The sequence below is a fragment of the Lynx canadensis genome, chromosome C1, assembly GCF_007474595.2.
Source record: "Lynx canadensis isolate LIC74 chromosome C1, mLynCan4.pri.v2, whole genome shotgun sequence".
Taxonomy (NCBI): Eukaryota; Metazoa; Chordata; class Mammalia; order Carnivora; family Felidae; genus Lynx; species Lynx canadensis.
Window position 1 is genome coordinate 112,489,323 of NC_044310.1, and position 72,089 is coordinate 112,561,411.

The window sequence follows — 72,089 nt, forward strand, 5'->3', positions numbered from 1 at the left end:
GCAAAGAAACTTCCATGTGATTATAGGTTATATCCCTGACAAAAGTTGATATATACAAAAGCAATATTCAAAAAAAAAAGGGGGGGGAAGAATATAGTGAAAAATACCAACACTTCTTTAGAAAAATGAGTTAGAGATATGAACACATATTTTACAGAAAAGGAAAGATCATTGACCTTAATCATTTAACGGGATTCTCAAATTGAGTAATAATGAGATAAATACAATTTTAAAATACAGTGATATATATTGTCTTATCCGACATCTTGACAAAATCTAAAAGTGGACAACAGGCTTTGTTGTTGAGACCATAGGGAAATAGTGTCTCTGGAAATGAAAAGTGATACAATATCTACAGCGGGGGATATGGCAATATCTACCAAATTTACATGTGCATTTACCCTTTGATCCAAGTAATTTCTACTTTGAGCATGCACTGCAAGGAATACGCACAAGGCATGTATACACAGAAACTTTCTTTGTTTTAGCAAAAGATGGAGACCTATAGAATGTTTATTATAAGGGAAAGGTTGAATAAACTGTGGCAGATCTACAAAAAGGAGAATAGGCAGCTATAAAAAGGAATGAGGAATAACCCTATATGATATAATGAGTGAAGTTCTAAATATCGGGTGTGGAGGAGTGGAGAAAAATGTATAGTCCACTATAAATAAATAAAATCAAGTACTACTGCTTATCTAAGAAAGTGTATTCAGTGTCACACACACACACACACACACACGCCCAACGTGCTCACATTTACAAGAAAAACAAACCATCAACTATAAAATTAAACAGATGATTACTTTTGTGGGAAGAAGGGAAGAGTGGAGGTGCCAAGAATAAAAACTAGAATTCTCTAGATAGATGAGATTTCTTAGGTTTAACTTTGTAAGCATGTGAATATTTTACAGAATAAAAAATATCTCTCCAAAAAACAAATGCAACAAACCCACGTGTCTCAAGTTGGCGACATAACTGAATCAAGAATTATTCCAAAATATGTAAAACAATAACTTTACTGTTATTCCGGTGGATTATACCACAAGGAAAAAGTGACCTGAAAAACAAAGCACAACATTCACTAGTTTAGTGGCCATATAGTTGAAGGTGAGTCTGCTGAATGTTGTGTATTAAGAGATAAAGCAGTGAGTATAGTTGATCCCTGAACAACATGGGTTTGAACAACACGGACACACTTACACATTTTTTTTCCATTAAATATGGTACAGAAATATAATGTACTGTAATGTAAATGTATTTTGTCTTCCTTACGATTTTCTTCATAACATGTTCCTTTCTTTAGCTGGCTTTATTGTAAGAACACAGCATATAGTACATGTAACATACAAAATGTGTTAATCAACTGTCTGTTACTGGTAAAGCTTCCTGTCAACATCAGGTTATTAGTTAACTTCTGAGGAAATCAAAGTTATATGCAGATACTTGACTACATGGGGGTGACTAGGCACCCCCAAACCCCGTGTTGTTCAGGATCAGCTGTATTTACTTGATATGAAAAGGAGATAAGAGGTAAGGTTACTCAAGTTAAGTAAGGATCATGCAGCCTGTGCTTAAATCAGAAGTACCAATATGAACTTGTGATATATTTTAACCAGTGAACAACAAAAACAAGTGAGAAAATTAGAATATCTGATTTTCAACTCCTATAAAAGTAATGAGTCTAGACAGTGATCATCCATAACCGCCAACATCACCACGAGGATGATCTAGTTAATACTGTGTGTTTTCTACAGACAACCCGTCTGTAGAGAATTCTTGCCAAAATCACTATGAGGCCTATATGATGCAAAAACCAATTTACAGGCAATACTGAGAGCAGAGGACATGTGACATGAAGATGATTATGGAAATTGCACATGACAAATATCTGGTTTCTTCACAAATAATTGCAAGAGAAAGTAAAAAGATTTAGAAGATAAATCAGTAAGCATTGATTCAATCGAATGGAACTTAAGAGAGCAATTAGCCAGTTGCCATGTACTCAAAATCCAATTTCAAACAAGACAACTTAAAAAAATATGACAGGGAAATTTGAATACTACTTAAATCACTGATGATATTAAAAGTTATTACTATCTTGCTTATAGTTTTAAGCCTAGTAATGTGGCTTTTTTTAAAAAAGAAAAATAGAACGTTTATCTCTTAGAAATACATGACTGACATATTTACAGATGAAATGGTGTGATCTGCAATTGACTTCAAAATAACCAAAGTCGGGCTGCGTGATAGTGGGGGTGAAACAAAATTGGTCATGGATTGAAATGTTTTCAGGGTCATTTATGAACATCTGGGGTTTATTAGAGTATTCATACCATTTCTCATGTGTGAAATATTCTAATAATATAAAGGACAAAAATAGTCATTGTATCACATGAATGAAATAATTGACTTATGAGGTGGTATGAAGAGAAACCAAATGATTTCCGGACCCCAAGTGTTTCCTTACCGGCTGGCCAAATGCTATCTCTCTCTCGATTTTTTTCTTATGTGGTTATGGCTCTTTTTCTCTGAATCCATTGTTAAGGAAAAATTCACCCCCAGGAGAAATGAAAGAACTAATCATTTCAACGTTGTGAGAACAAGATCATTGGAGTTCACCAATTCTAATAGCTACCTAAGAAATAATGAATACAAGTAGAAAATGTTGATTGATATGGGAATAGATTTAAAACTGTCCTTGTAATGGCGCAGTTATAGAGAACAGATTTTATTCTGGCTAGTTTAGTTTGGAAAGGAATTATTGTAGGGTATGGCATTGTTTACAGATGGTTAGGAAAGTCACAAATACTTTCTGGGTTGAGCTTCTAAGTAATATTCCACAAACCCCTCTGAAGATCTGGACTGCCAATTTTGCTGCCCATACTCTATATCAGAAAACGTATGCAGTCAGAATATCACAGATGGGGTCTCACTCCATTCAGGATGCCAGCTTCCGGACTCTGAGCGACACCTGGTAATCTGAATCAGAAAAAAAAATAGCATCTGATTGACCCAATCTAAGTCAACTCTGTAACTCTTGCTAACAAAAAAGTCTGCAAAATATAGTTTTAGCTTACCAGCCATTTTGATCATACTAGATAAAGGATAAGATCAAAGTAAAACACCAATCGATCACATACGTCATGAGGACCAACACATTTTCTGTACATATTTCACAAATTCTCACTCTCTGCAGCCTTCTCTTTGTTCTTACCTTTGTGAAGTCAACACCTGTTTCCTTTCTGACCACATGGCACTCGCAATTGTATAAAATAAGCTTTGTATCTTATTCCAGGTACTTATACAGAATGTGCATGAAGTGTTCTTCCTTTTTCATTGAGTTGAGAAGTTACACCAAAATCAACAAGAGATTCTTTTCCGGGCCTCGCCTCTGGAGTGCATAATCACATAGATCTGGACAGGCCAGTAGCCTCAGCTTCCACCTCTATTTATTTCTCTCACTCATTCAGGTTGTTTGGAAGTGATGTTGCAAAGTAGTTGAACATGTTGAGATAGGTAGGAACTTTTACACTTGTCATTCTGAATCTGTGCGTTCTGTGGCTCGTTTATTTGTTTATCGAGGGCATTCAGATTCTGTAATTAACTCCTGTCTACATCCTCATTGCCAATTCAGCATCTGATGAGCATTAAGGAAACACCTAATTACAGAGTAAATATCCAGCACAGTGGGGTTGCCTGAAGACAACGGGGAGGGGGATGGCTCTGGGCAGCCCACATAATGAACTTCCGGGATGGGGTCTCTAGCAAGTGAGAGGTGCATTTTTGGGCTGGAAAAATGAGATGAAGAAATCACGCTCCAGACAATGTGACTGAGTAGGGACACCGTTTAGCTGCAGAGAAGCTTTTCCTGAATAGAAAAAGCTCCTTGCTACTTGTTTTTTTGAAAAGTAAACAAAAAACAATTAAAAATAGAACAACAGAACGTATATAGCAATCAAGGCCTAGTTGCAAATGATTCACCAGTGTCACAAGTACATACTGGCATCTAATTAAGGCATTAATTAAAACTCATAATACTTACCTAATTAGAAAAATGTAAAATACTATTAGAATCTTTCCTTTTAAATTAGCTGAAGCAGATGATTAGCAGGTGTTCTTAATGTATTTTTTTTCTTTTGTTAAATAGAATACCACACGGGTGAAAATTAGACCTGTAAATAACAATATTACAATCAATCATTATAAATGTTTGGAGCAGCTTCTGGAGAGGTGGTATGGAGGGGCTTGCCCCACCACCTTGGTACCCAACCAACTATATAATTGCTTTCTGCTTATTCCCAAATTCTCCCGTAGTTGAAATTGGACAAGTTCCATTCTTGAACCCTTTTCCTGAACTTTCCTGGAGTCCTTATGCACTTTGAATTTCTCAGAACTCAGATTCTAAAAGGAATAACCCAAGGGAATGACTTAAATTGGAGCAGAAGGAATAGAGGTTAACAACAGGAGATGTTGTAGCAGGCACTGAGGAATTTAGCAAGGCCCTTTAGAGGCTACCCGAGAGGACACGTTACATTCTCATTTGTTGGAGGTACTCTGGGGTCAGTGCTATCCGAAGTAGCTTCTCAGATATATGTCTCATCGTTCCTAAACACTACACCCTGTAACATTATGTCATGTTATAAAAATGCATTTATTTGTTTGTTTGTTTCCATCCTACCAGTTAAATGAAACCTTCTCAAGAGTAGATATTGGGCTTTTGTGTTACAGCCACTGTTATATCCACAACACCCAAATAAGATCGAGCACAAGGTAGGTGCTTACTAAATCTTGATAGAGAGGCAAATGAGACCACTGAGTTTTGTGTAGCATGCGTGCGCGCGTGTGTGTTGCCTCTGGTATTATAAATTTGCGGGGACAGGTACAGTGTTTGTAACTTCTCATAGAATCAGAACCTCCAACATTCTGGTCAAGTATCACACATTCATATTGAGCATGGACTAAAACTCCATGATCACAAACAATTCTAAATAAATCCTATTAGTCTGAGACTCATAAAAAGATGGCTAGGCTCAGCGATTCAATCTCTAGCCTCCTAATTCCTACAAACACTCCCACAAATGAAGAACACTAAACTTGAGTGTAGGCCTGGAAGGGGAAGGACAGAGACAGTTGGATTCAACCTCCATGTATGGGAGGCCAGAGATAAGGATGAGGCATTAAAGGAAAAACACCATTAAGTGCAAAGATTCACAGGCACAAATGAAGTGGTCTACTTTGTGTGGGCTTATTTGTAATTGGACTGGTGGGGTGAAGAATGAAGTCATAAGCAATAGCTGGGAAACATGGCAAGAGCCAGGTACCCGGTACGTCACCACATATGTTGTTTTTTTCTTTGTTTTTTTGGGGTTTTTTAATGTGTATTTATTTATTTATGTATATTTATTTAGAGGGAAAAAAAAAACAACAACAGGAGAGGGAGAGAGAGGGAGGATAGCAGAATCCCAAGCAGGCTCTATGCTCAGGGTGAAGACTGACGCAGGACTCAATTACTTGACTGTGACATCATGACCTGAGCCAAAACCAAGAGTCAGAGGGAGTACCCACTGAGCCACACAGATGCCCCTTCACCAAGTACCTTGAATGTATGTTAAGAGGTATCAGTTTTACTCAGCCTCAAAATCAATTGTTGATGGATTTTAATTTAAAAATTGACTTGTGAAATTCCTCTTTAGATGTCACATTGAGAAATCCTCACAGAGAATGGACTAGAGAGGCAGGAAGACCAGGGATGCTGGATTGGTGAACATTTCTTCTGTTTCTAAATTTTTTACTTCTTGTCAAGTGTCCATTTTAATTAAATCAGGAGGACTGCCTCTCCTGTCCTTTTAGCATTTTTCTTTGGAGTTTCTATATTCCACACAGAACTTCTAAGCCCATTGAGACTTTTTTTTTAATAGAAAGTATAAACCGAGGATGGAGGAAAAAACCTGAATCTATCAAAATCAGTGATTTCCCTGATGGTCGCTGTAAAAAAGGCTGCTTGCCTTCTCAAGCCTTGGTATATGCCAAATAAAAACACTGATGTCTTCACAAGAGAGAAGATATAAAAGTGTTACCTAAAATTGCCGGGCAGCTATAAAGGAAATAAATGACTCTATTACTTTGAAATGTAAGCAAACATCGACACGAAAGCCCTGGGCAACATATGAAGCCATTCTCTATTAATAAATGGGAGTTTGATGACCTCATGTTATATGGCATATAAAGGAACAATAGTGTCATTTTCCAGAAAAGGCAATTTGGCTGCCAATAGTTGAAGCGGGGGCAAAGGGGCAAGGTCGTGTTGCCCCTCCTCTTCCTTTGTGTCACTATTTGGTCTCACCTGTGTCCATAGCACATAGGGACCAAGGCAGAAGGCAGCAAAAGCTTTTATAAAGACAGAAACTATGGTATTCTAAGGAGAGGTCTCTCAGCACCACTACACCACCCATTCTGGAAGACACCTTTACCCTATTTGGGTAACCTTCTCGTTCAATCCCAGGGATGGAGATCTTATTTTATTATTTTATTTTATTTTGAGAGAGAGCACGTGAGTGGGGGAGATGGGTAGAAGGGAGAAAGAGAGAGACAGACAGAGAATGAGAGAAAGAGAATCTCAAGTAGGCTCCATGCTCAGCACGGAGCCCAATGCAGGGCTCGATCCCATAACCCTGGGATCATGACCTGAGCGGAAATCTAGGGTGGGACGCTGAACCGACTGAACCACCCAGGAGCCCCAAGATGGAGATCCCTGATGCTACTATACGTGGAGATGTGGACCAGTGATTGGTTCTTGGGGTGGGAAGTAGTGGGTGAAGGGGGTAAGCTCTTTCTAGCAGGAGAGCAGAGAACTTAGAGATTCATCTTATTATTTAATTCTCCTCTTCCCTCCTGTACAACTGGCTAGTGAGAAGGAGCAGTGATGCCCGGCCCGTGGCCCCCAGAGTAGGTTCAGAAGACAAGAGGCTTGAAGCTCGCAGGAAAGACAAACTTCTCCCAATATGTAGGAACGGGCTTTACATTCTCTGTGTGCAAATGTGTCTGCCTCATCCTGCCATTGGAATGGATGCCAAGAGGAGAGAATTAATTTGGCCTTGAGGAAAAAGAGCAGGAAAATTTATCCCAGGGGGCCAAACATTAATTCTCACGTTCTTGAGTCAAACCAGAATTGTAATTTTCTACTAACTCAATGCATCTAGGGTAAATTCTTATAACTTCTCTGACTCAATTTCTTCATGTATAAAATGCAAGAAGCCCTTCATGTATAAAATGCGTAATACCCAATTCAAAGGAGTTTGAGGGCATAATATGGTCTGAGTAAGTCTTAACTGCCTGTCATTATTATTTTTTATTTATATTATTTTATTTATATTTATTTTTACATATTATTTTTATTTATATTATTACTACTCCTCCTCTTATGTTTAGTATTGTTATTGAGAATATTAAAAAGGGTCTGCAGCATTCTCATGGAGAAGAAAAACAAGTGACTGGAAATTCCATAAGGATTGTGTGCTCCAATCACTAAAAAAGCATTAGCCAGGGAAGTCTGTTGAAATGTTTACCAAAGCTTACCCTCAGGACACACACATGTATAGATCCATTGGTGCCTGCATCTGTAACTGGTGGAGGTGTTAGCAGTCTGGGACCACTCTTCTAGCCACACGGTTATTCCTGAACTCACCCGGCATTAGGGCCAAACTGTTGTGAAGAGTAGGATCTCAAAAACCCTGTTGCTTGTAAGAGAGGATGTTTACCTATGGATCGCTGAAATCTCTTAACAGTACCTTGGGCTAGATCTGGCTCATGGCTCATATATCACCTCTGATCTGGGGACCATGGCTTACCTTGAGTTAGTCGAGGTCAAATAATGACTGTTCTCTGTGGTACTTCCGCACTTATTACAACTGGCCTTCTGTATTCCCTTGAGGCATTTTCTAGCATTTAAGTGCCCATTTGACTTCCGAAATTAAGTTAAGCCAGTGGGTTGCAAGGAGAGGCTGCTCTCTTCTCCTCCCCTGGACTGCACGGGTGCCTGATGCCCGGGTCTCGGAGCACCTGTCATCTTTACCCTCCTCCTTGGCCTCTTGTACCTTGCTTCTCTTCTGACTTTAGGGAACCTATAGATAATGCGAATGCTTGTTTTTACTTCACTTATACTTTATGAATCAGGTCCTTTCTGGAAATGCTTACTTGTAGAATAAAGGAACTAATTTAGTTGACTCCTTGGAGCTACAAGGTCACACCACACAGTAGGTCAATGCGTCTAAGACCCCTTATGGGGATTAAACATCGTTCTCTCTTTTTTTTAAGGTTTTTATCAATGTTTATTTATTTTTGAGGGACAGAGAGAGAAAGAGACAGAGCATGAACAGGAGAGGGGCAGAGAGAAAGGAAAACACAGAATCCAAAGCAGGCTCCAGGCTCTGAGCTGTCAGCACAGAACCTGAGTGGGGCTAGAACTCATGAACCAGGAGATCACGACCTGAGCCAAAGTCGGATGTTTAACCGACTGAGCCATCCGGGTGCCCCAACATTGTTATCTTTTTAAATAAATCTACCAGCTGCTGGTATTAAGGTTTGATTGTGGCTGAAGAAGTTTGGGGGAACAAGCCTTGCTTGTGTCCTGGAAACTGAGGTCTGGATTCCAGCTCACATGTCTTCCGGAGTCCTAAAACTAGGAGATAGGTCTTTAGCTCCTTAGTCTGCGTCCTGTCCTCAAGAACCTCACAAAGTAACGGGGCGATGAGTAGGGTAGGACCCAGACCTTTGTGTCTCCTTCCTGTAATACCAGAATAGGTCATCCAAATCTAACATTTAGTTTTAGCAGCTACAGGGAATTACATGTTGTGTCTGTGTGTTGTACCAGTGCTTCTTCCCAGACTTACCTTTATTTCATAGCCAAAGTGTGAGAGAAGAGATCCTCCTCCAGAGAGAGTTCAGGCGGACAGGCTCATCATAGCTGAAAGCTTGGGAAGGGCACGGTACGTCCCACTGGAAGGAAACATATAGTTTTCAGGAGGCCAAGGTGTCTATAAAGGAGTAGGAGAGGAGCAAAGGGAAGAAAAATTAGATAAACTGAATGCTTAGTAAATAACCAGACTTCAAACAGGTACTTTCAAATATAGTTCATTCAGACAACAAACTTAAGGAATAAACGTTATTACCTTCTTTTTGAAAAAGGTTTAAATACTTATTTCTTGCGAATTTGCATGAATCCGCACGACGTAACACAGAAAGATTGCATGCATCCTTTACACACGTTCCCCCCATAGTAGCAGCCTGTAAATCTGTGTTAGAGTGCACAGCCGGAATATGAACACTGACGCAATCAGGATACAGGGTAAGTCCATCAGCACACAAATCCCCCTTCTCATGATGTAGCCACACCCACCTCTCCCTGATACACTCTCCTCCTGAACCTTTCCAATCAACAGTCTGTTCTCCCTTTTCACAATTTTGCCATTTTAAAAATGTTGTACAGGGGCACCTGGGTGGCTCAGTCGGTTAAGAGTCTGACTTTGGCCCAGGTCATGATCTCACAGTTTGTGAGTCTGAGGCCTACATTGGACTCTGTGTTGACAACTCGGAGCCTGAAGCCCGCTTGGGATTCTGTGTCTCCGTATCTCTCAGCCCTTCCCCCACTCAAGCTCTGTCTCTCTGTCTCTCTCTCTCAAAAATAAACATTAAAAAAAAAAAGAATGTTGTACAAATGGAAACATGGTCTGTAATCTTTGGGGATTGGCATTTTTCCTCCAGCATAGTTATCTAGATATTCATCCAAGCTGTGGGGTGTATCTATAGTTCATTCCTTTTAATTCCTGAGTAGTACTCCACAATATGGATGGACCACAATTTAACTATTCACTTGCTTAAGCACAGACGGTTTCCACTTTTAGATTATAAATAAAGCTGCTGTAAACATTCATGTACAAGTTTTTTTTTTTTTTTTTTTTTTTTTTTTGTCATGTACAAATTTTCATTTGTCTGGGACAAATGCCCAGGAGTACAATTGCTGGGGCATATGGTGGTTTTATGCTTAGTTTTTTAAAGAAAATGCTGGGGTGCCTGAGTGGTTGTGGGTTAAGTGTGGACTCTTGATTTCAACTCAGGGCATGATCTCACGGTTGGTTCATGATCTAGAGCCCCATGTTGGTCTCTGCACTGACATTTCTTGGGGTTCTCTGTCTCCCTCTTTCTCTGCCCCTCCCCGACTTTCTCTCTCTCTCTCTCAAATAAATAAATAAACTTAAAAAAAATGCCAAGCTCTTTTCCAGAGTGACTGTACCATTTCACATTCCCTTAAAAAAACGTGAGTGATTCAGTTTCTTTTCATCTTTGCTGACATTTGGTGTTGTCACTATTTTTTTTTTTTTACTTTTGTCTAAAATGGATTGGGCATATTTTAAAGGGTCTATTTCTTGCTTCTTTTTCTGTTCACTTGATCCATGTGTACATCACTCTGCCAATATCATACATTCTTGATTATTCCATCCGATATTCTTCGCACTTCACTCTCCATTTTCAAAGTTGTAGATATTCTAGCTCCTTTGATTCTATACATAGATTTTAGAATAGTCTTATCTATTTCTACAAAAAGAAATCTTGTGATTTAGATAGAGTTTGCATTAAATCTGTACATCAGTTTTGGGATGATGAGCATCTTTACTTTTTTGACTTGTACAGTACTGAACCCAGAATATCTCTGCATTTATTTTGATTTTTGAAAATGTATTTCATCACTTTGTGGTGGTTTTCAGCCTACAATTCTGTACATCTTTTGTTATATATTTACACCTAACTATTTAATTTTTTTATCGTTGAAGACATATCTTGCTTTTAATTTCAGTGTCCGTGTGTTCATTGTGATCTGCACATATATCACCATCACAAGTAGTAGTTATGTTGTATATAGCAATTGGTTTTTGTGTGTTTATCTTGTATCTTACCACCTTTCTAAATTTACTTTTAAATTTGAGAATATATTTTCAAATTCTTGTAATTTTCTATGTGTTACCTGAAAATAGGTACAGATTTACTTCTTTTTCAACTTGTATGGCCTTTATTTTTTTCTTGCCTCTTTGCACTATTATACCTTCCAGTTATATGTTGAATACGAGTGCTGAAAACCGATATTCTTTTCTGGTTTCCAATCTTATGGAGGAAGATTAAGTGTAGGTGCCATTTATCAGGTTGAGAAGATATCCCCTCAATTTCCACTTTTCTGAGCATTTTATTATGATTAGGTATTGAATTATGCCAAATACTTGTGCATCAATTAATATGATTATGGGATTTCTCTCCTTTAAGTTGTTAATATGGTAGATTATATAGATTTTCAAATATTAAATTAGTCTTTCATCCTTGGAATAAAAAGCATTTGGTCATGGCATATAGCTGTTTTTATAAATTACTTAATTCTATCTAATAATTTAAATGATATCGGTGTGTATATTCTTGAGGGACATTGGTCTTAAACTCTGGGTCTCTGTCTCTGTCTTTCCCCTCTCCCCTCTTCTCCCCTCTCCTCTCGTCTCCTTTGCATCCTGTTTTTGTCTGGTTGGGGTATCAGAGCAATATTAATTTCATAAGATAAATTGGATTTATCTATTACAGAGGATTAGTGTTAATTTATCTTTAACATTTAGTAGCATTCAAAAAAATATCATCTGTCCCTGGAGATTTCTTTTTTGTAAATTTTTAAATTACAAATGTGAGATATTTTCTGTTTTATAAAGTATTCAAGATAAAATTAACGTGTCAGTTTTTGATGAGAAGTTGATATGTTGACACAGTTTGGAATTCAGGCATATGGTTTTAAAAGGAGGGGAGCCTAAATGGCTCAGTCAGTTGAGTGTCTGGCTTTGGATCAGGTCATGACCTCATGTTTCCCGAGTTGCAGCCCCGCATGAGGCTCTGCGCTGAAGTGCAGAGCCTGCTTTGGATCCTCTGTCTCCCTCTCTCTGCCCCTCCCCCTCTCACTCGCGCACCTGGGAACACACACGTGTGCTCTGTCTCTCTCAAAGATGAGCACTAAAACAAGTGTTTAAAAGTTGGCTGATATTTAAAAAACATAATAAAATAGAAGCAAATAGGAAAACTACCAAGGAATACTCAAACTGGATCATCGGAGGAGCTATTGGCTCCTCTTCCTATGAAAGTCCACATGTACGTGCATATCTAATTTGACACACAGAGGCATTTATTACTATGGATTTATTAATTATTTTAAAATATATTTTATTATGGCAGAGACAAGTCTGTGTGGGCTGTCAGGAACAGGGACGTGGAGTAAGCTCTATGATCTGAATAATAGAAGAGAGTAGAAGTATCACACAACTTCCAATGAATTACTAGCTCAGCAAAGTCATTAAACAACAGGGAACAGAACATAGAAAAAATTTTTAAATGAGGTTTTATAATATTCTCTTCAGTGGTAGACAGATAATGTACCCTTGAATATGTCCATGTCTCATCCCTGGACACTGTGAATATGGCAAAAGGGAATTAATTAATGGTACAGATGGAATTTTCTTTCTTTAAAAAATAATAATGTTTTTTAAATTTATTTTTGAGGGACAGAAACAGAGACAGAGCACAAGCAAGGAAGGGGGAGAGAGAGGCAGACACAGAATTGGAAGCAGGCTCCAGGCTCTGAGCTGTCAGCACAAAGCCCAATGCGGGGTTCGAACCCACAAGCCATGAGATCATGACCTGAGCCGAAGTCAGACGCTTAACCGACAGAGCCACCCAGGTACCTCCAGATGGAATTTTCTCAATCAGCTAATGTTAAGATGGGAAAATTATTTTGAATTGTCTGAGTGGACCCCGTGTAATTACCATAATCCTTATACATGGAAGAAGGAGGCAGAAGAAGAGTGTCAGAGCAATACCCCATGAGAATAACTTAAGCATCCACTCTTGGCTTTGAAGATGCAAGGAGAATACTAGCTGAGGGGTGTAGGCAGCCTCAAGAATCTGGAAAAAGGAAAGAAATGGACTATCTTCCAGAGACTCCAGAAGTATGCAGCTCTGTCAACACCTGTATGATAGTCCAGAGAAAGTCATTTTGGACCTCTGACCTCTATAACTGTAAAATATTAGTTTTAAGCCACAAAATTTGTGATAATTTGTTATAACAGCAATGTAAAATACAACATCTATTCATTGTTCTTATTAGAGTTGAGATTTCCCTAGTTCTTGACAAATATAAGTGATTTTTGTTTAAAATGTACCTATCATGAATATTATATTATGAGATTCTGGATCTTAATTCATTTGTTTCTGCTGACATTTTATATCAGTCTGACAGAGGAAAGCTGGGTTTCACCATGGTAATGTCAGGGGGGAGTAGAAGTCCAGGTTCTTTATTCAGCCTCCATTGACACCTTAGGACAGAAGAGAGAGCTCCTAATTACTTCTGGGTGGACATGAGACCTCCAGCTCTCTAGTAGGCTTACACTGATACCACCATGGCTGGAAAGGCAGGAGTACCTAATTACTGTTCCCAATGTGCCCTTCCTGAACACCCCTAGGGCTGGCCTCCTTACCAATGGGCTATGGTAAAACACCTGACTCTTCACTAAGTCTTCTGAAAGGCCATCCCAACATAGGAAAAGAAAGTTTCCTTGTTGCTTCTCAATGTGGATAAAAGTCCAGGAGGGCTCATATGGCATCCATTAACACTCAACATGGAGGGACGGTAGCACACTACCACCCAGCAGGGATGAAAATCCTGGCTCCCTGTTCAACCCTCCCTGACACCATCCACTTGAGGCTCCCCATTCAGTATCTGTGGTATGGGTGGTGGATGGTGACAAGATTTTAAAGATCTTTGACTAACAATGTTTGGCTAGTGTAGAGTGGTTACCATCTAAAACTTTTCTCTCTACATGGCCTCTTTCTTGGTTCTTTGGTTAGAGGGAGCAGAATTTTACTGGATGTTTTGTCCATGTCCTTCGGAGTTTCTTGCTTGCCAGTTTCTCCTGCTTCAAGTCAGGGATATATGAAACAAAAAGACCCAGAGAACTCACTGCTAAGGTTCCTAGCTGATCCTTCTTCTCCCTACCTTTCAGAGTTTTCTTATGTTTTAATTTGTTTATTTATTTATTTATTGGTTTTCTTTCCGTTTTTTTGTATACTGTCCAGGAGTTTTGTTTTTTTTTGTTTTTTTTTTTTTAATTCTTAGCAGGAGGAATGGGAGAACATAACTCTACTCCCTCTTCCTGGAAGCAGAAGTCCCACTATTTTTTTTTTTAATTAAGACTAGGGTGAGGTTCAGAGATGTTAAGTAATTTGGTGAAGCTTACATATCTATTCATCCAGTACAGATGATTGAATTTAATGTTCCCCACCCACTGTATTCTTCCCAACTCCAGTACTTGGAATGATAGTTTAGTGCCATATAAATGAATGTTGTAAATGCTAACTTAAAATATGTAGACTTTGCTTAAAGCTAACACAGAAACATTTTTTTTTAATTAGAAGAGCCAGGAAAAGCATATGACCAAGCCATTTGACTGCAGTTTTTATTTAAAATGGAACTTAATTCTACTTTAAAAAAAAGCTTCCTGTATAATTTCCTTTAAACACCAGCCATCTTTTGGGTTGCATATCTATTTTGGGTTTTTGATTCTAATTCTCACTCACATGTCTCAAATCTCAAAATAGACCAACTGAGAGAAGGCTGTACCTTGTCAGGTCGCTGACAGTCCCAAGCAGAGGGTGGGTGAGGACACTGTTAAGGGATATTTTGACAGAAGAGCCAAATTAAAACAATTTTTAAAATATGTATTTATCCAGCACATCTTAGTTCAGCAGCTGTAGGCACCTCTTGAAAAAGCCAGCATGCATTCATCCAACAGAATCTATCTTCTTTATGCTTATTTATTTGAAAAGAAAATGTGTGTAGCTGCATAAAATTCATACATCTCATACAGAGCTAGAAGCATATCAGATATACCATGACAAGCTGCAAAATCATAGATTTTGTTTCCCTCTCTTTTATATATCTCTCGAAAAGTTCCAATGAAAGCAGTATGGAGGTTTATCAGAAAGTTAAAAATAGAGATACTCTACAACCCACCAATTTTACTACTAGGTATTTACCCAAAGGATACAAAAATAGTGATTCGAAGGGGCACACGCACCCCAATGTTTATAGCGGCAGTATTGACAATAGCTAAAGTATGGAAAGATGTCCATATGTCCATCAACTGATGAATGGGTAATGAAGATGTGGTGTACATATATACATATATGTATATATATATGGTGTATATATGTATATATATGGTGTATATATATATATGGTGTATATATATATATGGTGTATATATATATATATATGGTGTATATATATATGTATATCATTGCGTAATATTTCTCAGTGATCAAAAAGAATGAAACTTTGCCATTTGCAACAACATGGATGGAACTAAAGTGTATTATGCTAAGCGAAATAAGTCAGAGAAAGACAAATACCATGCGATTTCACTCATATGTGGAATTTAAGAAACAAAACAGATGGATATAGGAGAGAAAAAGAGAGGAACAAACCAAGAAACAGACTCTTAACTATAAAGGACAAACTGATGATTACTGGAGGGGAGGTTGGCAGAGGGGGATGAGCTAGATGAGTGATGGAAATTAAGAAGAGCACTTGCTGTGATGATACAACACTGGGTGTTGTATATAAGTGATGAATCACAAAATTCTACACTTGCAAGTGGTATTACAGTGTATGTTAAACTAACTGGGGGGCGCCTGGGTGGCTCAGTCGGTTGAGCGTCCGACTTCGGCTCAGGTCACGATCTCACAGCTCGTGGGTTCAAGCCCCTCATCGGACTCTGTGCTGACAGCTTGGAGCCTGGAGCCTGCTTTGGATTCTGTGTCTTCCTCTCTCTCTGCCCCTAAGCCACTCAAATTCTGTCTCTGTCTCTCTCAAAAATAAATAAACATTAAAAAATTTTACAAAGATAGCATTTATTTTGTAGTTTTTTATTAAAAAAATTAATAATTTTTTATGAGAAATATGTTAAAAACAGGAACAGGTTACACATTATGTAAATAAACATTAGCTGTTCATGTATACATTAGCAATGCCCTCATTTTCCAAAATTTTTAACCCCTTTATCAATTACATCTTTTCCATAAGGCTCCATATATGCCCAATGCTCCTACCATTCTGAAAGGAACAATTTAAAACCAGTATGAGAAAAAAAGAGAAAAAAAAGACCATTTCCTTGGCCTTGCTCATTCTTTTTTTTTTTTTTTCTAATTTTTTTTTTTTATTTGAAGTTTATTTATTTTTGAGACATAGAGAGACAGAGTATGAACGGGGGAGGGTCAGAGACACAGAATCTGAAACAGGCTCCAGGCTCCGAGCTGTCAGCACAGAGCCCAATGCGGGGCTCGAACTCACGGACAGTGAGATCATGACCTGAGCCGAAGTCGGTCGCCCAACCGACTGAGCCACCCAGGCGCCCCTTGGCCTTGCTCATTCTTAAACCATGTATCATCTTCCTTACTCTGGTTAACATATTGTTTTAAGCTTTATTTTTATTTATTTTGAGAGAGAGAGAGAGAGAGAGAGAGAGAGCACGAGCTGGGAAAGGACACAGAGAGAATGGGAGACAGAATCCCAAGCAGGCTCCATGCTGTCAGTGCAGAGCCTGACATGGGGCTTGAATTCATGAACCGTGAGGTCATGACCTGAGCTAAAACCAAGAATCAGACATTTAACCAACTGAGACACCCAGGCTCCCTTCACCTGGTTAACTTATTTGAAGAATCGTGGGCTTTGCTCCACCACCTTCCCACACCAGCATCCTACTTTGCTGTGAGCATCTGGTCCCCTGGGCTGAAGGCGCCACAACATTTGCCCCTCATGTGGGAAAATTCACTCTCCACTGCTTTGCCAGTCGCTGGCCTATCTTGGTCTTCCTTCGTTTTCAGACTTCTGTTCCATGTAATTCATAGTCTGCTCTTCTGCCAACGTTTTAAGTGTTGGTAATTACCAAGTTTCTTCCTTTATGACTCTGTACGTCAGAATAACCTGTAGAGTTTGTTTGTTCAGAAGGAAGGATGTGACTGGCCTCCTATCTGCAGATTCTGATTAATTGACCCCAGTGTAAGAATCTCACAACATCAAGTGGGAGTAAGACCAATATCACCATCTCTAGTTCTTAATAGCTGAATATGATTTCAGTGTTGACCCCTTTTGCACTCTGTTGGGGGTGATTTTATCTTGGTTGCTTAGGGTTTTCCTTTTTATACTTGGAGATTGGGTGTAGGCTTGATAGCTGTTTCAGTCTGCATAGGCTGCCTTAACAAAATATTGTTAGCTGAGAAGCCGAGACAACAGAAATTTATTTCTCACCTTTCCAGAGGCTGGAAGTCTGATCAGAGTGCCAACATGGCTGATGTCTGGTTTGGGCCTCCTTTCTGGCCTGCAGATAGCTTCCTAAGTGAAGCCTTCTCACATGACTTTCCCTCATGAGTACACCCAGGAGGAGTGGAGAAGAGATTTATTTGTTAAGAGGCCACTGCTCCTGTCATGGGGCTTCTTCCTCAGCCTTCATTATGTAATCTAACTCTAATTACCTCCCCAAAGCTCCATCTCCAAAGGACATCACAGTGGGGGGTGGGACTTCAATGTACATGCAGTCCACAACAAGGATTTTACTAGAAGTGTGCTGATGTCACTGAAGTAGTCTGAAACCACTTGAGATATCCACCAGCCCACCAGGGTCTGGTCATCCATCCTTGATACAGCTACAGCACCATCACTATGTCTGTGTCTGCCATCAAGGGTCCTCAGTTCTGGTGTTTCTAGGAAGCCCCGCATCCCTCCTTGGTGGGTGGAATTGCAATTCTACCTCCCCACCACAAGAGGGTGTTGGAAAGCTCTCCAAAGGTCCCATCCACCTGCATTGTTCTTGTTCCAGACTAGGGTTTTTCTGAAACCCAGAGCATGTCGATCTAGTGGGGAGAGGTGGTGGTACTCTTATTCATCTGAGTCCTAGGGGTTTCCTTTTCCTCAAGGCCAATATGCTCCAGAGTCTCAAAAGCCAACAAGTACAGTCTACCCTTTTCTGATTTCTGAGTCGCATCTTTCCCTTGAGACAATGATCATAGAGTGGCTAGTCTAACTAAATGGGGGAAATTCCCAGGGTCAAGAGGAAGAATTAGACAGGAAACTTAAAAACTAACATGGTGGTTACACATCTGAATAAACTCAGGGTTTAAATGGCTGCAAAGTTATTCAGATGTGCAGCTAACATGGAGGGGCAATGCTCTGTATATTCTCTCTTATTCATTCCATAAATTGCCACATTTCCACCATCACTTTTAAAATAATGACTCCTGTATTTTTGCTCTTGCATAACATATACTGTAAGCAACACACTTCAACTTCCATTTTTCTGCTATGGATTTCCACTCGGATGTCCCCACTACCAAAAACTCAATCTACCAAGGTGCAGCTATTATCTTAATTTGCTTCCAAACCTCTTCTCCTCCTTTCTTAACTCTGGGGAGATAGTGCTGGTAACTCATCTATCTCTCATTTGTTCAAAAAACTTCAAACTTATCCTTCCTTCTCCAAATCTATAGTTCTATTCAGTGGTTAAATGTCATAGATTGTATAATCCCTTTCTTAAAATCTTCTTCTCTATACTAACCGCAAGCTGAATTCTTATAGCGTGACTAGTGTGCCAGTGACTTAATCGCAATTGCTCGGTTTAAGAACACTGTGAGGCAGGAGAGGGAGATATTGTTATCTCCATTGAGCAGATTGGAAACCTAATGCTCAGAGAACTGATGTGCCAAGCTCACAGAAAATCAACAAAGTATTTTAATTCCACAAACTTCCTTTTGGGGCTTTTTTTGGACTTCTTGGGTGTTCCAAAGATTAACTCAAATGTTCTTAGCTTTGAACCATATAGAATGGCATATTAATAATATGTTGGCTAAGGGGCATCTGGGTGGTTCAGTCAGTTGAGCATCTGACTCTTGATTTCAGTTCAGGTCACAATCTCACGGTTCATGAGTTCGAACCCCACGTAGGGCTCTGCTTAGGATTCTCTCTCTCCCCTCATCTCTCTCTGCCCCTTTTCCACACTAGTGTACTTTCTCTCTCTCCCTCTCTCTCTCTCTGTCTCTCTCTCAAAATGAACAAACTTAAAAAAATACTAATATGTTGGTCTATCATCTATCTATCTATCTATCCATCCAGATAGATAGAAGTATAGTTAGATCTCCAGATAGACAGATGGATGCATCTCTTGGCTTGGCCAAGTTTATCACCTCTCTAGACATCAGTGTACCCTTTGGATACACCCTTTGTGCAAGAACATCATTGTTTTCATCATCTCTGAAGTAAAGTACACTTATACCTCTAGAATGGAGACATATCAAATATTTTATGTGGTTTTATGTATTTTCTGCTTAAATCATTTGAAGTATGATTTCCCCTTGATACCTCTTTAGCATTTATGAGTTTCTCCACAAATCTGAGTTAAGAGAGAAAGAAAAAGACACATAGGGAGGGAAGAATGAAGGGAGAGAAGAAAGAAAGAAGGGAAAAAAGAAAAAAAAATAATAAAAAAAGAACAAAGAGAAAAGAAAGAAAGAAAGAAAGAAAGAAAGAAAGAAAGAAAGAAAAAGAAAGAGAAAGAAAGAACTCACATTGGGGAAGTTGTTCATATAAAAACCATAAATCTTCCTTGTCTTTAATATTTATTTGTCTTTGAGGGAGAGAGAGAGAGAATGAGAGACCAGGGGAGGGGCAGAGAGAAAGAGATACAGAACTTGAAGTAAGCTCCAGGCTTTGTTCTATCAGCACAGAGCCCGGCATGGGGCTTGAACTCACAAACTGTGAGATCATGACCTAAGCCGAAGTTGGACGCTTAATGTACTGAGCCACCCAGATGCCCCTTCTTTGTCTTTTAATCTAAGACATTTTGTCTTTGGTCATATGCCTGCTATTTTTCTGTAGTTGTTGACTGACTCCTGAGCTGAGAAATTTCAACTACAGAAAAGACATGGTGGCCAGACACTCCTTAGCAGGTGAATTTCCATCTCCTTATGCCCCCTACTCTCACTGATGATTATAAATTAGGTTGAGTTTTTGTCCAGAGCAAACAAGCAAGCTCACAGAGTATGTCTCAAGGAGAAAACAGACAGCAACCAAAAGAACAAGATTCTCTGGGGCACCTGGTGGCTCAGCTGGTTGAGTGGCTGACTCTTGATTTCAACTCAGTTCATGCTCCCAGGGTCGTGGGATCAAGCCCTGCATCAGGCTTCACACGATCCTGCTTAAGATTCTCTCTCTCTCTCTGTCCCTCTTCCTTTCTCACACTTTGTGTCTCTCTCTAAAATAAAATAATAATAATAAAAAGAACAGGATTCTCATATATATATATATATGTAATTGTATATATGTATATATATATAAAGAGAATATATGTGTGTGTATATATACACATATATATGTGTGTGTGTGTGTGTGTATATATATATATATATAATGGGAATACACACACACACATATCTTTTGCCTCTTGCATGTCTGGTGACAATAATTCACATGCTTGAAGGAATGAAAGAATCTTGAAAAGATGAAGGAATCCATCACTTTAGTGAGTGGAGGGAACCAGTTGAGTAATGGAGTGACTTTTAAAGGAAACAGAGCTATGGGGCCTTCTTGCTCTAAGTACATACATGACAGAGAAGAGAATTAAATGTTAATTCAAATGAAATTAAACAGTGAAAGTGAGAGGCCGAGGAGCCTTGGTAAATACCATGCGTTCTCAGCTATGTGAGATAGCTGTGAGATTGCCCCCTATCTCGGCAATAATTCATTGCCCAGAGGAATTTTCATTTTGTTCCTTCATTCATGTTGTTCATCGGGATTGCTTCATAAATAAAAAGCAGAACAGATAGGAGCAAGGCTAAAGCATTGGCCGCCACGATCGGCCGCCACAAATGTACCATCTCAGTCGCAGTGGAAAACGTTCTCTAAAAGGATGTGCTTTGGCTTCCGTCAGAAAACCTATCTTGTTTACAAAGGAAGAAAGATACTAAATCACAGATTGCGTGGAAAAGTCTCCAATAGAGCACAGTGGTGGAAACTGCAATAGAGCATCGGTGCAGAGGCCAGAAGAAGTTACTGTGGTCCTCGGTACCAAGGAGAAAACCAGGATGAACTTGGAGGCTGACAGTTCTGGGTACCATTCACAGCTCTGCCACTTAGGCTCATGCCCTGGGATGATCATCCCCTGGCCTCTGTTTCCTCATCTTTGGAGGACTGGTGTCTTCCCAGAGAGAAGATCCTATTGTGGCTAGTCACAATAATTGTCTCCAGACAGATTTTTTCTCATCTGATCCAACCCTGGAGCTTCTGATGCTCTTTCCAAGTCACCCAGACAGCAGGGCTGGGACACTTCAGCTGACTTTTTTGTTTTGTTTTGTTTTGTTTTGTTTTTGTTTTTAATCTATGATAAGCAAATGTCATTTTCTTCTTAGTTTTCAGAGCTACCGTCTTTTGCTGCTGTGCAAACCATGGAACCAGTTTGGACCTTTCCAGTCTTCCTGGAGAGCGACAGGATTTCTCTAAGCCAGACCTGTGTAGGAATCAGTTCTTTGGCAGTTGGTTTTCATAAAGATAATATAAGAATAAAGTTTAGTTGAGTTAGTATTCAATCCTGCAAGACCTAGGGAGACCAACAGAAATTGCACAGTCAGAATCAGAGAGACAAAGGCTTTGTCTTGCTTTGGTCTCATGGCCTGGAATAAAATGACACATGTTATATTATTAATACATATATGTTGAATGAATTCACAAATGAATGGGGGGAGCCGGGGTGGTTCAGTCGGTTAAGCATTTGACTTCGGCTCAGGTCATGATCTCACAGTTCATGAGTTCGAGCCCTGCATCCATCTCTGTGCTGACCACTCAGAGCCTGGAGCCTGCTTCAGATTCTGCATCTCCCACTCTCTCTGCCCCTCTCCCACTCCCACTCTCATCTCTCTCTGTCTCAAAAATAAATAAACATAAAAAAATAAATGAATGAATGTATAGACTTCTGAATTGTTGGGCACAAATAGACATTTTGGAAGTTACATGACATTGCCACCCTCTTCATTATCCCTGATAATGACATTTAATTCAGTTTATTTTTCTTTCTGTACATTCCAAATAACTGTACTAAGAAAATATTGCTTTACTTTTGGTGTGTAAGCATTTAAATTGCTGATATTTTTTCAGTGGAAAAGACAAAACTAAACTTGTAAGTGGATGAAGTGGGCAGAATTTTATTTGAATAGTGGAAGGAAGGTGAGTCCTCCCACCCTGAAAGGAAACACACACACACACACACACACACACAGCACACACATATACACACACATGCACTCCTTACATATTAATAACCTGTTAGTAGTACAGTTTATCACTAAGGATCCAATTATTTGCCTTTAGGGTCTTTCTTTTGTGACATAAATTGCTTGACAGGTTCTTAGGAAAGATGAACATCAGAAGTTTGGTGATAGATCAGGACAAAGACCTGAGCAGGTATCTATAGAGAGAAGCCCACACACACCCTAACACTTAGACTTGATGACGTAATAGTACCTGCAAATACTGTACTAAACACATTAACACATTTACTACCCCAGTAGCACTGTGAGGAAGGCATTAATATTATATATACTACATAAAAGGAAAAAAAAATTGGAGCACCTAGGTGGCTCAGTTGGTTAAGCGACCAACATTTGATTTTCGCTCAGATCATGATGTTAGCGTTCGTGAGTTCAAGCCCCACATCAGGTTCTGCGCTGATGGTGCTGAGTCTGCTTGGAATTCTCCCTCTCCTCTCTCTTTGCCTCTCCTGCTGGTGTTCTCTCTCTCTTTCTCTCTCTCTGAAAAAATAAATAAATGAGCTTTAAAAAAAAAGAAAGGAAAAAAAAAACTGATACCAAGAGAGGTGAATTCATTTCCAACAAAGCTGTTAAGTGGAGGACCTGGGAATTGAACCCAGCCAATCAGGCATTCATACTTTACCAGGTTCAAGGCTGAGATACAAATGTCTGCCTCACCCTTGTCAGCAAAGAAATAGCCCTGCCCCGGAGCCAAACAAATGTTCCAACCCATCATAAATAAACAAACAAATACATGCATACATTCATACATACATAAATAAAACAAAAATAGGTAAACACACACATGCACATAAGCGTATTTTCCTTCTAGATCCTCTGCTTCCAACATATTTTTCTCCGTGAACTCCCATCTCCAACCCTGTAGCCAATTCACCAGTTTGAAGGCTTGGATTTCCAAAATGCGAATGGGCACAGAAAACAGGAAGGTTATTGAATGTGTTTTGTAATGTAGAATAACAGAGCCTCAGAACTACAGAGCTCTGTTTTTCAGAGATCTTCGAGGCCTTATTTAGCTGGGTCTTATGTCAGGAGACGTAACATCCATCTAAACTCTGTCACTCACTAGCTATGGCTAATCCCTAACCATGTAGAATTTATTTTCCTCATTCATAAAAGGAACTATTGAGTTAGCTCTATAATGTGTAAGTTTCTTCGTTTTTCTAAAATCATATTTGCTTTTTTTCCCCCATGATCTTAAGCGAAAATGAGCTGAAATGCTGAATGATACAATGTTATCAGTTTAATATATTTTAAGCCATCAAATTAAGTGATTTATTGAAAGGTTTACTATGCTGCTCAAAAATTTTTACTGTGTTGCCTTAAACAAAGTCACATCATGAAATCATTGCTTCTTCCTCTTTCCTTGAAAGCCCTGAGTCTCCTTGTATGTGAACCCATCTTGTGTACTCTGTTGCAAGATCCAGCCAAGTCTCAGTGCCTTCTTACCAGCCTCAAAAGCCCCTGGTGTCCATAGGACCCAGTTGAAATCACAAAGCTTATCTCTTCTATTGTAGGCTACGCAGCACATCAAACGGTAGGTATCAAACAACACGTGAAAGTAATTAGTGGGGATAAACTATATATGTCAGATGGAACATCACGTTCATCATGAGCTAAGTAAGAAGTCATTCATTCATGAATATTAATTTCTTGGTCCTACGTAGAGTTCCAGATATTGAAGACTGAAGCAGACACACTCTTTGCTCTCCCAGAGTTTACATTTCAGTGAGGGAAGGATAAAATAACTGCAAATGTAAACAGGGTAACTTTTAGGGAATAAAGAAAGCCAGACAACAGTAAAACAGGGTGATTTCAGATAGATAATACGGAGAATTATTTTAGATGGGGGATTCTAAAAGGTTTCACTGTGTTGCTGAGCTGCCACTTACATGATAAAAGAAACGTTGAGCAGATGAAGACAGGAGGCGATCAAGTCTGTAGGGATTTGGGGCCGTGCAGGGCTGGGTAAGACATGCGACTTTCATCCTAAATCCAAAGAGAAGTCTTCTGAGAGTTTACAGCTGAAGTGATATGATCTGAGCACCGTCTTTAAACACAGCATTTCCTGTCTCACAGTCCATGGAAGTCTGTTTTCCCACTGCAAAATTCTCTTCCGTTCCAGGGGGCGGAGGGGGGAGGGAGGTGGTTTGTCATCCTTTCCATATCTTAGAATCCTATTTCCTGACCAGAAATCTCATCGCCATACTAAGAGTCCTTCACTGATTTACCCCCAATCATGATGTTGAACAAATTATTAAATAAGAGTGACTCTCCTGAAGATTTTTTTTTAAACAGTTTTTTTTTTCAACATTTATTTATTTTGGGGACAGAGAGAGACAGAGCATGAACGGGGGAGGGGCAGAGAGAGAGGGAGACACAGAATGGGAAACAGGCTCCAGGCTCTGAGCCATCAGCCCAGAGCCCGACGCGGGGCTCGAACTCACGGACCGGGAGATCGTGACCTGGCTGAAGTCGGACGCTTAACCGACTGCGTCACCCAGGCGCCCCTCTCCTGAAGATTTTTGAGGGAAACCGAAGAAAAACAATTACATCACAGCAGGTGTGAGAAACATCCACTTAATGGGTCACCGCCATGCCAACACCAGTATATTCTCTCATTCCATCTTGCCTCACATTCCTCTATTCTGTGAGATTTTCCTTTTTAATCACACTTCTTCCTCCATCTCCAAAGACTGGAACAGTGGCTCCAAATTCTCTTCTTTTACATCATGTAGCATCCCAGCATTACCTAATGTATTCCCTCTCTCCCAATTAGATACACAAACTTCTGATGATTAATCATCTGAGGGACACTTTTTATTAACCTGACTCATCATCATTAGAAGGAAGTTTTTTTTTTTTTTTTTCTACAAAGAAAGTTAATTGAGAAGTTTGACTTTGTACAGGAAGTTTCTGAGCCAAGTTATCTTGTGGCCTTTTATTTGAAAGAACTTAGTTGAGGCCACAGCATGACTAGTTCGGTTTTTCATCCTTCTTTCTCTTTAGGGTCACCTGGAATAAAAAAACAACGATAAAAAACTGAGTGGGTGGATCTCTCAAAGTCAGCTGAATGTGATATTAGCATCATTAAACCTAGCTAATTTGCTAACATATTCTGCTTTGCCCCAGATAACAGACCCCCCTCTCCCCAACTTTACTTAGAGGCCATGCTGTTCTTCATTTTATCCTAGTATTAGTGGACAGACAAGCAAGAACTACATTCAAATTATGCTCTTAAAAACAATAACATGTATCCCAGTAGGATGTTGGGCTCAAATTTCACAGATTTTGGCTTTAACTAATTGACATTTTCTTTGGTAACAAGTAAAGAAACAGAAAAACACCTTTGGGGGCATTTTTAGTGGAATGATAGTAATATATTTCCTTCGCATCCACCAGACCAAGGGAAGTGATACCCATTTTGTTCTCTAATCAATTATTTAATTCTTTAACTGGACACCAGGTAATTAGAAATATGTGTAACTAGAGAAACTTACCATTTTCACAATGTTTTATTATCTGAAGATGACACTTCCACTCAAATATGAGACACAAGCTCTACCTTTCACGTAAATGGTGCATCATTCCACACCTTAGGTGGACATGGGGAAAGTTTTCCATTTCCTGCAGCCTCCATGTGCCTTCCTTCTTCTCCTGCACCTCCTCAGTTTATTGGCCACAGGTTTCTAGGCCCGGAATAGTTTGTTTCATCTAGTTTTCTCTTCCATGGAACAGAAAGTAAATATTTCCAAAGACACGAGTTCTCCAGAAAAAGCAACAATTATTTTCATTTTGTAGAATATTGCATAGCGTTCTCTGGAGTACCATAAATGAATGTAGAAACAGTTGATACTTCAGGACATATTGGTGGATAAGAGGAGAACCTGATGTATTCTCGAAACATCAGTAAATGACGCATAGGGCCCTTGACTTCATTCTTATTGACTTCCTGTGCTTACAAGGAAAACACCAAAATTACTGCATAACTGTAAAATAATATTTGAGGGGCACTTGGGTGGCTCAGTTGGTTAAGTGCCTGGCTTTGGCTTAGGTCAAGATCTCACAGTTCGTGAGTCTGAGCCCTGGGTTGGGCTCTAAGCTTGGAGCCTGTTTTCAGATTTTTTTGGTCTCTCTCTTTCTCTGCTCCTCCCCTGCTCATTCTCTCTCTCTCTTTCTCTCTCTCTCTCTCTCTCTCAAAAATAAATAAATATTAAAGAACAATATTTGAATATTCATTTTTAGAAATGTTTGTTTGAGAGAGAAAGAGAGAGTGGGAGAGGGGGAGAGAGAAGAAGAGAGAGACTCCCAAGTAGGCTCTGTGATGTCAGCACAGAACTAGATGTGGGGCTTGATCCCACAAACTGTGAGATCATGACCTGAGCTGAAATCAGAGTCAAAGAAGAGAGGCTCAACTGACTGAGCCACCTAAATACTCCTTAAATATTCATTTTTATATTAATCTGATGTTAGTACACACCCCAAATTTAAACTCTAAAGAACTAAGAGTAATTAATTTTGTAACTTGGATTCCCAATTATTTCTTATTTAAAAACTAAAATATCAACCTTTAAAATTGTCCAGTCAAAATTGTGTGATTAGATAAGATGAACAAATAATAATTTACACACTATAATTAAGTATCTAGAGCAGGGTGTTTTTTTTTTTTCATGTGTGTGTGTGTGCACGTGTGTGTGTGTGTGTGTGTGCTGTTATATTCTCTTGCCTGAGCTCTCAGTGAAATAATAATAAAGGATGAGGAAAAGCATACAACAGGAACAAGAAATGAACCTTCAACAAATGAGAAATTCTCAGCTGTTGACAGAATAATCATTCAGGTGGAAGAAGTCAGCACAGAATAAAGGCCAGAGGGCACTGCAGCAGAAGAGGCATCCATCTGTGAGGGACCCCAAGAGTTGCGTTTGGAAGGTCCCAGGGCAAGAACAAGAGGTAAACTTGAAAGTAGGGGGATGAATCGAAAAGCTGCCCATGCTAAATCTAGGCCAGTATGTCTATACCACTCTCCCCATCTTCACCCTTCCTTCTATAACAGGACACAATGAAGCATTAATGTCCGCCGAGAACACAAGAAAATTAAATTGAAGCAAACAGACAAAAGCTGGTTATGTAAATGTATAAACTATCTAGGAAAACTGGAAAGAGTATCACTTGCAACCAAACATGGGGTTAGGTTGAAACCAGATGAGCTTCAAAATTGTAACCCTTTTTGAGCTTGGGAAGCTCTCCAAATTCATTTTCTTCATTAAAAGGCCAGCCCAAACAAGACTCTTCCATATTTTTTTTTTCCTTCCACCTTTTCCAGTGCCAGAAGAAAATTTCCCTGTCTTTTGGCCATACATCTACAGTTCTGGTCTATCCACTTTCACCTGTCTAGAGTTTGTTATGAAACTCTATATGTGACATACCCACTATGTGCAATGTGAGGGTTCTCTTACATGGGGTACTTTTTTTCATTGGGAATTAATCCACTACTATGCATCTGTTGTGCTGTTCCTGTCACTGGGGTCACAGCAAGGGAGAATGCAAACCATGCCTTGTCTTGTAGAACTGCCAAGCCAGTCAGGGCATAACAAGTAAATATATGGATGTAATAAGTAACATTTGCTGAAATATTATGAAGATTTGAATATAGAGCCTCAAAACGACCATTTTTGTCTCTGTGTTTTCCCTAAATTTCAAGCCCCCTGTACTAATGCTCTATAGGTCATTGTTTTTTCCTGGATATTTTGTCATCATCTTAAACACAGTGTGCCTCATCTGAATTTAGAAACATCTCCCAGCATATTCCTCCACTTTCAATTTTCCTGTTTCTATTGCCAGAAGTATTCTGGACTAGTGATATAGGGTTTTTGGCCTTGTTTTTGTTTTGTTTTTTACTCTCTATATTCTTTTTTGACCATTGTTTATTTAAAATGTTTGTTTATGTATTTATTTATTTTTGATGGTGGGGTAGGGCAGAGAGAGAGGGGAGGAGAGAGAGAATCTGAAGGAGGCTTCATGATGTAGGTGCAGAGCCTGGCATGGGGCTTGATCCCAGAAACTGTGAGATCATGACCTGAGCACCGAAATCAACCGACTAAGCCACCCAAGCACCACTACTCTCTATATTCTAACTGTAACCACAAGCAACAAAGCCCTTCCCAGCAACATCCTGTGTATTTTTTCCGTTTTTATTTCCACGGATGTCTTTCTAGTCAATGTTCTAACCACTTCAGCTCTTCCTCTGTTTTCTCCACTTCAGTTTAATCTGTGCAAACTCACCGACTCTGGTCTCAGTCTAAATTATTGCCTATGTTAAACACCTTTAACAAGTGTGGTGTCAATATGGTCTCCTGTAGTCAGTCACTCTCGTGTCAGAGAAGACTGTTGGAGACAGTCCTATCTCTGCAGAGTCCAAAAGGCTAATATGAATGAGCAACCAGACATATGCTGACTTGTGGGGATCTGGGGAATGCTGTGTTTACTGGGGGGTGTAGCATTTCTGGGAAAAGAGTATATATCTGAATACTCAGATGCCAATGATATTGCAGTTAAGGGTGATTTTGAGAAGAATGGGAGCAATTAACATTGGGCAGAGGAAGGGTTAGGTAAGGTTAAACAGAATATGTCTTTCTAAGGGGTGTGGCTTTTATTTTGCAGGCACAAGAAAGTCAAAGACATGTTTTTAGCAATGTAATCATGTGATTGGATTGGGAGCCTTAAAAAGAAAATCATATGGCAGCTCTCTGAGTACTTCAGTTCACACTGATTATTTGTTTTCTGCTGGATTATGAGCTTCTCAAGGATGAGAAATCGGTCATGTTCAATTCCTAACCTCCAGTGCGAACCAAAGTGCCTATGGCAGACACATACCTCATGTTAACTGACAATGAATTAGAAACTTTCTTCCAGCTTTTGTCATTTAATTATGTGTTTGTTTGTTTGTTTGTTTTTAATTTGAGTATAGTTGGCACCCCGTGTTATGATAGTACTATTTACTTATGTTTTAAGGTTTAGTGTGCATGGTTGACTCAGTCAGTTGAGAGTCAGACTCTTGATTTCAGCTCAGGTCAGGATCCTAGGGTAGTGAGATCAAGCCCTGTGTCAGGCTCCATAATGAACATGGAGCCTGCTTAGGATTCTCTCTCTCTCTCTCTCTCTCTCAAATTAAAATAACAATAATAATAATAATAATTAATTGTTAAGGTCATCACTGAACTACTCAACAGCAGAGATCTTCTCTCTCCAGCTGGACCAAAAAAATAACTACCTTTTTAAAAGATAGCTATCATACCATGTTTATCATTAAATCAAACTATATTCATTGAGAGCCTTCTCCACACCAGAAACTGCTCTAGAAGCTGGAGGCATGGAGGAGGAGGGAGATGAGAGAGCCCTCTCCTCTTACTGGAGGTTACACATGACCTCATTCATAAAGCACTAATAAATTAAAGACATTGATAGATCTTTAATGCTTCTAAAAAATAATTTAGCAGCTGTCTCACACAAAATAAGGGCAGACTTTTTACATAAAAACCTTCCAGTGTTAGTGCTCAGTCCAAACCATCTTTGCCTGACATGTTTGCTCTTCTAAATGCCAGGAATACCTCTTTTCCCCAGCTCAAGCACATCCTTTAAATTAGTTTGTCACTGGATGTGCTAATTTTGATATATTTTGAAATAACATGATGGATCTTGAAAATTGTTTACGTAATTAAATTTGTGGCATCTGTTTCTTCTGCAAATATTGTGCTAACCTAAAAACCCAAAGCAGGAAGGAGAAAATAAAGCAACTTCTGTTCGGAACTATTTTCTTTAAGAGCGTCAATTAATAATTCATTTATTATATCAGAGTGAAACTTGTTCCAATAAATTATTAATGAATAACTATATTTTGTCTTGATATGCAAAACCTGTCTCCAGCAATTATAAAATGTCACAGCCTGATTGTAACTTATAGTAAAAGGCCACATGGGACTAAAGCTCCTATAGTAATATATATTTAGCTTTGCCATCATTAGGAAACTTTTATTAAGCAGTTAATTCTGTATGGCAATGTAAGAGAAACACATAAGCCTGATATCTGTGCTATCAAGTGTTGTGTCCTAAAATAGTCCCTGGGATTTGCTGTTGCTCAGTAAACACTTTCTGAGCACCATGACACATACTGTATTAGAACTTCAATAAGATACACAGATCTGTCTTTGAGTTGCCTTCAATCCACTGGAGGGAAATGAAAAATGTTTAGTGTATAACAGGATAGTGCGACCACTGTTGATCTCAGTGCCTTCATAACCTTGATTGTTTGGGTGGTTGTTTCCCTCCCTGGGAGCAGGAAAAGCCTGGGAAGCCCTCTGTGTTGGGTCTGTGACACTTGCCACACCTCAAGCATTTCATAGGCTTCCCCTCTTAGCTGTGGTTTTCCATAAGGAAACAACAATCACTGAGTAGAACAAGTCAGGCAATAAGACCATTCCATTTATTTCTATCACCCCATCAAGTCATAGGCAGGCACAGCAAGAAACTTGTAACTATCCAAGCCTGTCTAGATCTATTAAACTAACCCCACGAATCTCAACTTTTGACCCTCTCCACAAAGGAAGCAAACTAGCTGGAACTTCACTCAACAGGCTGTTCCCTATGTTTGTAGGTGGCTTTATATCCTATACGCTCTTGTTTTTTGGTTTTATTCAGAGGATTAGTGTATAAATAGTGTGGGGTAAATGAAGACAAAATCCAACATTTAATAAGTAAAGCTTATGATTTCCATGTTTCTATCAGATGGTATCTGAGAAGAAGTCCAGGTGGAGCTCTGACCCACAAAAGCTGGGGGTCAAGTGAAGTAAACCATATGTTAGGAACAGCACCCGAGGAGGAGCATGGGGGCTGAGTCAGCCAGGAATGTGTGCCACAGGAAGTTCTTGGCTGTTTGGGGCATAGAGCATGTGCAGGGGAATAAAAGGAATCAAGATAGAAAGTTGACCGGAGGTCGGGGGAAAGGGAGAGAGACAGAGATAGAGAGACAGAGAGAAGATAGATAAATATAGAAGGCATTTCACCAGTGAGGGAAAGAGTATAAAAAGGATTTGCCTAAGATGGGAAGGTGCAAACAACCATGTTGACCAAGTCTGTATGGAGGATCTGAGGAGAAAAAAAGAGACAGAACAATGGACTGGAGTGAAAAAGTAACATCTGGCAAGGTCTGAAGGGAAGGGAGAGAGTATGTGTCATGGCAACATGTACAGCAGATGGGGGGCAAGGTTGTCCTCCACTGTGCTGGGGAATTGGGATAAGGGAGACATAAATACATGCTGGAAGCAAGGTTTAGTTTTGAGACTAATGTTTGCTAATGTTGGCTCCTTGACTCCCCCCAGCCAAACAAAGAGAATTAGACTTATGTCCCTAAGAGAGAACACAATTTTCTCAGTGTCTTTTCTCATCTCCAAGAAAGAAGTCAGGAAGAGACAAATAGTTTAAATAGTTTTAAAGCCTGGAGGATGTTTGGGGTGCCTGTTTGGCTCACCCAGTTAAGCATCTGACTCTTGGTTTTGACTCAGGTCATGATCTCAGTTTCATGAGTTCGAGCCCTGCATCAGGCTCTGTCTGACAGTGTAGATCCTGCTTGGGATTCTCTGTCTCCCTCTTTCTCTGCCCCTCCCTGACTTGCACTGTCTCGGTCTCTCTCAAAATAAATAAATAAACTTAAAAAAAGGCTGAATGATTTTAAGAAAGACCAAGCAGTTAGATAAAGCCTTGGATTTCTGGGCACAGGGAAAGGTGTCAAAGTAAGTATTAATAAGAAAGCTGGTAGCTTTAATGAATGAACTAAGGTATTCATTAACACAGAAGCAGGAAGAAAATTCTTTATCCCACCATCATTGCTTGGCACTTGGCTCTAGTTCTCATTGAACTCTAAACGGGTTTTAGTCAAGGAGTAAGGGTTACATAGAGTTACAAAGTAAACTTGGCTTTGTAATGGAGGAGCTGAACTGTATGTAGAAGGGACACTGAGCTCGAAGACCCAAGAATGTATGTTCTCCTTGGCTGATTTTATTTCGAGTCCCCATCTGTTAATTCTGGAAACTCCCTCATGTTTCTTTTCCCCTCTGAGGTGATGCAAAGATGGTTTCCAACGTGGTGGTGGTGGGAGTGGTCTCTTTCCTGGTAAGGACTCAGTCGGCCTTCCCTGTGATGGAAAAGAGCCACAGGAAGCAACTGCCATGGCTACTGCCTCATCAATATCAGCCTCAGGGCTCCCCAAAGCCCCAACCTTTACACATTTATCTCTTCCTGTTCTGTGTCAATTTCAACAGTGGGGAATGCCCTGGGGCTGGAATAGACACAAGATCCAAATGAATCAATGTCCTATAAACCAAGTGCTATGCCTTCAAGCAAGGCAGAGCAATTATTACCCAACACGGGTGCCCCTGCTGGTTCTCAAGGACAAGCAGGAGAAGTGAATCCATCACAGCCCTGCCATTTAAGATGCATTTTAAACTGCAGTGGCTCTTCTGTACAGGCATCGTTCATTTGTGCTTGGTGCCATTCTTCGGCATTCTTTCCAGACTGGCAATTTGCACAAAAGAAACGAAGAAAAGGCACTGGACTAGTGAGTTTAAAATTGAAACTGAGATAAGGATGAGATTGCTCTTCAGGTAAGGGGGAAGGAAAGCTTTGATGTGAGAGCATCACATGGGCATTTTAGTTAATTATAAATCCTTCACCCCAGACTGGGGTCGATAATAATTACAGTGTGTGTGTATGCGTGTGTGTGCACCTGCATGCATGCATGTGTGCGTTTCCACAACAGATGGAAGGAAGTCTTAGTTTGGTACCGTGTCAGGCATTTAATTAGTCTCTGTTAAGGGATATGGAGGGGAAATGTAGGTATATCCTCAAGGAGATCCCACTCTGATGGTGGAGACAGAGAAGTAAACAGCAGTTATAACACTGGTGGTCGATTTAACAGCAGAGATAGACAAAGCAATTGCAGGAGCATACAGATGGGCATTTTGACACATCTAGCAGGAATGTTCAGGGAAGGCTTCATGTCTTCCAGGTACACCTGAGCTGAGTTTCAAGGAACTAGAGAACAGAGCAGAGCCAGGGAAGAACATTCCGGACACAAAGTATCATGTGTTTAGACAGAAGGTCGCACTTGGTGAGATGTAATGGTTCACTGTGTGTTAAGTACAACGTCTGAGGAAAGAGAAAAGGAGAAATGAAAATAGAGAGGAAGGGAGGTAGGGCCAGATGCTGGTGAACATTTTGCCAAGCCATGACAAGGGATTGGACCCCATTCTGGTTCCAGGAGAACCACAGAGGAGTTTCATGACCTATCATCATTCAACCACTTATCCATCTAAGTGAAGTTTCTAGATAGAGTTTGTTCTTTCAACACTGAAAAACTTATTTCTGGAATGATTTCTAAAATGTGCTATTCATTTATTCTTAACAAATATTTTGGCCCCAAAACATTTTATCTCCCCTTTTATCTGAACTTTAACCATTACCAGTTGGTGCGTCTTTAATGTTGTCTACTTACTATTGTGAGTTGTGATTTTTACACCTGTTTTCTCTCCTACTAAAATACAATCTCATTGAAAGTGCCCTTCCCTGATTTTTGTTTTTGTTTTGTTTTGTTTTCTTTGTTTTTGCTTTCTTCATCACAGGATACAGTTGAGATTTTTCACACAGGATGTGCTGATGATCATATATTCTGGAAATGACAACTGCAAAAATCAGAAAACATAGGCCAAGACATGCTGGCTTAATGACTGAGCCCATTAAACTATTCCCAGACAAGTGGGGTCATGGAACCCTGTTTTTAAGGAGCCTGGCTACTCACAGAGGAGGAACATTGCAAGTTCTCAGAATGTGGAGCTGGAGGGCAAGGAGGACCTAAAGAGTGCTCAGAGATATATATGAATTGAGACCTACACAGCCAACCCTCATGAAACCTCCATGTGAAGAGCTGGCCAAAAAGAATTGGAATGACACTCAGTATAACAAGATAGAAATAAGATACAAAGGAGGCTTTCTAGTTGGAGTCATTACATGAAGGTGCTAGAAGTTAACAGAATTCTGAATGGTTCTATTTTTGTCTGAACTGAAAGATGATTCAGACATCAAAGATATACAGAAATTAAGACTACAGAAATCTAGAAGGATGGTGAGCAGACTGTGATGTGAAGTTTGCACCAACACCTACAGATCCATTGTGGATCACACAGAGGGGAAAGGGCCATATTTTGCACCAAAATGCCCAAAATTAAAGATGCTAGGATGGGCAATCACTTATCTGTTAAGTCCCTAAACTTCACCCTTTTTTCCAAAGTATATTTTATTAAGTATCTTTAGATTTAGAAACTTGATTAAATACTGTATAAAGCAAGAACAAATAGGCTTCAATTGATATTCTGAGGATGGGACACACAATATTGTTTTGTCTTTGTTACATGGGCAGTGGTACTAAAGGCATGTCATTTAGTCACCAGCCAAAGGTCCATGATGTTATGCATTATGAACAAGGCAGTGTCATACAAATGTCACCTGGGTCATTTTCCTTGATGGATAGCAAGGATGACGAACCATGGTATTTGTACTCAGGACTGGCTTAGTCATAAAAATAGTGGCAGAGAGTATTCACCACTGTTAACTCAGTTGCGCTGGCAGAATGGTAGGGAGAAACTCTTTGCTGTGGTCTGAAGTTGGTCTGGTGGCTTCCAGAGGGATTCTGGTTTATTAAACAAGAGAGGGGCACCTGGGTGGTTCAGTTGGTTAAGCATCCAACTTCAGCTCAGGTCATGATCTCACCATTTGTGAGTTAGATCCCCACATAGGGCTCTGTGCTGACAGCTTTGGATTCTGTGTCTCCTTCTCTCTCTCTCTGCCCCTTCCCCTCTCATGCTGTCTCTGTCTCAAAAATAAATAAACATTTAAATTTTTTTTAAAAAATTAAAAAAAAGAGAAAGTCAGACTTCTTAAGTGACTATACTCTATGGATATGAAGGGTCCTCTGTGGATCTTGATTTATCTCCCCTTGACAGTGGTATGATTCCAAGCTTCCAAGGTAGATCGAGAAGTGTAGACACACACAAATGTTCTAAGGCTTGAATTCCTGGCCCTCCAAATTATCTCAAAAAGTCCAATATTAAAAACCACGGGATCACATTTAGAAAATACAGAGAAGTATAAAGCAGAAACATCACAATCTCCATTCAGAGATACTGTCAGGTTGTCAGTAAAAGTTTCTTTTGACCTATGCAAGTTTTTGTATGTGTATGCAGATATATATGCTCGAGTATATATGCATTAAGTTAGGATTGTGCTGCTCTTTTGTTCAAAAATATCATTTGGCGATTGTCCTTTGTACTTATGGAGAAAAATAGATATGATGGTATTTGACAAATGTTGTAATTGAGGTAAACGAGGGGCTACAGCAGTATGTGAGACATCCCCAAACCTATGTGGTTGAAAGGATCCACGAAAGAGATGATGCCCGACCAGAATTCTGATGGATTAATAAGAACTATTCATGTAAAAAGTAGAAGCACAGACATAAGACCTGAGAGAGTAAGTTGGCCAGAGTTCCAAAGCTTATAGCATGTTAGAGAACTTGCAAGTTTGACTTGACATAACTAGAGTATAGTAAGGAATGGTAAATGAATTAATAGAGAAATAAGTTGCACAGAGTTCATTTATCCTTGTTTACTCAATATCTTGTGAAATCTGCAGCGAGTCAATATAAATACTACCTTTAAAAACAGGGCGCCTGGGTGGCTCAGTCACTTGAGCATCTGACTTCAGCTCAGGTCATGATCTTGCAGTTTGTGTGTTTGAGCCCCACGTGGGGCTTTGTGTTGACAGCTCAGAGCCTGGAGCCTGCTTCAGATTCTGTGTCTCCTCCTCTTTCTGCCCCTCTCCTGCTCATGCTCTGTCTTGCTCTGTCTCTCAAAAATAAATGCATGTTAAAAAAAAATACTACCTTAAAAATTCAAAACTTGGGAAGGAGGGGTTCTCAGTGCAAATGGAAGCATAAGAACCTCCAAAAAAAATCTCTGCTTTATAAAAGCAACAAGAAACTTACAAAAAATTGTCAGAATAATTTTTAAGAAGTCTGAAAGTTAACCAGCATCCTGCAGCAGTCTGGAAATTATTTATTCAAGAAAAATGGCTGAATCACAGGAACAACAGTGAGTTGTGTGACACTTTAACTTGAGCTACTTCTATCTCTCATTCCCAGTTTCAAGGTAGCCTTAAAGGGTAGTAGCCAACAATCATGGCAGAACCAGCAGAAGGGGCAGCTGATGACCGGGGCTGAATGGGACCATTGCTCTTGCAATGCCCTATCCCCAAGAATTGTCATTATTGTCCTATCCGGCAGGGTGAAAAACCTCATTTCTCAAGGCTATTTTCATTTGTCCTAACATGGAACTCCCCCAGTGTGAACAGCCTTTTTCCTGGGGAATTTGTTTAAAAAAATAAGTGGCAATTGTTTAACATTACAGCCGCCTTAGGCAGTGGATGACAGTTTGAACAAACAATAGCTACCCAAAGAGCTTAAAAGGAAAAGCTGTGGAATGAGATATTCGTCGAAGACTTTGAAAATGTTTGACATGTTCCTCAGAATATATGAGAACAAGTGTATGTGTACGACTATACACCTGCCCAGGGCTATCCACATGATCAGAAGACATTCAAGGATGCTCTAAGCTCCCACTTCTGCTAACTATGAGATTCTGCACAAACAAGAGTACAGGATAAGGCAGAATTGTCAAATGTCTGTCTCATTGTTTAAGGGGTGCCCCAACCCCCACACATGCAGCCTATGGACAAAGACTGGGAGATTTGTCAGCCCCAGGCATTTAAGGACATTTTTGCCTAATCATTAGCTGACACTGAGATAACCAAGCAGAGACTTTATTATACATACATGACAAAAAATACAGACTTCACAGAATTCGTTCAGGAAAACCACTAACAAACACACAACAGTAACACAACTAGCAACAACAACAAAACCTGAGTGATGAAGAGAATTTTATTTCCAAAGTTGACACATTATATTATTTGAAATGTCAGGTATTCAACAAATAAAGAAAGAAAATAGTATGGTCCATACCGAGAGAGAGAGAGAGAGAGAGAGAGAGAAGAGAGAGAGACTTTTGCATTGTACATTTCAAATTGGTGACTTCTACGGTCTGTGTACAGGAAAAAAATTTAAAAAGCTGTCAATGAAAACTACCCCTTAGGAAGCCTAGACATTGGAATTACAAGACAAAGATTTAAAGCTGTCATTTTAAATACATGCAAGTAAATAAAGGAATCTATATAAAAAATACAAATAAAGCATAGCATATCTCATCAAATAGAAGACATCAATAAAGAAGTAGATATTATAAAAATAAACCAAAAAGAAACTCTGGAGTTAAAAACTACAATAACTGAAATGAAAAATTCACTAAAGGAGCTCATTAGGAGATTTAAGCAAGCTGAAAAGAGAACGCCTGAACTTGAAGATATGTAAATTGAGATTATCCAGGATAAAGAACAGAAAAAAAAAAGAATGAAGTGAAATGATCAAACCTCAAAAATCTGTGGGATCATCAAGTTTACCAGCATATACATAAGACGAGTCCTAGATAGAGAAGAGAGAGACTAACACAAAAATATACTAAGTAAAAAATGCCAAATATTCTCCCAAGTTTGAGGAAAAGCACTAATGTATACATCTGAGAACATCCACACACTCAAAGTGGGGTAATTCAAAGAGATTCATGCCTAGACGTGCAATAATGAAACTGTTGACAAACAAAGATAAAGAGGGAATTTCAAAGAAATGAGAGACTCTTGGATACTGAGAACAAACTGAGGGTTGATGGGGGTGGGAGACAGGGGAAAGTGGGTGATGGGCATTGAAGAAGGCACTTGTTGGGATGAGCACTGGGTGTTGTATGGAAACCAATTTGTCCACAAATTATATTAAAAAATAAAAAAAATAATTAATTAATTAATGAGTGAAGCTATCTGAAAAAAAAAATGAAGAAGCAAGAGAGATGGGCTATTCATATACCAGGGATCCTCAGTAAGATTATCAGCTGGTTTCTCGTCGGAAGCAGAAGGAGACCCAAAGGCAGCGGAATGATATACTCAGTGTACTGAAAGAAAAGGAATCTCAGTAACCACTTCTAGATCTACTAAAACTCTCCTTTGAAAATAATGAACAAATTAAGGCATTCCTAGACTTAAGAAGAAGATGAAGAAGAAGAAGAAGAAGGATAGAAGGATAAGGGGGGGGAGGAGAGGGAGATTAAAAGAGGAGGAGGAGGAAGAAGAGGAGAGAGAAGGGAAGGGGAGGAAGGGGAGGAACAGGAAGAGGAAGAAGAAGAAAATGTGTCACCAGTAAATCTTACAGGTAATAGTAAAAGCAGTCCTTCAGAAAAAAGTGAAAGGAGAGTAGACACAACTTGACATGAAGAAGTAAAGAACACTAGGAAAGTGAAGGTGTAGGTAAAAAATGATGGTGTGAATATATTTTTGTAACTCTTTTATCTTTTCTGACTTAAAAGAAAATTGTCTTACACAATAATTATAAACCATGATGGTTAAATTTTATGTGTCCACTGGGTTTTGGCACCCATTGTTGGTTGGGTCAAAAATGAGTCTAAATGTTGCTGAAAAGATTCATTGTAGATGTAAGTACCATCTACAGTCAGTTGAACTTAAATAAAGTAAATTTTCCTATATAAGGTGAACAAGCCTCATCTGATTAGTTGAAGGCCATAAGAGCAAAAAGTGAGGTTTCTCATGGGTAGAAGAAATTCTGCTTCAAGACCATCACAGAAATCCTGCCTTTGTTTGCAGCCTGTTTGTCTGTCCTATGGAGTATGGACTCATGAACACAGCCTTAGCTCCTTTTGAGTTTCCAGCCTGTTGGCCTATCCTCCATTTTTCACTTGCCCACATGCACAGTCATGTGAACCAGTATCTTAAAAATAAATATATCCTGCTGGTTCTCTTTTGGACGACACTGACTGACACAGGAATGCCGTGTAAAGATGTACAGCCAATCCTCATTATTCATGGCAGATATGTTCTATAAAACCATCATGAGCACTGACTTAGTGAATACTGAACCATTGCTCCTAGGGAAAGTTACATGCATTCATGTATATATGGCATATGCATTTGTGAATATATATAATCAATCACATGAACTATAATCTTAAATCCAAAAAATAACACATCTTGGTAGATTCCATTTTCCTTATTTTACAAAAAAGAAAACGTTAAGTGACATGCCTGAAGCCTCCCTCTTACAGGTGCCAGAGTAAGGATTCAACTGTGCCTGGGGCCAGAACTTTTGGCACTGTCCTGCACTGCTCCCTCCTACCTGTACCCTTTGGTCTTCTCTGTATGAGAGCTGATGCAGGAGACATATCACTGCTTTCTCTGGCCTCGGCAGGGAACATAGAGATTGGGGGACTCAAATTTTTTGCCATTTATGTGCATGTCGTCAAATGGCCACAGCAGTGCCACTAGTATTTTGGTGATAGATAGATAGAAAGATGAACCAAAAGTAAGTAAGTAAGTAAGTAAGTAAGTAAATAAATAAATAAATGTGGTGTTAGAAAATATTTTTGCATGTAAGGAAATTTTAAAAATATGGAATCTATGAATAACAAGAATTGAATGTAATTTGTGAAATCAAAACATAAAAAAGCTGGAAGAAATATAGCTATAGAGAAGCCAGGTTTTTATATACTGTTGAAATTCTGTTGGTATTTATTCAAACTAGATTATTATAAATTAAGATGTTAATTGTAACCCCCAGGGCAACCACTAAGAAAATAATTAAACAACAACATCAAATTAAAGAATGACAGGGTGATTAAAATAATGCAACAGGTACTGTTATTTAACATGAAAAAAGACAGCAATTCAAGAGAAATAACAACAGATAAGACATCTGACATACAGAAAACAAATAGCCAACCAAGTGGCAGATGTAAGTATTACCTAGTCAGTAATTACATTAAATGTAAATACATTAATCAGCCCAAGAATAGATTAAAAAAGAAGACAAGACAATCTAAACTATATGCCGTCTACAGATAAACACACTGTAGATTCAAAAGCCAATGGAAAGTAAAATGAAAAACCACGTAAACCATACACAAAGGAGAGCAGAATGACTACAGATATCAAAAAAAAAAAAAAAAGACCTCAAGACAAAACTTATTAGAGGCAAAGAATGCCATTTAGAGCGATGCATCTGTCAATATTCAAGAAGATGTGACAATGTAAATATATATGTACCTCAAAGGAAAGTCACAAAAGGCTTGAAACAAAAACAGACAGAATTGGAGAAATAGACAGTTCAACCATAGTAGTTGCAGATTTTAATACCCTACTTTCAGTAAGGATAATGTTTTAGACAACAGGCACGAATGAGTTGTAAATACTCCTTTCTTCCATGAAGTTCTCACTCTTCCAAGTCCCGTGGCAGGCCGCTCTTGGACAAGGTTTGGCCTGACTCTGGCATTATTCTCCCTTGTGCCTCCATTCAGGTTTGCTTTTAACTCATAATATTTTTGTCTCTCTCATAATCGGGTATCTTTTTATTTGTCTCAGTCAGGAGGATGAACTGAATGAATACAGAAAGGGTGTTTTTGAGCATATTCTCTGGTATAAATGTATGTGCTCAAACATGTTTGAAGAATGGAATGAATATTCATTAATGATTATTCAGTTGGCACCAAAAGGTGAGATTGGCTGAGTTAGATAAAGATCAACACAAATTTGAAGGGATTATCGTGCTAAAAAGTTTGAAAACAAATCAGGAAATGTTCATTAACTTCTAGGGCTTCCTCTTAATGATATGACCTTTATACATAGCATAGGCTGATTAATAAAAGGTAAACAAACTTTCTATTTTCCGGAAATAATTGGTATTAAGTTTATTGCAACTTCTCTCATATGAGATTGGAATTTTGTTTTTACTGTTCTGTGTGATGTTTCAGTTTCTGTGAGGTCAGAAATTAATAATTAAAGATGTAGGGATAATCAATTTACCCTTTTCTTCCTAAGTGAAGATGTTTGAAGTTTTGGTTTCAAAAGTAACAAAGACTGTAGTGTCAGTTGGATATAAGAAATGTCACAGAAAGTAGAAAGATTGATACAAAAAGTTTCTGTTGTTTTCTTCATCAAACTTCCTGATGAGTGTGTATGTGTGTGTGTGTGTGTGTGTGTAAAACCCAGTGATAGAAACAATTTTATATCTAGTAGGATTTAAGTAATAAAAAATAAAAAAAATCTAAGGTTTTGAAACAGCCACGAAGAGATTAGAAACACTATGTTTTCTCAAGTAATAATAAAACAGGTAGAATACAGATTAATAAAATTTCATTTTTCCCCCCAAGGCTTATTTTCTCTTTTCTGTTGTTTATAAGAAACGTTATTCTTCTCCTGGAAATGTTATTCCAGACATTTTCAGTAGAGTCTAGTTAGTGGAAGGGAACTCAAGCAGGTTCTATCCAAGCAAGAGTTTCAGTCATATTGTAGATGGGAAGGGGAAGGATAGGTGAGATGGTCAACAGCGTACTCATCTGCCAATCATATTCAGTCATTGTGGGTTGGGGTAGTAATTAGAATTCTGAGTTGTTTTTCAATGAAGACTCCTAGGACATCATCCCTATTCTTCAGAGGTCGGTTCCATTTTGGGGTGTACGTGTGTGTTTGCATGTGTTTGCGTGAAGACACAGCACGTATTCTACTTCATACGATGTTGGTTTTAGAATGTTTGGAACTGGATGCATAAGACATACAGGTTGGGTTTCTGAATATTTGATAATTGCAAGGTTTTAATGAAAAGCACTGCAAATTTTATTCATTCATTCATTCAATGGTAATTTATTGGGCCATTATTTTTATGGCAGGTACTTTCTTACAAGAGAAGACTTTGGACCAAGAGCATTAAACAAAATAATATATTCCACTTAGGAGACTTTTTTAAATTAATGGTCAAACAATCTATTTCTCTTAAATACCTACTTTTCAGAGCTCCTAAATATCAGGGTATTTTGTGAGCTCCAGGAAAGACTGCAGCAATGCTCCTCAAGATGTGGTCTAAAGACTGACATTGAACTATTACCTTTTCTGGTGGGTCTACAGGGAAATGAATGCAAACATTGATATAAGCCTTTGAAATCAATTTGATATTGCTGAAACATCTAAGCACTGATTTTTTTTTCAAATCACTTTTAATATGGTTTGTAGTTGATCAAAGACTAAATCAAAAACAAGATTTTTTTTCAACAGAGGTAGAGGTAGCAGCCCAGAGGACCACGCCTGTCTCTTTCTTCATGTCATTAGGACATGTTCTTCTTGCTAAGTGGGACTTTTCTTAAGGCTTGCCCCCCTCCTCACATGGTACCTTTTTTTTTTCTTAGTGGTTAAGCTATTTTGGTCCTTTTTACCATATCTACTAAAGAGGAATATTTATAGTTGGCTTGACAATTAAAATAGAAAAGATCTTTCTCATTTGTGTGCTAATGTAAATCTAAAGTAAGTTAGAGTGTCTGGCATTAGGCGAATTGTTTATATAAATGGTGAATTTTATGTTGAGCATCCAAAAGTTGAAGCATCAGACCGTGGCTACTCAAAAACCCCAAAATAGATCCTCTCTTCCTTAGATTCCCAGGAAGAGAAATAAAACACTATTTAAAGCCATTTTATTCATATTAACTGTGTCATATGTATTTTGTTCTTTTTTAATGTTTTTATCTATCTATCTATCTATCTATCTATCATCTATCTATCTATTTAGAATGGGGAGTTGCAGAGGGAGAGAGAAAGAATCCCAAGCAGGCTCCACGCTGTCAGCTCAGACCCTCACAGGGGCTCAATCCCATGAACCGTGAGATCATGACCTGAGCCAAAACCCAGAATGGAATGCTTAACTGACTGAGTCACCCAGGCACCCCTTATGTATTTTCTTAATAAACAAATAGTAAAAAAAGCACTTGGGCAACATGATTTAAATGTTAAAAAACATGAGTTCTCATATTTGTAAAGGTTGGGGAACCAATTTTTTCCATTCGTTTATTGGAGGCATAACTTACTCAAGAAAAGTCCAGAGGAAGGGGATGAAATGGAGATGAAACATTTCAAAGGGTTGGCTGCTGGACCCAGGTAGGGGAAGCATTTGCATGGAGTTTGGCTGGGTTGGGATGCTGACTGAGGGTTGCCACAAGAAACCAACTAATGCATGAGTAAGACTAATTATTTACTTAGGTACCTGCAAACTGAGGCAAGAAAAATGAAAGTGGTGAAATGTGGTATCAGACTATACCCTCTTATCCAGAGGACTGTGCAGTGTAGAACACAATACCAGTATAGCTATAAGAGAGAAATGGTTTATAAACAATTTATAGATATTCCTGAATACTGTTTTGGTAATTTGGACCTAAGTCTAATCCTTTGAGTTACATAAAAGAGAAATACATTGTGATGCAGGAATGTGGCGTGGGCAGGGGCAAGGTGTGGGACATATCCAAGTGCACACTCCTTATTGGGTTGAATATTAATATTTTCAGGGCACCTGGGTGGTTCAGTCAGTTTAGTGTCTGACTTTAGCTCAGGTCATGATCTCGTGGTTTGTGGGTTTGAGCCCATGTCAGGGAATCTTTTGGAGTCTGTGTTTCCCTCTCTCTGCCTCTCCCCTGCTCAGGCTTAGTCTCTCTCTCTTTCTCTCTCTCTCAGATCTCTCTCTCTCTCTCTCTCTCTCTCTCTCTCAAAAATAAATAAACATTTGGGGCGCCTGGGTGGCGCAGTCGGTTGGGCGTCCGACTTCAGCCAGGTCACGATCTCGCGGTCCGTGAGTTCGAGCCCCACGTCGGGCTCTGGACTGGCCGCTCGGGGCCTGGAGCCTGCTTCGGATTCTGTGTCTCCCTCTCTCTCTGACCCTCCCCTGTTCATGCTCTGTCTCTCTCTCTGTCTCAAAAATAAATAAACATTAAAAAAAAAATTTAAAAAAAAATAAAAAAAAAATAAACATTTAAAAATTTATTAAAATGTTAACATTTTCACTATCATCATTAGGTACAATTAAACATCTATTAAAGTTATCTTTACTGGCATTACACAGTACCCTATTCCCTATTCTAGAAATACTGTTGTAAAGAAACTAGTTGACTTTTGTTAGTAATCTCTCCCAAGTGTTTCACAATAAAGACTTCTTTTTTGAAAAGTATGACATGCATTGGGGTGCCTAGATGGCTCAGTTGGTTGAGTGTCCAACCTCAGATCAGGTCATGATCGCATAGTTCATGAGTTCAAGCACTGTATCCAGCTCTGCACTGGTGGTGTGGAGCCTGCTTGGGATTCCCTCTCCCTCTTTTTTCCAGACCCTTCCCTACTTACACGCTCTCTCTCTCTCTCTCTCTCTCTCTCTCTTTCTTTCTCAAAATGAATAAATACACTTAAAAAAGTTTTAAAATATGACATGTATTAACATCACAGAACACACCTGGAAATGCTTCGATTGGAATGTACGTTTCAAGAGAGGTACCCAATAGTATTGACTGTGGGGGCAAAGTGAAGATGGTAGATACGCCTTCTAAGAGGTGGGGGCTGGTGAGTGGGGTCTTACACTAGACTGAGCAGGTCAGCAGCTGTACTTACCAATATCACCTGGAAAGAATAGATCCAGAATAAGGAATGAGAATGATTGTTACGAGAAAGCTATGAAAATAATGTGGAAATATACTTAAAATAATATTTATATTAAATCTGTAGAATAAGGTGAGCACAGAAATGAGAGGAAAAAATGCAGTCCACATCAACACTATTGAGGAAAGGGGAAAGATGGGAACTGGAAGTTTTGGGTAGTGAGGCAAAACTGGAGAAGAAGGGCCTAGAAGAAAGATGAAGAACCTTGGATAAGGCTACTTATCTGAGTTGTGATTTGGGTTTGGCCAAGTTAGTAAAACCAAGAAGCCTGAACAGAGTCTGCATCCTATGTATTCTGCTTCATTATATTTTCCTTCTTTCTAGAAGGAAACAATGGTTTCTGGGTGTGCCAAGCAACTGGTGTCATTGTCTACCCATTCCTTGGCATAATCCATACCTACCTATGATTCCACTCTGCACTGAGACGTTCTGGAATGATCCCAGAGTCAGTTTCTCTCCCAGTTCCCAAGCGGAAGTTGTAATACTTTAGAGGAGGGGAAGGAAGCAAAAACAAATCCACCTACAAAATAAAAGTCAAAATAATATATAGGGTGAAAAATGACTCAAGTTATCACAAAGGCATGTCTTTATTCCCAAGGTAGAGAAATTAGGGCCTTTTAATACAAAAACAAAGACAATTCAAATGATAAGTAGGTTGTACACTGATCAGTCTTTTGGGCTCTGTTTTCTTTTTTAATGTTTATTTATTGACTTTGAGAGAGTGGGTGTGGGAGGGGCAGAGAGAGAGGGAGAGAGAGAATCCCAAGTAGGCTCTGCCCTGTCAGTACAGGGCCCTGATGAGGGGCTCAATTCCGTGAACTGTGAGACAGATCATGACCTGAGCCCAAACCCAGAATTGGGTGCTTAACTAACTGAGCCACCCAGGTGCCCTACTTTGGGTTCTTTTATGCACAGATTCTTTCCCAGGCTTCTCATACATTCCTGTGCACTCAAATCACCTGTGCTACCTGACAATGCATATCCTTTCTTAGTAGGTCTGGAATGCAGCATGTGATCCTGTATTTCCAGCACATTCCCAGGAGGTGGCAAAGCTATTGATCTCCACACCACAGTGAGAGGAAAGGGGCTTTCAGCCAGTATCTACAAGGCACGGACTGTTGTAGTCAATTTTGTCTCCACGATGCCGACCTCATTGCTTATCACATAAGTGCTCAGTGAATGTTGTTGGGTGCTGGTACTTTTTAAGCCTACCTGAAAGATTTCTTTTGACAATTAACTCCAAATGAGTAAAACACTCAAGTCGAACGTAAGAGGTACAACTATACAACTCTTAGATAAAAACATAGGAGTATATCTTCACTTGGATCTGGGAAAGGATTCTTCAATATGGCATCAGAATCACAGGCAATGAAAGAAAGTATAAATAAATTGGACTTCATCAAAATTAAAAATGTTTTTGCTTCAAAGGTCACTAAGACAACCACAGAATCGGAGAAAATATTTGCAAGAATTAATATGCAGAATACATAAATGACTTTTACAACTCAATAAAAAATTAGAAATAGGCAAAGTATCTTGAATACTCAATTTTTCACAGAAGACCATATGTGTGTGTGTCACATACATATAATATAAAATTAATCTACATACTCTACACATCCATGTAGTGTGCATGTAGTAAATGTAAATCTATGCACATGCGTACACACATACACACACAGAATCACTGATCTGCTTACGCATCTTCTGGCTGACCAGTGAAAGTTTGCAGGTAGAAAGGTCTGTCATTTTGTTGAGTCTGAGGAGCAGTACTTAATAGAAGATGTCCACCTTTGTGGGACCTTAACCGATAGCCTCCTTGTATCTTACAGTGTCAGAATTAGCATGAGTCTGTTTGTGTGTGCATGCACCTGTGTGTGCCTGTGTCTGTGTGTGTCTGTGTGTATGCTAGGGGGATATACGAAAGAGTAGAATAACCTCAGATTCCAGACATCTCCGGTAGTGCAGATGATAATTCCTAAGGTTGATTTGTTAGGGAGTTTGCATGTTGGAATGCATTAAATTGGCAAGGGGACTGCAGAAATGAAGCCACGGGACCTCACATCACATGTGAATTACTCTGAGAGTTACATCAGCACTTTTCTCGCTTTTAGCATATATTTGAAAGGAACGTATGCCCTTTTGGAGCAACCCAGTAAATTTGAGCAATAAAGCAAAGATCCCCTTCCAGGAGAGCATAATATATAAAGACAAAAACATCAGCTATAAATCAATGCATATTGATTTAAATGAATAGGATCACTGCCCTACAGTAAACCCAGCTCTGAGGCTACACAGAACAGTATCCCTTGTTCAGAAGCCCACTGGCTTTGTGTTTCTAAGCAGAAACCCAAAAGGACATCCCAGGCAAGACCTAAATTACCTGTATTATCTCACAGTTTCAGATTTTTACCCAGATGTTATGCACATCAGAGCAAAGCCGGGCAGAGGCATTGGACTGCGGATGTGAAAATCTTTGCTGGAAGGCATCCATGTCTGTTGTAAATCAAACTGCGGCACTAATGAGACACTTTCATAAAGAGAGATTAAGGCCAAACCCCCGGGAAGTACAAACTCAGATCACTTCTGTGCTGCTGTCCTGCTGAGCTGCCATTAGATGTTCCTAGTACCGTCCCAGATATTGTGATAGAGCCTTACCTATATTAATTTTTAATTTAATCCTTATACTAATAACTTGATGAAGCAGGTATTATCTACTTCATACACCTTGCTTCTGGCCAACAAAGACAAAGCAATATGTTGTGACATATAGCCACCTCATTCACAACCCAAACAAAAGTCACACAGCTCATAAGAGAAGGAACTGCTGTGGATGAGCCTGGGAGTCTGGGAATCTAGTGTTAATCTTCACGATTATTAGCTGTGATCTATCATTAATTAGCTGTATGCCCTTCCGCAACTCCATGTTTGCTTTCAGGACACAGACTCTTCAACTGAAATGTAAAGATGGAATTTTCTGGCTGAAGAAAATTTCCCACATGCTATTTTCCTTTGATTTGGGAAAAGGACAAAAGCCAGCATCAAAGGAAAGTTTTGAATTTTGGACTTCGATTAAGATCCAGCCGCCCTCTTCCCAGGCAATGTACAATGAAGCTGCCTTCTTTTTTTTTTAATTTTATTATTATTTTTTAAATTTTATTTAAATTAAAATTAGTTAACATATAGTGTAATAATGATTTCAGGAGTGGAATTTAGTGATTCATCATTTGGTAATGTAATCCAATGATCATCCCAAGGGCCCTCATTAATGCCCATCACCCATTTAGTCCATCCCCCTACCCACCTCTCCTCCAGCAACCCTCAGTTTGTTATCTGTATTTAAGAGTTCCTTATGGTTTGCCTCCCTCTGTGTTTTTATCTTATTTTTCCTTCCCTTCCCCTATGTTAACCTGCTTTGTTTCTTAAATTCCACATATGTGTGAAATCATATGATATCTATCTTTCTTTAACTTATTTCATTTAGCATAATACACTCTAGTTCCATGCATGTTGTTGCAAATGGCAAGATTTCATTCTTTTTGACTGCTGAGTAGCATTCCATTGTGTGTGTGTGTGCATGTGCGTGTGTGTGTGTGTATCTGTATCTTTATATATATTCTCTTTTTTTTTTAATTTTTTTTTCAACGTTTATTTACTTTTGGGACAGAGAGAGACAGAGCATGAACGGGGGAGGGGCAGAGAGAGAGGGAGACACAGAATCGGAAACAGGCTCCAGGCTCTGAGCCGTCAGCCCAGAGCCTGACGCGGGGCTCGAACCCACGGACCGCGAGATCGTGACCTGGCTGAAGTCGGACGCTTAACCGACTGCGCCACCCAGGCGCCCCAGATATTCTTTACCTATTCATCAGTCAATGGACATTTGGGTTCTTTCTATACTTCGGCTATTGTTGATGGTGCTGCTATAAATGTTGGGGTGCATGTATCCCTTCAAATCATCATTTCCGTATCCTTTGACTAAATGCCTAATAATTCAATTGCCAGGTCATAGGGTAGCTTTATTTTTAATTTTTTGAAGAACCTCCACACTCTTGTCCAGAGTGGATGCAGCTACTTTCTAAGCCTCCTACTCCTATGTTGCAAAATGGGAAGGTTTTAACAATGCACTTAACCACAGCCTCCAAATGCTGAAAGAAATCTCACAAACTGTTGTCAATCTTCGAAGAGAAAGTTCAAGTGAAAAGTCTCAGGTTTTGCAAAAAACTCATATTTGAGGAATAAGAAACTTCCTGCCATGGGCACCATCATAAGTGCTTTTGTGATCACTTGACCACAAAACAAAAACAAAAAACAAAAACAAAAAAACAAAACAAAACAAAACAAAACAAAACTTCCATTAACCCTACTTGTTCCAAGAAATGGTAGGTCACACAGAATTCTCTGCCCCTAATGTTTAATAAGCCCTTCTTATTTGAAATGTCCCCAAACTGCTTGCTTGTACCCTTGTGGCCATCCAAGGACTGCCAAAAGTACCTGAAGACCAATTAGAAAGTCTCCCTGCATCTTAAAATCCCACCTTAAATAGAATTCTTGCCAATCAGTGTTACATCTTTTTACCCTTTGACAGACACTCTCCTTGCAAACCCTGAAACTAAAGGACATTAAATGGGTTTCCTCACAAGAAGTATATGAGTAGGCTTTTATTTGTTTATTTTGTCTTGGTCTTGGTTTTGTCTTTGTGAAAAAGGATTGAAACAAAAAAAGAAAGCCCAGAATGTGGATGCTGGCTCTTTCCCATGGTCTAAATAAATAAGCAAATATGGAGAACAATAAATAAGTCTGAATATCACCAGTTCAGGTTTTCAGTACACCACACCTGATTATATATTACCTAAATGTGGATTATTTTGTTCCTTAGAGTTTTCGAGTGACCTGCACATTTTTGACTGATGGGTTATTAGACCCGTGCCTTGTCTCTGAATAATGGTGATATTGGCCACTGACAGAGGCCCAAAGTTACAGCAGGTACTGAAGAGGGGATCAGTCTCTATCCAGCAGAAATAGTAGGTCTTCTGTCAGTCACAGAATTGACTTGTCAGTCTCTAATGTTCCCAAATTTTCCAAAGCTTTCTAGGTGTCTTTGTTTAGCAGAAAACTCACCTTGTATGCAAATCCCATTCTGTAATGAATTCCACCCAGCCATTCATTTTTATAGACTTTTTTATACAAACATACTGCTGAGGTGTTTCTGATTGCACCATATAAATCATAATGGTGGGTTGATGGGTTTTTTCCTAGACACTTTGTCTTTTCTCATACCTTCCCTATTGTTATTAAATCAAGCAAATGTTTACACATTTTGATGGAAATAACACAAAAAAAGACAAGATACCCTTGTGTATGCTAAGGGGCTGGCTAAATGAATCATTAAGATCCAGGCTTGTAGACACATTCACACTGCAGACAGATACTATGGAAGATAAAGTTCAGAATATACATATGTAGATTATGCAAATAAACCTCCACTGTTGACATAATATTGTTGAAGTCATAAAAGGTTAAATACTATTTGTTTAATTTTATTTTTGAAATGGAGATTTCATTGGTTTTGTGGAAAGCTTCTCCCTAGTATGAAATTTGGGAATTTATAGCTTCACAGCCTACATTCATCAAGGACACACATACTGGTAAGATAAAGAAAAGTCTTTAAATTGGACTGGCCCTTTTCAAAACAGTAGGGTCAATTAAATTTTCTCTTAAAATCTTCCACCTCATTTTTCCTTGGTTCTTTTGCTTCTGCAGCAGAATAAGGTGATCAAGAAGGCTTCTTTTAACAGATAATATGGGAATCATGATTTTAAAGACCAGATGGATAGAGACATTTAATGAACTGAAGAAAGAGCACCATTGCAGACATTGTGCAGAGAAAAGTAATAAGGCACAGTTAAACTTGGCAGGTTAAAGAAACAGGAAGAAGTGGGACGCCTGGGTGGCGCAGTCGGTTAAGCGTCCGACTTCAGCCAGGTCACGATCTCGCGGTCCGTGAGTTCGAGCCCCGCGTCGGGCTCTGGGCTGATGGCTCAAAGCCTGGAGCCTGTTTCCGATTCTGTGTCTCCCTCTCTCTCTGCCCCTCCCCCGTTCATGCTCTGTCTCTCTCTGTCCCAAAAATAAATAAAAAACGTTGAAAAAAAAAATTAAAAAAAAAAAAAAAAGAAACAGGAAGAAGTGATAGAAGATGAGGGGAGTACAATAGAATGAAATGGAAGGGTAGGCAGAGGCCACAAATGTAGGGATTTCAAGGGCAAGATCAAGGTTTGTAGTTTATCCAAAATGCAGTGGGAAGCCACCGGAGATCATAGCGGCAGGATTTTTGGTAGGAAATGTATAGTGTCCAGAAAAGTTTTCAACTCAAAGGAATCAAAGGAAGGGATTTTTTTAGAGGTATGGCAAGTGCAAGCCAGGAAATGACAAGACTTGTTGGGGATTTCATGAATTAGCACCTATGGGAAGGTCTTGCCCCTTGGCTTGAAGGTGAAATGGAGTAATCAGTGTTTCCACAGCAAATGAGAATCAGAGATATGGAGGAATGCTGCCAACTAGAGCCATTGACCTAAAGAAATACAACCATTGCTAAAGAGAACAATAGAATACATACCTCAACCTCCCTCTTCTCTCCTTTTTGCTTTCTGGTGCCAGAGAGCAAGGGAGCCTCAATAATGTGGTTTGTTCAGGTCAGGTTCACTGTTGCCACCATGGCAGAGAAGGGTGACAGACTGATAGTAGGGTGGCAAACACAGACTAACCGCACAGGAGTTTTATATGGGACTCATAAAAGAAGATGTTTTCAACTAAACAAAATGTTTAACCTGAAATTAACAGTGATTTTCTGAAAAATGAAATGGCTCCTGGTTTTGTTTGGAACACCACAAACTGAAGTGTCAGAACAACAGAGAGTGGCAAACTCTGTTTCCTGGCCTTGATTCTTGAGTTCATCCAAGACAAAATTCAGGGCCAAACCCTTTAAAAAGTTAAGTATTTAATAGTGGTCAAAGTGAAAGTACACTCTCAATGTGGGAGTGTGGGCAGGCCCAGAGGCAGCAACTGCACCCAAGGTCAACATTGTCTTGTTTTTTGTACTTGTGTGGGTTATGGGTCATAGCTTGGGAGTTCTCTGACTCAGGTTGCGTCTCATCATCTAAGGGACTTCTAAGGGACAGTAGCACTATACCTTCCTTGTTAGGACTGTCATGGCAGCCATCCCCAGCAAGGATGGAGGGTGTCAAAACTCCACTATAAATTCATAATAATTAATTATAATTAATTAATTGGAGGGCAGTGGTTATTGGGACGGGTGCATGTGTGCTCTTGAGGGATTTCTCTGGCTGTTTGCATTCTGGAATTGGTTAGTGGTGTTTTCTCTTTGGTCTGACCCATCCTATTCTCAGCTCATATCTAGCTAACTGCCTAATCTATCACAACTATGATAGGCCAGTGGAACAACTCCCTCATCAGGCCATTATAATCCTGATCAAGAAGAATTATCTTTGGATGAAAATTATCAAAAGAAGATAAAGAGAATGTTTAAAGGCTTAGATGCACCAAATCTCCTGTTGTAAACTGCAGGGGATGCATTTTCTTCAAAATCTGACTGCATTAAATTATTTGGTCGTTTTTTTAAATGTTTATTTTTGAGAGAGAGAGAGAGAGAGAGCGAGCGAGCAGGGGAGCGACAGAGAGCGGGAGACACAGAATCTGAAGCAGGATCCAGATCAGAATCTGAACAGCTCCATCTGAGCTGTCAGTACAGAGCCTAATGTGGGGCTTGAACTCGGGACCTGCAAGATCATTACCTGAGCCAAAGTCTGATGCTAACCCACTGAGCCTCCCAGGGGACCCGGTCATTTTTTCTTTTTTAAATGCAGGTTTCTTGACTCCCTCAGGCACATTGAATCTTTTTATCATCTGTCAACATTCTGATGCAGAGTCATATTTAGTAACCACTAATGTAGCACATGGACTACAGGTTTTTCCAACATAAATAGATTCCATTGTGGGCTCTACTAATGCTGTAGTTTTTATAAGATTTATTTCTTTGAGTTTCATTTTGTTAAGTGGAAACAATGATATTCTTTTCATGGTTGTTATAAAGAGTTGAAATACTAAATGTAAAGCAGATATGAGTAATAGTGAAAGTGTGAAATATAAAGTGAGTGAGCAACATATAAAGGCATTTTTGAGGAAAATTCATAGTCTTAAAATGAATACACTAAAAATAAGACTGAAATCCAATTAACTAAAATTTATTCGAAGACATTAGTGAAATTGTAGTAAATGAAACCTAATAAGTAGAATGCTAAAAGAGATAAAGTAATAGAAACCAATTCAATAGAACACACATATACAATATAGTGTATTAACAAATCAGTTTGTTCTTCAAAAAAATATACAAGGGACCAACCTTTATACAACTTATCAAGTAATAAAGAATAAAGCAATGAATAAGTAATATCAAAGGGGAAAGTGGATATCATTATAAATCCCAGACACAGTAAAAAAGATACTAAAAATATTGTAAGAACTTCATTTTTATTAAAAATAAAGTACACAAAAACTCCAAGTGCAGATAGGTTCTCAATATTTAACTCTTCCAATCTCTTTAAGTTTTTATTTATTTATTTTTCAATGTGTATATTTTTAAGAGAGAGAGAGGGAATGCATACAAGTTGGGGAAGGGTAGAGAGAGAGGGAGACACAGAATCTGCAGCAGGCTCCAGGCTCTGAGCTGTCAGCATAGAATCCGAGGTGGGCGAGAGAGCCTGGAACTCAGGAACCAAGAGATCATCACCTGAGTGAAAGTCTGCCGCTCAAACAATTGAGCCACCCAGGCGCCCCTAGTTAATTTTTCTGAATCATTATTACATAAAATATTTCAGAGACTAAAAAAAATAAAATGGAAAAACTCTCAACTGATTTTATGAAGGCATCATAATCTCATAATCATAAAACCTAATATATCTCAAAACCTAATAAAGAAATTATGGGAAAATAAAATTATAAGTCAATGTTTCTCTCATGGACAACTCTAATAAGAAAGTGGAAATCCTCATTTAGTGATATTTAAAGTAATAATACAGAATTACCAATTTGGGTTTATGTTAGGATTAGAAAGATGGCTAAATATTTGAACATTGATTATTATGCATTTCTCTGCATTGAGACTGTTATATGAGCAACGAACTACTGAAGGGGTAGAAAGGGAGTCCAAGATGGTAGCATAGGTAAATCCTGTTTCCAAGTCCTCCCATGGGACACACCAAAGTTACAATGACCTATAGAATAATTCTCTCTAAAAATTACCTGAAGATAAGCAGAATATTGTTCCATAACACAGGACAAAGAGAAAAGGAAAAATAAAATCCACATTAAGATGAGTAGCAAGGACACAGATTCAATCTTGAAGGACCTCCACACACAGCATAGCAATGCACAAGAGGCAGGAATATCACAAACGTGTGTCTCCTTTCTGGAGAGTGAGGGGTTCAAGCCCCATTTTGAGAACCCCATCCTGTGGTACATGCCCCCAAAGAAAGTTGAGCCCCCAAAACAACTGACTTCAAAAATCAGAGGGTCTAATGTCTGGGAGAACTGGAAGGCTGTAGGAAACCAGGACCCCACTCCTGAAGGGCTTGTGCACAGCCCCACTTTGGGATCTGTGCTGAGAACTCAGAGCCTGGAGCCTGCTTCAGAGCTCTCTCTCTCTCTGCCCCTCCCCAGCTTGTGCTCTCTGTCTCTCTCTCTCTCAAAATAAACATATTATTTTTTAATAAAAAAGGAGATACACAGGTGTCCAACAGGCACATGAAAAGATGTTCAGTAGTACTAATTATTAGGAAAATGGAAATCAAAACCACAGTGAAATATCACCTCACACTGGTTAGACTGGCTATCATCAAAAAGAGAAAAAATAATAAGTGTTAGAAAGAATGTGCAGAAAAGGGAAACTTCATGCACTGTTGGCGGGAATGTAAACTGGTACAGCCACTACAGAAAACCATATGGAGATTCCTTAAAAAATTAAGAATGGAACTACCAATGAACCCATGTATTTCTCTTCTGGGAATTTATCCAAAGAATACAAAAAATTGTATTTCACTAATCTGAAAAGATACATGCACCCCACTATTTTTAGTAGCATTATTTACAGTAACCAAGATATGGCAACAACCCAACTATCAATCAATGTATGAATGGGTACAAAATGTATGAGATATATATTTATATACACAATGAAATATTACTCAGCCCAAAAGAAGAATGAAATCTTGCCATCTGTGACAACGTGGAGGGGTACTATGTTAAATGAAATAAGTCAGAAGAGAAGGACAAAAACAGTATGATTCCACTCATATATGAAATTTAAAAGAAAACGAAACAAACAACGAAAACAAAAAGTGAAACAGATCCATAAATACAGAGATGAAACTGATGGCCACCAGAGGAGAGAGGCATGGGGGAATGGCAAAATTGTGTGAATGAGTGTGGGAATATAGGTTTCCATTTATGGAATGAGTGAATCATGGGATTGAAAGGTATAGCAAAGGGAATATCGTCAGTGATACTGCAATAGTGGTGTATGGTGACAGACAGTAGCTATGCTTGTGGTGAGCATATTATAACATATGGATTTGTCCAATCACTATGTTGTACACTGAAAGTAATGTAACATTATGTGTCATTATGTGAGGGTTTTATATTTTCTTAAATATTTATTTAACCATATAGAAGTATTTTTATAAACTTTTCCCTAAATATTATTGTATTCTCCAAATTTATATTCATTTTTACTTGTTATCAAATTTCTTATACTCTATTGTTACCAAAACTTTTATCTGCTCATTTATTCATTTCTGGCAGAGACTAATTAAATCTGGAATAATTAATGAGAACATGTATTCATTTTACTGTAAATAATGCATCATCAACAATTATTAATTCATCTTTGTAGGAGTTAGCGTTAATGTGGTCTAAACTTTCTTTTCTTTTTCCTGCTAATTCTCACTGAACTCTGTCTCATTCCAGCAATTAGTAATGTTTATGGGTACATGAATTAATTGAAAAATACATCTCATTAAGAGAAAGTTTCATTTAACGTTTATTTTTTATGTTTAATAGTTATTAATCCAAATTTGTAGTATAACATTTTTTCATCAGTTGTGTGCTGCTAATAATTGTAATGACAGCATAATCCACAAAGAAAAAAATACTTAATGTTTTTTGATTACAAGAAACACAAACATCTAAGATTAAATATATAGACATTTTATGGCAGAGATTCATAAAATGGTGGTAACTAAAAGGTTTTCAAAAATAAAATATACAATATTAGGAGTAACTTCTGTGAGAAAATATGGAAGAGAAGTATAAGATTAGGGAGAAAGTGAAATACTATAGAATGTATGACTTTTGAAGACACTTTCACTTTTATATGAATAGTTGTAGGTGTCTAATTGTTATGTATTACTATTGTACTTCATACATTTAAAAGTCATGTGACATTGACTTCATACATTTAAAAGTCATGTGTTGGTTGCCTTTTGGTTTTGTGGATTGTTTCCTTCTTTGTGCAGAAGGTTTTTGTTTTTGTTTTTCATCTTTATGAGGTCCCAAAAGTTCATTTTTGCTTTTGTTTCCCTTGTCTTTGGAGACATGTCCAATAAGAGGTTGCTGTGGCCAAGGCCAAAGACGTTGTGGCCTGTTTTCTTCTCTAGGATTTTGATGGTTTCTTATCTTACATTTAGGTCTTTCATCCATTTTGAGTTTATTTTTGTGTATGGTGTAAGAAAGCGGTCAAGTTCATTCTTCTACCTGCCACTGTCCAGTTTTCCCAGCACCATTTCCTAAAGAATAATCTAGTGAAGAAAAGGGCAAAAGACATGAGCAGACACTTTTCTGAAGACATCCAGATGGCTAACAGATACATGAAAAGATGCTCACTATCACTAATCATCAGGGAAATACAAATCAAAATCACAATGAGATACCACCTCAAATCTGCCAGAATGGCCAAAATTCACAACACAGTAAACAACAGATGTTGGCAAGGATAAGAAGGAAGGGAAATGCTGTTGCACTGCTGGTGGGAATGCAAACTGGTGCAGCCACTCTGGAAAACAGCATAGAAGTTCCTCAAAAAGTTAAAAATAGAACTACCCTATGACCCAGCAATTACACTACTAGGTATTTATCCAAAAGATAAAAAAATGCTGATTTGAAGGGGCACATGTATCCCAATGTTTATAACAGCACTATCAACAATAGCCAAATTATGGAAAGAACCCAAATGTTCACTGAGTGATTAAAGAATGAAATCTTGCCATTTACATTGACGTGGATGGAACTAGAGGATATCATACTAAGTGGAATGGTCAGTCAGAGAAAGATAAATATATGATTTCACTCATATGTGGAATTTAAGAAACAAAACAGATGAACATAGGGGAAGGTAAGGAAAAATAAGAGAAAGCTGAGAGGAAGCAAACCATAGGAGACTCTTAAATACAGAGAACAAACTGAGGGTTGCTGGAGAGGTGTTGGTTTGTGGCACAGGCTAAATGGGTGAGGGACATTACGGAGGGCACTTGTTGGGATTAGCACTGGGTGTTATGTGTAAGTGATGAATCACTAAATTCTATTCCTGAAATCAGTATTACACTATATGCTAACTAATTTGGATTTAAATAAAATTTTAAAATAAGTAAATAAATAGAAGTCATGTGACAACTCTGTTTTAAAATGTCAGCATTTCAAATCATCAACATATATACCATCTGTAACTACAGAATTTAAATACGAGAGGAAGATGTTTGAAATCAGCTTAAAATTTGCAAAGAAATATTTTTCACATTTCTTTCGAAAATATTACAACAAAATCATTAAAGTTCACTGGGCTAGATCACTTATGAAGTCCCTTGAAAACTGACTCTTGATCTGCCACCAAACTTATTCTAGCTCAGTTTTAAGATCACGTCTATAAAACCTGGGAAGAAGGAAAGGAAGGACGAGTCAGTGTAAGTCCAAACAGCAAATGCCCAGACAATGGGCAAATCTCCAGGCATACAAAAGAACATTTAACCCTGAGCCAGAGAATTCTAGGCAGTAGATTATGTATCCTACCTCTACGAGAAGGTGGCTGGTTGCCGAGGAGAGTGTGGTGAGTTTGAAGTGGGCTCCATCAATTGGGATCCACCCAAGCCCTGCAGCTGTGAAGTTCCTGGATAACTTCTCAGTCTCAACCAATTCCTCCAGGTTCCTGGGTTTACTTTTTCCTTCTCTGAAGGTTAAGACTGTCACTCTGCTCTGCTTACCTCTAGTGGTATCCTAGCCCTCTCAAACCCTTAGCTTTCTCCATCTCTAAGAGGGAACACTGAGATGGGTGCAGGCAGACCACTTCTGGCCCTAAATGGCCAATCATAACTTACTTATTAGACCACGGTCTTTGGAGTACAGCATAATGATGCAGGGAAAGATAAGACATATCTACTTACGGGTGTGGTATAACAAGTCAACATTCGCAAGTCGAATATTTTTCTCTTAGAATTCCTCAAGATTAGTTTATTACCATCCCAAAGGATCCTGGAGAACAGCATACATCACTCTCTCTCAGACTATGGAAATGACTGGGAGAGTTTGCACTTTAATGATAGTCTTGTCACTACAGCCTTGTCCCTTGTTTGCAATACCAGAATCCTCTCAGATACTTCCCTGAAGCTGAGAATTGGTAAAAATACCTCTTATCTTCCAAACTCAGCTTAGGTTGAACTTTCATCCTCAGAAGCTAAACCTATTGCTACTCTACCATTCACGGTCCTTCCTGGTACCTAGCCTACACAACCATTCTTGTAGCTATCATATTTCAAAATATTGCAGTCCTGTCTACCTCATCTATAGCCTTCATTTACAATAGGATAGGAAAAGCATGTACTCACTCCCAAAGGCACTCATTAACTCTGGTCTCTCCGCAAAGTCCTGAAATGTGCTGAATGTGTCCCAAAGGGTGTATGCAATAAAAATATTTGAAGAACAAGGGCTAGTTCATCCACTGTGCCCAAGATTTAATCCAACTGGAGATCTAGTTCAAATCGTGGAGGTCATAGAATGGAGTTGGGCTAATTTGTGGAAGTTCAGGTGAGTGTCTGGGTTTGTACACTGCACTCTCTATAGGCTATACCATTTAGCTCTCATAGTAAACTATCAGATAGGTATTATAAACACCATCTGTTAGAATTATATAGCTGAAGTTCCTGGGTACAGTACACAGGATGACATAAACACTAGATAGTATATCCGGGATTTAACACAGCTTTTCATTATGCTCTAAGAGGAATATGGGATTCCTTACTTTGGCAAGGAAAAAGAAAAGTAGTTTAAAAAAGTTTAGACATGTTAAGTGCCCAGGCATGCTAACTGACATAAACTTAGTGAACCCAACTCTATATTTGATTTGGCATTTCACAAAGTCTTTAACTCATTTTAAGGAAAACCATCTTGCTAGCTGGGAAATTATAAATAAAATACTTTTTCCTCAGAGTATTTTTTAAATTTTACTTAACAAAGTTCTTTAAAATGATTTAAACTATCTCTTCCTTAAATTTTTACTCTTTGAGACACCAAGATTTTCACTTCATTCTATAAAGCCACTGCCCATAATTTAACACATTGTCAACACCGTGTCGAACCAGTGTTTTAAGCTGTCACAGAAGATAGCTGTACACAAAGGATTTTGAGGACTTCACAAAGTCCAGTTTAGTGTTTTGCCAATTCTTCCTTAATTTTTTCCCAATTCTCTATGTAGTGACCAGGGATACAACTCTGTTTCAAGTTCTATCAGTACTATGTATGTGTAAGTATATTCTATAAAGACATAGTTTAAATGTGCTGGAATAGGTGGAATATATTTTCTTCTATATGAACCATGTAGGCACTGCAGGTGAAAAGTGTTACCTGTACGTTACCTGATTCTCCAGGTGAACTGCTGTCTGAAACTCAGCTTCGATGTTGCCCCATCAAAGTAATTTATCTTGTACAGTCATTTGTTTAGACTCAGTCATAGCACTTAGGCACATTGCAACGTAATTCATTCACTTGCATGTCTGTCTTCTCCATTAGAAAAAGAAATTTTGAGAAAAAAGCATAGGGTTTGGTGTACTTTGATATTCTAGTAACTTGGATGATTATAGGTGCATAGGTGAGTTCCACTGACTTCTGAATGAATAAATGAATGTTAGCTCAGGGTTTTCTGTGTCACTAACTCCGTTTATTCTCCTTCTCGTTCGTATTCCTTCTGAAAAGTGAATGCCTTAATCTAATAACCCTTTGAAGTTAGGCTAGGTGAAGCGATGCCTATTGGAGAAGTAGAAAGTTTGTGTTGCAAAGGATCTATACTAGCCAGTCTAGAGTAGCTAATACTTTTTTCATGAGAACTGTGGGCTCACACATACGATGGAGAACTCTAAGGGCATGAGAAGGAAGACCGAAACATCAACAGCCAAGATCACACAGCACTTGACCATATGGGACTGGGCAGGGGTGAGCAGCAGGAAGCGAGGGTAAAGATGAAGAAATAGGAAAAGGAAGATAGACAAAGAGGAAGGAGAAAGTTCATCGGAGACCTACTCCCCGGGAGCCAAATGATCCTACTTCTGGAAAATTAAACATTGTATGGCTCTCTAAGTCTCCACATGTACATGATGAGTTAGCTGGTGCTCTGTTCATGGTGTGAAAGGAGATACCGAAAGTGAAGTAAGCTTTGCTAAAAGAGTCATTTAAAATAGGGTTGGGAGGATATGGTGGAAGCAGGGACTGTGCCTGCCTCCTGTTTCAATTCTCAGAACAAGAAACTCCTGACTTCCCTCAATTACAACTTGTTAATTGCAACCAAACCCTTGAAAAAAATCCTACTTTGGACTGAAACAGAAATGATGTAACATCTGTTAACTAAATAGTCAATCATGTATAAGATAGTCTAGCTCTGTCAGAACCAAACAAATTATGTAACCTCGTCATTTCTGCCTTTATAAGGCTCCACTTCGTATCACAATTTGGAGCCCACTTTGGAATGTGGGCTATGGCCATGTCTCCCAGTTGCAGTCCCAAAGTACTTAAATAAACACTTTTGGAGTTTTTTTGTTTCTGTTTTTGTTTGTTTTGCTTTGCAGCCTCTTTTCTTGGTCAACAATAGACCATGCCTGTTTGCCTTTAGGGACATTTTGGGTATAATGGAGGGATCACAGAAAGAAAGAAATCATAGGTGAGAGTTGAAAAAGACTTTATAAGTATTCCTGGAAAATCTTGTTTTATAAAAATATCGAGGACCGACTACCCATTTCACTAATTCAGTAAATCCCCATGTGATACCTCATTTCCCCAGAAAACAATAATGTGTAAAACATTCTGCCTGTGCATTTCTGCAGCTTAAAAGGCCCATAAACCACCCGTGTTTACCTACCATGTCTCTCAACTCCCACCTGGCCCATTGACCTCAAGCACTGACCAGAAATAATTGACTCCAATTATTTGGAGGATACTCAAGTGTGCATGTGAAATACAGTCTCAGAATGCTCTATTTTCTATAAGGTTTCTAATGGGATTTGTTTTCCTTCCTCCAAATCCAAATAACATATTCCTTTCACCATACAACATTCTCAACTGTGAGGGACATAGAAAATTTATTCTGTATCAGGCATATAAAGTTAATATAAACAGGATGGAAAAACAATATAAAAGGGCAAAGAGGCAAGAAAGAAAATCTGTTTCACCAGAGTGATTTAATTGACTTTATCAAGCATTGATTCTCCAAATTGGAATCCATTCAGCAAATTAATATACAATGAGATCCAGTAAATAAAATGGAGTAACAATAAATAAAATCATAATTTTTAAAATGTGCAGAAACCACAGCATTTCTGCCCAAACATACAGGAAGTTCTTCTTTGCTGCTAAGAAAATGGAATAGACTGTAACTACTGTCAGGGAAAGAAATAAAAACAAACATATTATACTGACCAGAAGACAAAAAACAGTGGTGAAAATAGTTTTTTAAATGTTTATTTTTGTGAAAGACTGAGCATTGAGTGGGGGAGGGGCACAGAGCGGGGGAGGGGCACAGAGAGAGGGAACCAGAGGATCCAAAGGTCTGTACTGACAGTGGAGAGCCCGATGCGGGCCCGAACTCAGGAACCATGAGATCACAACCTGAGCCGGAGTCAGCAGCTCAACTGACTAAGCCACCCAGGCACCCCAGAAGTAGGAAATTTTTAAATCTAGAAAAAATAAAACAACAAAGATCATTATCACGGAGGTACTGGGGACGGTGCTGATTGAACAAAGCACATCATCCTTTAAAATTTTAATTTTGACCAGGAGACTGACACCATGTTTTCTCTCTGTTTCTGCTTTTGCTCCCAAGAGTTGTGAAGTCACATGAGTGAGAAGGGGTTGTGGGACAATACTGACACATTGGGCAAATGTGACTCTCTAGCTAGAGAACAAGACAGAAACTAAATGTTGAAATACACTTGTCTTCAAGGCAAACACTACTGAATTTCTTCAAGTGGTTTTGCACTTCTAGAACTCTCTATGAAAATGTAGAGGGACTTTTCACGATTGTTGCTCATACTCATACTGGTTTGATTATAAAGAACCTGACAGCAATCAGTACTATTTGTAGAAATGTACCAGGAAGTATTTGAATCATAGGAATTATTTAATGACCAGAAAAGATGACTTTTAAAAATTCATTTGGTTAATACATATTTAATTGCTCTCCAAATGTATGTCAGACACTCTAGGAGGGAAACCTTGAGGGTACTTCAGAAAAAAGAAAAGAAAGAAAAATTCTATAGTCTGGGACTTACATGCCAATAGACAAACATGGGTTGGCAAAAGCCAAAATATACTACTGTAAGGAAATTACAAATAATATTTCTAAAAGATGCTTTTCTGTGTTTGCTGTCAACAATATCTGTTTTTCCTGTATGAAATTTACTTTGCCATCTGAGAGAACTCACTGGAGAGAAATATTAACAGGAAACAATATTTTTAGAAATGTTATTAGGGCGAAGATTTTAAATGTGCATAGAGAAAATGAATTCCTTCTACTGAATTTTTTTTCTTTTCTGTAAATTAGAAAATGCCCATTATTATTGTATTAGAGAAAAGGAAAACCTTAATCCAGTTTGGAGAAGCATAGTTTGAGAATTAATAAGTTAGGAAAAGTATTGAGTCAGCTGGGGTTTGCTGATTGAGCAAGAATAATAGCGATTAAAAATGTTGGGACACCTGAGTGGCTCAGTTGGTTGACCCTCCAACTTCAGCTCAGGTCATGATCATGCAGTTCCGTGAGTTGGAGACTCACATCAGGCTTCCTGCTTTCAGCCTGTCAGCATGAACCCTGCTTCAGATCCTCTGTCCCCCTCTCTTTGCCCTCTCCTGCTTGTACTCTCCCCCAAATAAATAAATATTAAAAAAACAACGGTTCCTGTATCGGGAACTCACAGCTAAGGTGTTCCCTGGAGGTGGATGTGGGTAATCCTCAAAATCCAAGTGGGCAGCAGAGTGTGGGTATGACAGGAGCATGGAACAGGAAGCTCAATATATTGTGTGCAGCTCAAATCAAAGGTGCGGATCCAGATACCGCAATGGGGCTACTGTATGAAATTCCAGGGGCAGGGAAAACACAACAGCAAAAGGGAGGGTCAAGACCAAACCAACTGGAGGAAAAACTTCCTTGTGTTCTTTTGAGAACTGAGTTGTGCAGGATGATGACCACTTCACACACGTAGCTGATGATTACTTGGAACGTGACCAGTCCAGGTAGAGATGTGTTGCAAGTGTAAAACACACATGGGATCTCCAAGGTACAGTAAGAAATATACAAAACAATGTAAAATATAGCATTAACAAATATATGCTTTTATATGCTAAGATGATAATATTTTGGGTAATTTGGAGGTATCGTTTTACTTTTTTATTTTAATGTGGCTTCTAAGCAATGTAAAATTATACATATTACTTACATTTCTAGTAGACGGCATCGTTTTGGAGAGCGTTCTCCCAATTTTTTTTAACATATACCCCTCATCAGTAACCACAATTTAAATACATCTTCAAAATATATTTTTAAACAATAAATCTGTCAAGCTCTATAAAAGGATGTCATATTTTATGAAACATATGGAAAAATAGAAAATTAAAAATGGAAAGAAAGTTAGAAATATAAAATGAGATATAAATTCTAAAACTTTCTCACAGAAGTCAGTGGATCGCATAATGAACTCTTTCAAAAGCCAAAATGAGTATTTTCTACATATTAGAAGCCGACTAAACAGTCTTATATGGATGATTCAGCCAGGTTTAAAAGACCAGATACAATCAAAAAGAAAAAGAAAAAAGAAAATATAGAATGCAAGAAAAGTGTTTACTTGTAAATACATTTGAAATCATATTTAAATCGTTTTTTTAGTGTTTATTTATTTTTGAGAGAGGGAGAAATAGAGAGAGAGAGAGACAGAGAGAATGAGTGGGGGAGGGGCAGAGAGAGAGGGAAACAGAATCCAAAGCAGGCTCCAGGCTCTGAGCTGTCAGCACAGAACCCGAGGTGGGGCTCAAACTCACAAACCTGTGCGATCATGAGCCAAAGTCAGATACTTAGCCCACTGAGCCACCAGGTACCCCTCATATTTAAGCACCATATTGAGTTTTAAATATAATACTATGTATGTTAAGTCAATTTAATATTTATGCATAAATACCACAACATAAATACTAAATTGATATAAAATAAAATATGGCCTTTGGTTTCATTGAACAAGCCTATGGAAAATCAAAGTAGTGAGAAAGGCAAAATTATAATCTGAGACTAATGTCCACCTGCTGGCTGATTTCTCTAATTGTGAAGGGGAAGAATAAGAAAATGGGGGGGGACATCTTAGAATATAGAAGATATGCTGCATAAGCCCCAGTTTAGTAAATAGGTATAAATGCCCAATTGTCTCAATTATGTAGCTATATATACTAGGCACACATATTATTTAACTCATGCAGATTAGAATCACAAACACTTAAAGTTGGCAGGAAAATGAATAACCATCTGTTTCACCCTTTTCCTTTAAAGGTGATATTGTGGAAGCACAGAATTTCAGTGACGCCAGAGAGCACATGCTAGGGAGTAGCTAGGGCTAAGACCAGGCCTGGGGTCTGTCGCCGAGGTCCTGGTCCCTTCCCAGCCAACATGGTCTCCTGAATTCAGAATTACAGCACCCTTTACATAGATGGTTTTTGTTTTGTTTTGTTTTGTTTTGTTTTGGTTAGGTTACTCTACATTCCTCTTTGTCATGAGCAATCGTTTTATACCTCATAAATAAATACATCATTCCCCAATTTTTGCTAATACAGAATAAAATGTATCACATCTAGATAATTTTAATTTGCAAACCGTGTAGGGTCTGAGTTAATAGGTTTTTACTGAAAATCACAGCAAGGAAAATAGCTCCCAATTCAGCAAGCCCATTCTCTGTAAACTTCATGCTTCTTACTTGTTGTTGTGATTAAATGAAACATTATGAATTCCCCAAATAACCTCAATATGTTTTTATGATAAAGTATGCCATTATGTTCAAGTATTTATCTTATTCATTTTAACAGTAATGATGTAGGCAACACTTAATATTCGATCACACTTTCCCTGTTGATATTCTGAATGGAGGAGAGCAGATGTTCATATATAATAAACCATTTTTTAAAGTACTCATGTGTGGGCATCAACTTTCCTGTGTGTTAAAAAGGAACACCACTTCTTTAATAATATAAGAATTTCAAGTAAAAGAGAAGAAACTGATTTGGATAATTATGGCTATTATTGCTTATAGACAGAATTTTGTAAGTCTACCTTGTTATAAAAAAAAAACAGGGGGTGCGTGGGTGGCTCAGTGGGTTGAGCATCGGACTTCAGTTCAGGTCATGATCTCGCGGTCTGTGAGTTTGAATCCCGAGTCGGGCTCGGCTGACAGCTCAGAGCCTGGAGCCTGTTTTGGATTCTGTGTCTCCTCTCTCTGCCCCTCCCCCGCTCATGTTCTGTCTCTGTCAAAAATAAATAAACATTACAAAATTAAAAAAAAAAAAAAACTAAAATTATGAAAAGAAATTATTAAAATGATTTGAAGTTTTTTAAATATGTAGTCATATCAGTTGTAATCACTTCTGTGTATTTACCAGAATGAACAAAGGATGCCAAGTGTTACCTTCTCTGTATAGAGTTTTTGTGATTAAATTTTAAGAGAAAAGAATGTGACTGCAGCTTCTGTTTAATACACAACCAGAAAGAAGATGAACACTTTTTGGATTCCTTAAATTTCAAAATATCTCTTCATTCCTTGATAGTTAAAAAATTGTCCTTTGAGCCTTCTATCTTATATTTATTTTAACTTCTTAAATGTTATATGCTTCAGCTTTTCTGTGAATGTTCTCTTCAAACTCTCATGCAGTTTGCTCTGTATCTATACCGTGTTATATGGTTCTCACAGCATTTAATAATTAGGACCTTCTGACAAAGTTACTAGTGTGGTGGACATGAGAGATATGGATGATGTGACATTGAGTGGGACTACTTTTATAACTAGTACATTTCTTTAATAAATATCTTTCGGCTATGAAAATGGGTTTCTTCTTAAAAACCTCTCAACTGCTGGGATTCTGATGGAGTAGTTCTACTCAAAGAGTGATTCTCATCAGAGTGAGTCCCAGAAATTCTCCTTACTGATCAGTTTGGAGACCAATGCACGAACTGCGGGTTTCCATTTAGGAAGCTTTTGGACACTTTGGCCTGCCATACCCTCCAAGCCCTGCCTTGCTGAACATGGTGGAGCCCACTTTCGAGGGTTTTCAGACTTGGTATGTTCCTCATGCACATAGGCCTGTGTATCGGGATCTGCAATGGACTGGGAGAAACTATTCAGAAAAAGGGGCCTTCTTTACTTGTGCTTTAGGAAGCTAGAGAATTCCTGTTAGTCATCCTGAAGAGGAGCAGTATAGATCCCTGAGAACTGCACTATCCAACATGGTAGCCGCTTACCACGTGTGATTGTGGAAATGTGCGCTTGTCCAAATCAAGATGTGTTGTCAGTGTAAATTACACACCACATTCTGACCGTGGAAGGGGGATACCTTCGGGTGAGGCAAGTCCCTTCATCCAGTGCCAATTCCTAGGAAGGAACCCAGCTGTAAGCCTATAATTCGAGCAGTAAGGAAATGAGAGTGTCAACTAAAAAAAGGAGTGTCTAGGGGCGCCTGGGTGGCTCAGTCGGTTAAGCGTCCGACTTCAGCTCAGGTCACGATCTCGCGGTCCGCGAGTTCGAGCCCCGCGTCGGGCTCTGGGCTGATGGCTCGGAGCCTGGAGCCTGCTTCCAATTCTGTGTCTGCCTCTCTCTCTGCCCCTCCCCCGTTCATGCTCTGTCTCTCTCTGTCTCAAAAATAAATAAACGTTAAAAAAAATTAAAAAAAAAAAAAAAAGGAGTGTCAGGGCACCTGGGTGGCTCAGTCAGTTAAGCGTCCCGCTCCCGCTCAAGTCATGATCTCACTGCTTGTGAGTTCAACCCCCCCATCCGGCTCTATGCTGACAGCGGGCAGCTCGGAGCCTGGAACCTACTTGCCTATTCTGTGTCTCCCTCTCTCCCTGACCCTCCCCTGCTCACACTCTGTCTCACTGTCTCTCTCTCAAATATAAATAAACATTAAAAAAAAAAAAAAAGGAGTGTCAGGGCAGTGTAACCTAATATTACAAAGAGAGTCAAAGGAGGAGCAAGCCCATTCACATCACAGAACCCTGGAAAAGCTCAGGAACTGGTGGTGCAGGAGCCTCTGAAGGACAGGGCAAGGCATGGAGCTGAAAACAGAGACACGGTCTCAAAGTGCATGTGAGGAGGTTCCCACCTCTCCCCAGCCTTGGAAGAGGACTGAAGGTTTACTATGGTGGGACATTACAGAAAGGCTCCAGTCCCTGAGATGCTAGATATGGCAGAGGGATGCAGGGGAGGCCCCTGGAAATGCAAGAAGTGGGGACAATCTTCTGAAAACGGGGAATTCCATATTAGGAATGGTGAGACCCCCCCAGTGCCTTCCCTGACCCCCACTCAGCTCACCAAGTTCCAGCAGTGGGGCTTGTGGAGACCAGGCTGAAGTCTATATAAGGAATTCATCTCTAGGGAGATTGGCCACCCAAGAGAAAAGACCCACCATACTGAGATTTGAGGGTTCTCAAGTAAAAAGTCCAACTAGTCACCTTATCACTTGAATGAAGATTACCAGGCATATCTATATCTATCTATCTATCTATCTATCTATCTATCTATCTATCTATAACTTAAATACATGTTGAAATGATATTGTTTTGATATTTTGAGTAGAATAAAATATATTACCATGAGTTTCATTTCAGTTTATTTTTTATTTTTTCAGTTTATCTTATTTTTAATGTTTACTTATTTATTTTGAGAGAGAGAGTGCACACACACACACACACACACACGTGCAAGGAGAGGAGGGGCAGAGAGGGGGGGAAAGAATCCCAAGCAGGCTCCACACTGTTAGCCCAGAGCCTAATGTGAGGCTCAAACCCAGGAATCGTGAGATCATGATTTTTAATGACCTGAGTCAAAATCAAGAGTCAGATGACCAACCCACTGAGGCACCCAGGCATGCTTCAGTTTACTTTTTTATATGACTATAAAAACTTTTTAAATGGAATATGTGGCTTGCATTTTATTTTTACTGGACTGTACTGCTTTAGAGTATCTTGATTGGGCATGCATACATGACATCTAATCTTTGTGGTGAATACTAGATTAAAAATTACTCTAATTCATAAGAGTATTCAATTCTCTGAGCCCTCTTTCATATCAAAATGTTACCAGAATGAAAAAAAAAAAAGTTACCAGAATGTAGTGATCTAGTTCAATTGCATGCATATTTGATTTCAGTTGATCAGTGCCCCGGTTGAGTCTGTGGGAGGATTATTTTTAATTTGATTAGCAATTCTAGTTACAGTTCACAGCTGCTTATAACAATTCCCATCAATACCTGGAAAAAAAAAAAGTAAAAGCAAATAAAATAGAGTTTCTAGGCACCAGATAGTGTTTAATCACTGAGAATTATGCTGTTTTAATTTAGAAATAAAAGATAAAAGTGGAAAAAGAAAGAAAAAGATAGTAAGCATTCATGGAACCATGGTCTTAATCACTGTATTGCATTAATGTAAATTAAAAAAAAAACAGGCATGTCAAAACTATAGACTTCCATTTATTATTGTGCGAAAGTTGTGATAATTGTCAAAAAAGTATCTAATATAGTATGTGTTTGCCCAGAGAATTTCCTCAAGTCTTAGTCCCAGGGATGGTGTACTTCATCTTATCCTAGGACCCTGGAACACTTGAAAATTGGTCAATTTTCCTCTTTGATTTCATTGCTGGGAAGTTGCAATGCATTTTTACCACCCATCTTGAGAATCTCCCTGAGGACACAGGTCCTGACTCTCTGTAATTCTAATCGCATGCTGAGTCTAACTAATTTTTCTCCGATTATATTTCTCTCACTCCAAATCTTGGGTTAAAAAAGGAAAGGAGGGACACCTGGCTGGCTCAGTCCTTAGAACCTGTGACTCTTGATCTCGGGGTTGGGAGTTCTAGTCCTACATTGGGTGTAGAGATTACTTGAAAGTAAAATCTTTTTAAAAAGGAAAGGAAAGGAAAGGAAAGGAAAGGAAAGGAAAGGAAAGGAAAGGAAAGGAAAGGAAAGGAAAGGAAAAGGAGAAAGAAGTCTTAAAACATAGTACTATCTATTATCTTCAAAATATTTGGTGAACAACTCATGCATATAGTGGCTTTTCCATGCTTTGCACAGACACAAACAGCCTTGACCTCGGAAGGCTCTTCAGCTGTAGGACATAACCAAGGCACCATCAAGTAAATGCACACGAGAGGAATGGGTTGCCATATCTGGGTAACAGAAGGACAGGGGACTGAAAAACTCTTCTGTATTTAGGAGCATGAATCCTACCTATCAAGACTAAAACAATTTCAACATGTAGATGGAGATTTGGTTGCACACTCAACAAGAAACTTAAGAAATCATTCCCTTTTAGAGACTATCACCATAAGAGGGCCACCCCATTCTCTGCGTGGTGCCTGTCTTTCCCCATAAACGAAAACATACAAAATAATGCCCACCTATGAGAATTCTTATAAATTAAATCCCGTGCAACCAATAAGCCACATTTATTATTATGAAGATAATAGCTACCTGTTTATATTTTTGTAGGTTATAAAAGAAAACTGAACCTCAGGAGAAAAACTATCACAGAGTAGGAAAGCTTGACTGTGTCAAAGATCAACTCCACTGCTTTTCCATTCTGACTCATTTTATGTGATTAAACATCCATTGTTATTGAACCTTTAAAACTCCTTTGCTCAGTAACCTAGAACTTCTATGATATACTCCTAAAGAACTTCTGGCTTAAATAAAAAAAAAATATGGACTGACACTAAAAACCATGTTGAAATAAATAACAATGAGAAATGCTAACTACAAATACTTCCATATAAAATTAAACATAACCAGAGAAAATTGATTGCCTAAAATATTTTCAATAAAATCAAGAACCCCCCCCCAAAAAAGGTGAACTAAGCATCAATCCAAGAAGCTTTATTATCTTTAAATAATAAAAGCAACTAAAAGGGTAAGAATACCAATTTTTAAAGAAAAAAAGCAGATGAGGGAAATAGTAGATTTAATAATATGACATGATTATATATCTTACAAATTGAGAAAAAGACAAAAACAGAAGACATAATTAAAATGTTACAAGAGGAGCGATACATTAAAGATATAAATGCTTTCTTCAATTATGAAAAAAATGGATGATATTTAAGCCACAGTTTTTGAAAATCTTAGAGTAACAGTTGATTTTCTGAAAAATAAACAACCTAGATGAGTCACAAAACTTTTTTTTTCCCCCTGAGGCAGATAAAATACATTTCAGCGACTGTTTTGTACTTGTATTTTATTTTTTTAAATTTTTTTTTCAATATATGAAATTTATTGTCAAATTGGTTTCCATACAACACCCAGTGCTCATCCCAAAAGGTGTCCTCCTCAATACCCATCACCCACCCTCCCCTGCCTCCCACCCCCCATCAACCCTCAGTTTATTCCCAGTTTTTAAGAGTCTCTTATGCTTTGGCTCTCTCCCACTCTAACCTTTTTGTTTTTCCCCTCCCCCATGGGTTTCTGTTAAGTTTCTCAGGATCCACATAAGAGTGAAAACATATGGTATCTGTCTTTCTCTGTATGGCTTATTTCACTTAGCATCAAACTCTCCAGTTCCATCCATGTTGCTACAAAGGGCCATATTTCATTCTTTCTCATTGCCACGTAGTACTCCATTGTGTATATAAACCACAATTTCTTTATCCATTCATCAGTTGATGGACATTTGGGCTCTTTCCGTAATTTGGCTATTGTTGAGAGTGCTGCTATAAACATTGGGGTACAAGTGCCCCTATGCATCAGTACTCCTGTATCCCTTGGGTAAATTCCTAGCAGTGCTATTGCTGGGTCATAGGGTAGGTCTATTTTTAATTTTCTGAGGAACCTCCACACTGCTTTCCAGAGTGGCTGCACCAATTTGCATTCCCACCAACAGTGCAAGAGGGTTCCCATTTCTCCACATCCTCTCCAGCATCTATAGTCTCCTGATTTGTTCATTTTGGCCACTCTGACTGGCGTGAGGTGATATCTGAGTGTGGTGTTGATTTGTATTTCCCTAATGAGGAGCGACGTTGAGCATCTTTTCATGTGCCTGTTGGCCATCTGGATGTCTTCTTTATAGAAGTGTCTATTCATGTTTT